This window comes from Adiantum capillus-veneris, chromosome 10, assembly GCF_014529385.1.
Source record: "Adiantum capillus-veneris isolate H3 chromosome 10, ASM1452938v2, whole genome shotgun sequence".
Lineage (NCBI taxonomy): Eukaryota > Viridiplantae > Streptophyta > Polypodiopsida > Polypodiales > Pteridaceae > Adiantum > Adiantum capillus-veneris.
Window position 1 is genome coordinate 65261482 of NC_140940.1, and position 72089 is coordinate 65333570.

Below are 72089 nucleotides of genomic sequence, written 5' to 3' on the forward strand. Positions count from 1 at the left end.
CACTTATGCAAGAGTTAATTCTTGTGCAGCTTGTGGACTCAAGAATCATTATAAGTGTGATCTTCTGAAGAGGACATTATTGCATACAATGGATTTACGCTTAGTGTGGGACCCAGGTGGACACCGAAAAGAACTTTGGGGAGACTCATGCTTCCAAGGGATCCATTATTCCCTACAAGGATCTACCAGCCACCAAGGAGAAATCCTACTCTATTTCAACATGCTCAAGTACAGAGCTAGAGGCATGAATACCTCTAGCCTTAGGGGGAGGGCTAATGAGGCAAGTTTTTCCATGCATGGAAACCCCCATATATTTTTTTCCCTTTTACCAAAAAAATATTTCCTATTATATAAGTTACTTTTGATTTTTTCTTCCCTTTTTCACAAACGTTTTAGCCTTTATTAAATAAATAAGACTTATGCTAATCAATCACGATGTAGCATAAATAAGTAAGCTTTCTTTGTTGATCTCTCTTTTGACATTAAGCATTAAATATATATATTCTAAATTACATTATATATATATTTAGTATTTTTTTAATATATTTTTCATGTATATATATTATTCCACCCTACCAAATATTTTATTCACTAGTTTTCATTTTCAAACCTCAACCCCACTTTCAAATTTCAAAAAAAATACCTCCATCTAGATGATTGCCAATCTTTTCAAAACTCTAAGTCATGTTTTCATACACATGAAGGAGCTTACACTTGAAGGCAAGAGAGAAGTCCACTCAAAGGGGACCACCAAAAGACCTTTGCAGCCACAAATAATACATTATTTGGTTGAATTTTTTAAGTAGAGAAGAACCCCGAATCTGAAGGAGCGTTCAACATGAAAGATGTAGCTCGTGATCTCAACTTTTAGCTCAATTTTTTTCAGAATTTTTGGAGTTATGAACACGGAGATATGATTTTTGTAGTGGACCCCAGTTTTCTCGTGTAATGGTGACACAGGCCATCCCCAATTTTCTTCCCTCTAGAATGGCTATGGTTCTACAAGTCTTCAAGCATGATTACAAGAGACAAGGCTCTTTTAATGAGGTCTTGGCAAGTCTAGAGTGATTCTATCACCATTTTTGGAGGATCCATCCTCATCAACAACTATCCACCTTTGACAACCTCTCTTGTAAATTTCTTACCTCTCTCTTGTCTCCCTAATAAGCTTATGTCTCTAGCCAAAGCTAGACTATTGTAAATATCTCCGATCCTCTACATCCTACCCACATTCTCTCTTCTTCTCTCTCTATTGACTCTGGTATTTTAAATAATGAGGAGACAAGATGGGAGCCACAGTCACATGCACCCCATTTTCCTAGTCACCAAAGTGGGACACTCACCTCAAATAGAAATATTGCTAAATCCTTCCCTCCTTCCCTATATAAGGAGGCCATGAGAGCTCACTTTGGGGGGGGGAATAGACACACACACACCTATCCATACACACTCTTGTGCTACATACTTGTAGCATGAACCCTAATCACATAATCACAACACCATTATCATCACCATCACCATGCACAAAAGATGAGCACCACACCTCCACACCACTTGTAATTAAGGGTTGAAGGCACAATTTCAAGAAGAAAAAGGGTGGACACACTCATGATATTCCTCGCCATCAACTCCCATCTCTCCATTATGCCTCCTACGATCTTGTTCCCTTCTCATTTTCCTGCCATACGCTACCTATTGTATTCATCTTTTGCAAGCAATCAACACACTCCATCTTGGTGCCATACTTTGTGTCGCTTTGGATACATCTCATTGTGAGTATGGTATATGCTTGTTCCTTGCCATTTTTTTCTCCTTATGTTAAGGTGTGTGGATTCGCCACCATACACACACTCTCTCTCCCTCTCATATTCCTATCATCTTGCTACTTCCATCTTGAGGTGTGCAGATTCGCCACCTTTTGTATGAGAAGTGAGCATACTTGCATGTATCCCTGACCTCGTTATCTTCCTTACTACATGCACGAGTAGCGAGCCCATTCTCACCCACTCACCACTCCTCTCACCTTATTCTCCGACCACCCCATTCCACATTTGGGTGTGGATCTTGAAATTGTTTTCCATGTCATGTTTCAATGTGTACATGTATGCGTCCTAGCCGCATATCTTGCTAGGTGGTGCCCCTATTGCGTATTCCCCATGATGAGGCCATTGTGCATAGTCTTGGTGTAGAGGCCACCGGGTCTATTTTTTTTCACTTCCGCCTCTCAATGGTTACCACGAGTGATGATGTGGGCTTAAAGTTCTACACTTCTTCTCATTTACATGCAAGTTGTGGTACTCCTGTTTGCATTTTTGAAGTCTATTCTAACGAGATATATGGATTTTAATAGGTCGCTACCTGAGCACTCTTACAGGCAAGAGGGATGGAGTCAACAATACAAGAGGATTAGGAAAAAGGCTTATTGCTACTTTTTAAGAGATGGTCATGCTTGGGCCGAGATGTATGCCAAATGTGTTGTGCTTGGCATAGCTTTGGTTGACAGACTGAGTGATTGGCAATGCTTCAGCTAATATGTATGGCAAATTTTGTATTTGGCTATGCTTGTTCTATATGTATGCTAAATGTGAAGCCTCATCATTTGTCAAAGAGCGAGAAATTCCTTCATCTTGCAACTCATGAGAAGGCTTACAAGGAAGAACTCCCTGGATATCCTACACATTAGTCATTTCAAAAAATTAGACACATTAAAGACTTCCTTCCAAGTAATCTTCATATGTTTCTTCTTCATCTTCTACTTTATATTTTTGTAAAGGTTCTTCTTGCACCCCCTCTGAATAGGTACATACATTAGAAAGCCCTTCCATATTGTTAGTTCATCTCCATCAGGCCCTACTGAAAAATCATCAATAATGGCATCCTCTTCTTGTTGGTAAGTCTTCAACACCTGTAAACATGCTGCTAGCAATAAACATAAACTCATTTGTATTCTCATGTACATCCTGTGTTATCTCCATAATTTTTTTCATTTCATCAGACACCATAAACACAGCTTTATCTATGCAATTGTCTTCAGCAAACAAGTTGTTTTGTTTGGCCTCACATGCTTTCATGGTGCCAAAAGCTTCATTAATACTCTGTAAATGTGTTAACTTTGGTCATCCTCGTTATTATTATTGAGCTATGGGTCGGGCTTGTTGGCTCCACACATGTATTCATGGATGATTGCCGATGATAGACTCATGCCACAATTAGTAGAGAGAGAGAGAGAGAGAGAGAGAGAGAGAGAGAGAGCATACTAATTGTCCCAAGTATGGGAATCCAAGTGTGGTTGGGATGACTCACATAAGGGCTTGTAACCCTAACTTTTATCTTATTCTTGAATGTATGGTTGGCTTGCTCTCCTTCTCAGTAGCGTAGACTCTTGTTGTGTGTGAGTGCTTGAGAATGTTCGTATGCAAGCGAGGGTGAGCGAACGACCTTATGGAAGTGGTGAGGCGGGTGAGCAGCGGCGACGGCGAGCTTCCTCTTCACGACGGCGCAAGATTCTAGCAACAATAGAAAGACAGAGGTGAGTGACACACTGTTTGCATTCGTGAGCTTCTCCACACAGGGATTGTGTGTTTGAAGCCTTAGTGGCTCACACACAGCACACAACAAGTCCCCTGCGATACGATATTTTTTGTGGTGCTATCGGGGAGGCGGTGTGCGTTTAGCTTTGGATGCAACTGTTTTTTGTCCTTCTTGCAGTTTTCTAATTTTTGAGGTTTTCTGTAGATCTGTTGTTTGGCTGAGGAAAGGTTTAGGATTAGGAAAGATGTTGTGTTTCTATATTTCATTATTTCTTTGAAGTAAATTCAAGTATTTTTTGCAATGTTCTGCACTCCAAAATAATTTTCAAATTTTTTCCAAGCCTTGCATTAAAATTTTTGCATTTTTTGTAATTGTTTGAATTTCTAATTTCAAATCTATATTTTTTCATTCCACAATAATTTCTTGCATTTTTTGCACAAAAATCTACATTTTTAACGCTTTAAAAAAAATCCAAAAAAAAATTGTGTATTGAAAGAATGATTGGGATTGGAATCATTCCCCAAGCCCAAGCCTCAGTCCTCAGTCTTATGATATAGTATAGACCCAAGACTATATATGTAGCCTTAAGCCCTAGCTTCAATCCTCAGTCTTATGATATAGCATAGACACAAGACTATATATACAATCTACCCCCACAAGAGGGAGTGAGGGCATGTGGGACAAGTCCTCCACCCTCCCCTCCACACTTGCACCCTTGGGCTTTCCATTTTATGCCTTGTTCCCAACTAGAAATAGACTATTTTGAGGATCTCGAGGGTGTAAAGTAACGAAATCTTGGGCTGTAAGGACGCCACGTCCCTCTGACCAAGACGGTCGTTTTGAACCATCACACACTATATTCGATAGCTTGGTGAAAAAAAAGGACCAAAAAATCAAAAATTTGAGAGTAAAACCGGGTTGCAAAACACCCAAAAAACTAGGTGAGTGATCTTTATGGGCACTCACCAATACTTCTAGGGTGTCAAGGTCACATGCACCTATGCTCTAGTCATGTGCTAGAGCATGGGCATATAGAGAGTGCATCTATTTGCACGGGCACCCATTATCCCTCCACATAAGGCTCTAGGCCCTCAGCAAGAACCCAAGGCAGTACTACTCAAGACCCCCACCTAGCAACTAGTGGTTCTTCCTCTGACTCAGATGCGATGGAAGATTATCCTATACAAAACCCTGAGGAAGAAGGACACACACCCACCGGGGCTCCATAACCTAGTGCTAGCATGTTAAGCCATTTTATGGAGACATTTAGTAGAGCTACTCGCTCAGAGATCGAGGCCAATGAAGCGTATGAAGGGGGTGTGGAAGTAGATTGTCTATTCACATCTCACGTGGGCCCCACTGTCCATGTGATATATTCTATCTACCCCTTTCAATGCAGGCCCTACCGAGCTAGCTCCCTTGGAAGTTCCAACTACTGACCACGTAAGGCAAAACCACGGGGAGCAACATTGCTTCCACCTCACAAGGATCTTCTAACATGTCAAGTCTAGAAGGGGTATTCCTTAATGGAAATTGGAGATGTTGATGGATAGAGATTGTACAATCCACATCTAGTGCCATTAATATTGAGGAGCAACAAAGAATAATATGTGATGTCTTACATGGCATCATCCACTCGGAGAGGCAAAATCAAGGCGTAAACATACCCTCAATTGGTCCCATGAGATTTCTGGATACGAGCAAGGCCAAACAGCCTAATCTATCACAAATGGAGACTCGTATGATGAGTCCCATGGACCCCTCATATGTTGTTTTGCCTGGAGTCCCGATGCAGTCTAAACCCACGAAGATCAACTTTAGTTTTCCTAGTTTGACTCAACTTCCTCTCAAAGAAACCCCAGTGATGAACCTCACAGAGAATGCACCTATGGTCTCTAGGGCTAGTGTAGTACCGCTACCTAGTGGTGTAGTACCTACCACTGCGCCTTGATCGTATGTGCTTGTAGCCACTTATGCACACATGGCTTCTACACCTCAGATTGTACCAATAATGTATGCTCCTCGAGTGCCATTCTCAAGCCCTTATGTGAGTGGGCCTATGCCAGTCATATTCCATATCCTACATTGGCTACATATATGTCAGGGCTAGTAACCACCCCCGTCCCACATATGATTCTAGTAGAGTGCCTCCGCCGGCCATACCTCCTCACATAGGTGATTTGGTAGCATTTGCTTGAATGATAGGTTGATCTATTGCGGAGAATATGCATCACATGCTTGAAAGAGAACTTAAGAGTAAAGCGGTACATATTGCAAAGCTTACACAAAAAAACAATGGGGATGAAGATTCTCAAAAGCACATTAAAGTATTTGAACAAATATGCAATTCCCTAGGAGAACACAACAAACTACATAAGAGCAATGCTTTAAGCTAGACTTTGAGTGGGAAGGCTGGGGATTGGTATAGGACCTTAAGGATGGAAGAGAAAACGATTTACCCTACTCTTCATAGATTGTTCCTAAAGGAGTATATACAAGAAGGTGTGCGTTAAGGTGTAGCATCTCAGCTACAAAAGGCCGAACCTGAGGAAGGCAAGTCAATGAGAGACTTTATCAGTCGTCTAAAGCACTTAAACTCTTGTTGTCATGTAAATGAGCGTTTCAACAATAACCAATTCCTCGATGGATTCCTTCAAGGATTGCAACATAAAAATATCTATAATGGCCTACTCATTAGAGGTATTACTACTTGGGAGGCAGTCACTACCAATGCAATCCAAATCGAAGACAATTTAATGATTGCAGGTGAAAGAGAGTCTTCTTAGCCACAATCTAGTAGCTCGCAAGGCATGAGCCAATGACCATAAAGCCTATTGTAGAAGAGCCAAAGATATCTGATTTGACTTTAGCAGGTCTCACCAAGGCCATTCAAGAAAGTCTTAGAGATAATCGTGCTTCACAAAACAATCATATGTATCCAAGAAGGGGACAACAATGGTGCTCATTTTGCTCTGGTCTACATAGCACTAATGAATGCCCTACATTTAGAGTAAAATTTAGCGAGAATTGCAATGCATGTGGTAGGTACGGTCACCAAGCTAAGGATTGTATAATGTTCAAACGTGTGATGGCGAATAGACCATTAGGAAATATACCGTAGCTAAGTAGATAATTGAATAGATTACTTAATGGAGAGAGATAATTCTCACACACAAGAGATTATAGAGTAGAGAGAGAGAGAGAGATTACACATGATATACGTGGTTCACCCAATGTGGGCTACGTCCACGGGAAAGCAGCCACTCAATGGCTTTAGTATTTCAAAACAAGAAGTAGGTTACAAAGGGATTATACCCTTTTGGAGCTCCCGCCTTGCTTCACTCTCACCACCTCACACCCACCTTGTTGCATCAAATTCACACTGTGGAATGTGTGTAGAAATGGCCTTCTTTTATAGGCCAAAAGGGATGCCCTCTCTCATGAGAGGCAGCCATGTGTAGACGCCCTTGTGTAGATAAGTCCAAGTCGGACCCTCCAATCCGCCCATGTGTGGCCGCCCTTGAGAAGACAATTCCTCCTTTGAAATCGGCCACTGGTCATTGAATTTGGCCACTAGCCACCAGCCATTGACTTCCGACCATTGGCCACCATTGGCTATTGACTACCGGCCAACTGACCGATCGTTTTCCGACCACTTTTCGGCCACCGACCGGCCATAATATCCTGACCAAAAGGAATATTTCCACGGTGTGAAAATTTTGGTTTCCGGCGAGTGCTTTTTATTTTCGGCTAGTTATTTTTCTTCACGCAAGATGGCTTCTCCTCATAATGGGGGCCTTACAAATGTGCGTTTTTAACACAAAAAATTACAAGGGGTAAATCAGGCTCCATACTTAACATAGACCACCCTTGGTCTGGATGGATTTACCTCGACTTCCTACATTGATGCTTGCCCCAACTATTGAGCAACTATTGCAAAACATGGTTCCTAGAGCCCAAAATGTTGCTCAAGCTACACCGCTACCACCTCCAGTGCTAGGAACGTAGACCCCGCATTCAAGAGTCACCCATGTGAATCATATGGGTTCCAAGCCATCTAGTGCTTGTTTGGAAGGCTGTGAGGAAGATATAGACCCTAATATTGCATTTGGGATGGATGCACTTGAAGAGTGTTCACAATACTACATGAAGGACTACTGGGGACAAGTCAAACATGTCTATCAAGTAGTTGATCTTGCAGCAAGAGGCCAAAACATCAATCTAACTACCAAGAGACCACCTCTTCAATGCTATGAGTGTGGGGGTCCACATCGTGTAGCTGAGTGTCCTACTAGACTACAAAACAATGCCACACTAGTGCCAATCAAGGGAGCACATCTATAATGTCGTTACTCATGTGTAATCGATGTGGCATAGATCATTTGATTGCCCAATGTCCTAATAATTTGCATGCACCAAGGATCATGTCATTAAACTTAATAGAGATTACTGAGGTGCCATCACAAAGTACACCGGTGGTATTAGTAAATGTACTCACACAATTGATGCTCCAAAACCAAAATTATATTTTTGAAGAAAGAGACGTGGAATCAATTTCCCAATTGAAGAAGAAGAAGAAAACACGAAGAAAGAGATCACAGAAGGTAACAAAGTCAAACCTCAGTTCAAAGACTAACATAGGGACTAGTGAGACGACCCCGTGTATATGAATAACGCTGAAAAGGATTTTGATTCAGGTGAGACCATGGAGATAAAAACGACCATTTGAAAAGAAAAAAACAAGGAGGATCATGACGAGCCACAATGGACACGACCCATGGAACATAGGAAGAAGATCAGAACATACCCAAACCCTATAGAGGGGATCAAGTGACTCAAGCAATTAAGGATTTTGGTAGATGAGACCCAAAGGGAACTAGAACCAACACCTAGTGTTGAGCCAGCAGAGCCAGCAGAGGATCACACCCACATTTTTGCTCACACTCATCATTTTTGTAACCATTGATTGTAATAAATGTCTTTCCGACATTGATTTTGATTGGAGCCATTCATTAAGTAACGGGACTCAATTGAGTTTCCAGCTTGTAATTCCGAAGTAACTTCACTCGCTGATGTAATTAGTTAGAGATGATCTCACCTCCAAGGCTGAGGTATATAAGCCAAAGTTTTTGTAACCTAAGGGATTCAGATTATTAATCAAGGTGAGTTTTTTGGAGCGCCGTGACTGTGTATGAGAGAGAGAGAGAGAGAGAGAGAGAGAGAGAGAGAGAGAGAGAGAGAGAGAGAGAGAGAGAGAGAGAGTCTTATCTACTTGCTACGCGAGCTACGGAGCCGCCATTGGAGAAGCGACACCACCATTGTGTTAGCAACGGCGAGAGCTACGCACAGATACCAAGAGTGCGCGCTATCGGCTTCTATGTGTGGTAAGTTCCTACGAGCTTCGGTGTGAGTTTTCTTCCAACTCGTATGTCGGAATGGAGCGTGCAACATATCCATAGAACCACAACGAGTAGAGCTACGCATTAGTACCATCGGGGTCAAGTTTCGGTCACCTGTATTTTTCGGCCTGTCTTCATACGCGTTTACCGCACGGAGTGTTCATAGGTTGATTTTGCAGTTCAAGTCTTTAGGGTGTTGTTCTTACCTAGTGTATACACTTCCCCTTGAGTTTGAGATCCCACATGCCTTCAAGATGATAGCGTAAGTGATTTTCATCTATGTTATCTTTAGAAGCCCCTAGCGAACAATATCATTGTGAAGTCTTTTGCCTATATCAACATCTTGAGTGGTGCCATACACCTTCAAGCTGCAAGCATAAGTGATTGCATCTGGAGAGATGCCCTCACTTTGCATCCATTGAAAACGACCAAGAGCTTCACAGCCTTGCCCCTATTTGGCATATCCTGTAATCAATGAAGTCTAAGAGACGACATCACGGATTGGTAGCTCCTTAAGCACTTTTTATGATTTTTGAAGTACACCACATTTGGCATACATGTCGACCAAGGCATTGCCAAGCACAACGTTTTCTTTCAATAGCCCCTGACTAACAATATTATCGTGAATTCTTTTGCCCATATTATTGTCTTGTGTAGTGTTACATGCCTTCAAAATTCAAGCGTAGGTAATTGCATTTTCGGAGATGCCCTCACTTTGTATCCTCTATAAAGATGGAATACTACTTAGAAATGTTTTGTTGGCAAGATAAGGTAGTTACTAGCAATGCACTCCCTCTCTTCTTCTTTGTCTATCTTGCTCGCCGTTGCTCTCACTCCTTTGCTCACTCGCATCGCCAAGCCTTTCACCACCTCACCGTCCGGAGGACGAGTCACACACTTGTTCCAATAAGTGACCACTATCCCATTCAATCAATTATAACTTTTAGCTTCGTAAAGATATTCTAGCCAAGCCAAAAAGGTAAGCAACAATGTGGGTTTTCTAGCCAAGCCCAAAAGGATAGGCAACAATGTTAACAACGTTGGGTATGTTCCACGACTTTGCCAAATTTTTCCTAACCAAAGAAAATAAGGGCACACCTTAAACTCTATTTTTTTTAGGTTAGGTTCAAATGACTCAACAATAAAGTAGAGCTTTGTTGCATGGGCTGTTTTGATTGGTTGCTAATTGCATCCCTCTCCTCTTCGCGTCAGAGGAATGAATATCTCCACGCATAGGGCTAAAAGAGATTGAAAGTGGTGTGGAGTTAGTAGCACCATAGATTTGTTGTAGATTCTTGTTGTCTATTGTTGCCACAACTCTACTATCGTTGGACTGTGTGAATGGGGGGTGAGAAAGGCTGAGAGGAACGCTTCTACTGCAGCCGCCCTCTGAACTCAGTATAGGTCGAATTTGGAAGCATTTGTCAATATTTAGACTAAAACTTGTAAAATTTTGCCTGCTTTCTTCTAGCCAGGTTAAAATACACGTAGCCCAGGTTTTTTTTGTGGGACTCTCCCCTTCCTTTAGGAAATTCGGAGCCCAAAAAAGTACATGTGAAATATCCCTTTGCAAGCTTTTCTAATGGAATCTAATTACGAGAAATATGGAAAAGACATGTGAAATCCGATTGGTGGCCCAGCGCCATTGAATTCGTCTCCCGACTATCGATCCCCGCCAAGTCCTGCGCAGGTTGCTGGATATGGCGCTGACGTGAAATCTCTCTTCTGTCTCTCTTTTACGTGATTCGCAGGGCCGCGCACTGTCTCAATCTCCTGCTCGTGGCAAATTTTGTCACATCCGGTTTCCGTACTACTGTTTCGTTTGCTTTCTCCACTCATCTGTGTGTGCGTGTTTGTGCGTGCGCCGCGCCCGCGTGCTCGCACACTCACACGCACACACACTCACTCCCGTTAACGTTGTGTTACATGCGTTGGAGAATGGAGGCTGCCTCTTTACTTGGTTTAGCATGCCTCCTCAAACCGAATGCAGAGGAGCGTAATACCAACGTTTCCATTGTTGACATGGAGAAAGGAACTTCTCAGTACGGGTAAGGTGTTCCTCCCCCTCTTTTTCTTCTCCTGTATGTATGGTGGTGCATAACTGCATATATGTCTACATCCACAGGCAAGCGCGTAGACATTAGTACTTTACTTTCTGTCTTTGGTAATGTGCTACCTCATCGAGTTATGTAATGTGTTGTAACGTGAGTGAGTGCTTTTACCACACAAATCAGAGTATTTCCTCTTGCTATGTATGCTACTTCTTTTGCAACATCATGGAGGATTGCTCATTCAACCTCCTGTTTGTGCTTAGATGCCAGCATTATCGAAGGAGGTGCAAGATCCGAGCACCGTGTTGCAATGATGTTTTTGACTGTCGCCACTGCCACAATGACGCAAAGGTGGATCTCATTTTTCTGTAATTTTATGCTTCAGGATTTGCTCCTCTAGTGTCTGTTTTTTCGGATTTTGAATTTTTGAAATGGCTGCTGCTGTTTATATATATATACATTTTCTAATGAGTTTAGTTCACATTCACAAGCAAGGCTTTGGTTGTGACTTGGTCACAAAACATGATTCAGAAACCACTTGCTTTATGATTTTACCAAACAGTGTCCCTGCACATTAGTGGCATTTGAGATGCCTGCATTTTTGTAGAATTTGAGGTGGTCATGGCACATGCATGCATTTTTAGCATCTCATTGAGAATTCTTTCATGTTCCAGGCCATGGAGACAGACATCTCGAAGCACCATGTCATTGTTCGACAAGATGTTGAGAAGGTTAGCATTATTCATTTTTGACAGATTATTACTGGAACCAATGATTGTATAATAATCCTGGTTTTATTTTCTACATATATGGTAGGTCATTTGTTCGATCTGTGAGACCGAGCAAGATGTAAGTGAAATTCTACTTCAAAGCTCTAGTTGAATATTTGTGCCTCCTTGTTCAAAGCACGCTAGTAAGCTGCCAAAACCAAGACCATACAGTCTGAAGAGTTGTCTCACCCTGTTATCTCCAGGTGCAGCAGACGTGTCAGAATTGTGGAGTTTGTATGGGAAAATATTATTGCAGCAAATGCAAGTTTTTTGATGACGATGTAAGATGGCTTGGTTTCCATTAGCTAAAGATTTTTCAGGCTTTTGATGATCATGGAGATTTTTTGTTGTCGGTGTTGCATGTCTCCAAGTAAGTGCATGTGTCTGTCTGTGGGTACCAAAACCTATATGAAGATATAGGTGTTTAATCTTGTGAAAGAATAATGGTTTATCTCGCCCAACTTTTAGTACAACAGCTGCAGGCATCTCACCACCATTGTAACCAATACATATTGTAGGAGTAGATTTCAATGGGTTTGGCCAAGTCATGTTTTATGATTTCGATATTGCATTTGAAATCATGCTTATGGATATCAATAGCTGCGTGACTGGCAGCACTTAAATCCAGTCTTAAAGATGCAACTGGTTGTAGCCTAGACGTGAATTTTGCTAGGCCTTGGGTATGTTTGTGACTCGAGGAAGGCTGATTGATTGTCAGCCAGTACTAGGGTGACTTGCGGCTACCTTTTGTTTGCAGAGAGGCCCCCTTGGTTGGTTGAGGGGCTAGAATCTTTTTTGTTTGAGTTCTTCACAAACATTCCTTTAGATCTGGGTTGTTCAGCTGGGAAGAAAGAGAGACATTTGTGTTTTTCAAAGTGGTGACAATGTCTAGCGGTTGTGTTTTCTACATGACAAGTAGCCCTTGTACCATTCATGAAGAGAAGTGCATGTGTCTGTGCTAGGTAATCTTGCAAAGGATGGTTGTGTTTTTATCCCTAGGGCAGTCCCCTTGCACCTGTGTTTTTGGGATCAAAAGAGATGGTGCTACTGCTGCTTTTTTAGTCCCCCTGAAAGTCCTGTGGTGCGAGGCCACGAAAGTCTCCACGGCAAACAAGTGCAAACTCTGGATAGCCGGTAAAGACACTGAAAGAAAAGTCTTCAGGTGAGATTTCCACAGTCAGGGCTCCTCTAAGAAAGATGAAGAACCCCCACAAGTCCAACAAAGTACTGCATGAGAGCATAGTCCAAAACAACCCCACTTGGGTGGTAAAACTTGGGTGCAAAATGCGTTGTCTGAGATCAAGAGCAAAGCAAATTGAGCAGTATTGGAAAACGTAGATCTGGCTCCTGTCTATGGCTTGAATATGTTTGTCATCTTGAACATGGAGGATAAAATGACTGTTGCTTGGGAACAGGATTTGACTGCCAAATGGCAGTTGTAACTTGTTTCCTTATTGCGATGTTCTTTTGTTATGGAAGAATGATGGAATATACCTAGCTTATTTCTTGTGACGTGTATAGTTGTTTACATATTGCCCACCTTTTTCAAATGCATGAAGAATAGTTTCTTTCTTCGTTTTGTAAGAATAAATAATGGACAAAGTCTTTTTTGTGGCAACGTTGCAGGTAACAAAGGAGCAATTCCACTGTGATGCATGTGGCATTTGCAGGTAAGAAGTTTCATTATTACATTGTAGTAAAGTGTGGCTCACTGTTTCTTATATAGTTATGTTTGTAGTCTCTTTTTTGCATGCATTGATCTCAAGTGTACTGTATGCTGATTAGGGTTGGTGGTAAAGAGAACTTTTTTCACTGCGATAAATGTGGTAGGATTCTGTACGAAACTTAGCTAGCTTTCAATCTTTTCTTATCTGTACCACTCACTCTGATGCATATATTTGTGTTCTAGGATGCTGCTATGCAGTGGCTCTACAGAACAAGCACATTTGTGTGGAGAAATCAATGGAGCAGAACTGTCCAGTTTGTTATGAGGTAGTACTCACCTTTTGGTGTATGTAACATTGGCGCGATGTCTCTTAGAATACAACAAAAGGGGTGGCGGTTGTTTCATTTAGCTCTTTCTTTGCAGCAGTTTTTTTTCTTTGTCATTATTTCTATAGAGGCATCTGTCTTTTGGATGCTCTAGGCCATTGTCATACAAACTGACAGCCATGGCTTGGCCAGTTGGCCAACTCCTTGAATAGGCTTGTTGTCAGTTATGCCCAAAAGGGACAAGAAGGTGCAATGGTTGCCCAGGTTACCATAAAGATTTGGTTGAGTTGACTATCATCCGTGCTTGGGCTCAAGAGAGGCCATCGGTAACCCAGGTTGCCATAAAGTTTTGGTTGACTTGACTATTATCCGTGCTTGGGCTCAAGAGAGGCCATCTAGCTTCTTACATCTGTTATGACTTAGCAACAAGTGATGGGTGCCTTTGTGACAAGAAATGAGATATGTTTTTGATTGGTCATGTTTTTTGATTGGATAGTTATCCACTCATTTTCAGTGTTCTTGTGCATCTCTTTGTGATCTAAAATGTTTGCGCATTAAATATTTTCATACAAATTGCTTTGCAAATGAGAGTAAGAACAAGTAATAAGACATGAAAGGTAGAGGTTGGAGGATTTTGAGGAACATCTTTGTGCATCCTTCGACTTTTACAAAGACATGCTTTGGGAGCCCGGTTTTTACCAGTTGGAAAGGGGTTTTGACAATTGGAAATTGAATGTCCGTCATCATTGATGATTGCATTGCAGTATCCCTTTTTGCATGGAGTGATTCTACAGGACCCCACTCTCTCTCTTCTTCCCATTGGCTTTGTTATTTGTTTTTGCTTGCCAAGCTTAGTTTGGTCCGTTGCCATATTCTTTGTATCGCGCTGTTTGTCTGTTCTTGTGTATCTTGTGTTTGCTTGCCACTGGCAGCGATGGCGTCTACAACTCGACAGAGCCCGAGGGCAGAAGGCTACGGCATTCTCTGTAGATGTTCCACCAGTTTCAAAGCATGAGAAGACGTCTCACGTGGACATGTCCCCTAGGAAGATGTCCAAGAAGCGAATTGCTCCAATCACACGGTTTGCTCATCCGAAGGACTTGGATGAGCGGCTAAGGCTTTTGCCGGATGAAGGAAGACTTCCACAGGGAGTATCGCATCTCCAATGAAGGAAAGGATGTGAGAAGGCTCACAGAAGTAGATCGTCTGTTTCAGCTTGGTTGAAAGTTTTTAGCTAGCTTACAGTGTAGAACAGAAAGATGCCCTTCAAAATAGTGAAGCCAGAGCACTATCAACATATTTATTAGCTGTACAAGCAGGTGTATCAAGCAAAACATGCGACCTATCATATGGGGATGAAGTTTGCACGGAGCTATGTATACATCGTGCTCATATTGATAGTGGTTTGGGTAGATTTTGTAGAGTGGTTGTTAAGACTATGGCCAATGAAGGTCACTTGAGCGCAAAATTGAACATTGGAAAGCACAGATTAGAGAATTGACCAGCTTTCGATACTTTGTAGCATTTGCTATAGCTAAGGGATCATATTGTGACAACTTCTGGTTGGGATCCATAGGAGATGAGATAGGTTTGACTTCGAATAACTCTTGGACATAGCATTGTTGAGAGAGAGAGGGATTGTCCACTCTGTTTGCCATATCTTGAATCCAAGAAAGTAGTGAAGTAAGCCTAGTTCAATCATCTCAAACTTCTTAGCCAAGGTCTCCATAGTACTGTGGATATGCTCAACATTGGTGCTTGTAATCACAAGATTGTCCACATAGAGGATAACTAGAGTCACCAGTTTTAAATATTCAAATTTGGGTCTGCAAAAGACGACAAAAGGAGTGCTGTAGGAAGAAAGAGTCTTATCTTTTGGTACTAGGCTCAAGAGGCTTGTTTCATGCCACAGAGAGCCTTCCATCCACAACCTGCAAACCATGTCACTGAAACCTGGATCCAAGAACCTTGGAGGTTGCTCCACATACACCTCCTCCTCTAAGTCACCGTTGAGAAAAGCCGAGATGACATCCATTTGATAAATGGGCCACCGAAAAAGGGTAGCAAGGGCAAAAAGTGTCTAAATGGTTGCCATCCTCCCACTCGGTGCAAAGGCCTCGTCGCAGTCCACACCATGTCTCTAGGAGAAGCCCTTGGCAACGACTCTTGCCTTGTCCTTATCCAAAGAACCATCAGATTTATACTTGGTCTTCTAGACCCATTTGATACCAATCACCTTCCACTTGGCAGGCCGTGGAACCAGCTACCAAGTGCTGTTCCTCTTGATGGAATCAAGCTCTTTTTGCATGGCCAACTTCGGCTTTGGTCGTGAAAGTGCCTCCTCAACTCTCTGTCCTCGATCACTGTTGACATCAAAGCATAGTTCACTTGTAATAAAGTCCCATCTGTCTCAGCAATCTGAAGTCATTGAGAGCATTGCGTTGGTATCATGCCAATCTGGTGGAAAATTTGAAGTAGCTACATCTCACAAAGTCTCCAATAGCCACTTCGGTAGCTTGTCTGACTTGCCCCCGGAAGGGAGAGCTACTGGTACATCTGGCTCTATCTCTACATTATGGTGAGAACTACTGCCATCTGCATCATCTGGAATCGGTGCATTTTCTTCCGGAGCCTGAGGGATAGGAATTGGAGAAGAGGGTTCATCGACCTCGAGAGGAACATTGTCATCGAGATCTCCAAGTATCAACAAATCTAGGGTTGTCGTTGAAGAAGTGCGGAAGCTCTCTTTGAAGCAATATGCTAGTCGAAGACCACATTGTGACTCAATACAATGTCCTTCATCATTGTATCATAGTTTCACAAGACGGGTACCACGTGCCAATATAAAAGAACAGATTGAACAGACTTTTAGCACTTAAATAACAACTGAACTGAAATAGAGAGAGAGAGCACACGCGACACGGAGTGGCAGAATTCCACCCCAGAGAGTATTGGCCCCAAACCTTGGCGCCCCTTTCGGTATTTCTTTATATTGCATCAACACAGTACAAGCCGGTACTCCAGACTGTGCATCTTCTCCAAGAAGCATGCCAGAGAATGAGCCCTAACCTCATATTTAAAGGCCCTTGGCCTAAAAAGCAATTACAATGAAAAGCCTTCAAACTTAAAAGCATCTGGTCCAAAAGCAAAGCCCAAAAAGCTGCCAGCGTAAATCAGGGAAATCCGTACAGCCTGCCATGTCATCATGTCAGTGCAAATTTTGGACATTTGCCTGCTGCCCTTAGGGTTAGGGTTTCCAGAATTAGGGTTTCAGCAATTAGGGTTTTGGCAGAAATTAGGGTTAGGGTTTCTGCTTTGGGGGGCAGCCACGTCATTTGTAAGTTGGCTCCATTCTATAGGCTTTGACACGTCAGCAGTTTGTTACACATAGAGTTGATATCCCTCAGAAAGACTATTGTAGCCGACAAAGAGCATTTTGTTGGACTTAGGGTCAAACTTCCCCCTGCGCTTCTTGAGTACATGGGCGCATGCATCGCTTCCAAATATTCGAAAATGAGCTTTCTACCAAAGTAAGCCTCAAATGAAGCCTTTCTTGGAATTGAAGAGGTCGGATTATTGTGTGATCTGCTGTTGCAATTGCCTACGCCAACAAAGACTTCGGCAAATCTCGATGCTCAAGCATAGTTTGTTCCATCTCAACCACTGCCCTATTCTTCCCCTCCACAACTCCATTCACTGAGGGCGATCGAATATTTGCAAGCTTCTCCTTGAGGACATAAATGGTGAGACCAAGTCGATGAAGTAGCTACCATGGACACCCAAGCAGAGGATCATTTCCAGTGGATACACCTCGGATTTGCTACCCTCAACTTTGTACCTTAGAAGATGCCATCTTGAGCATCGGTTGCCTTCTAGAAAATTGAACTATAGACCACACTACGTCCAAGGATCCCCATTCGTGAACTGTGAACACATCACGTCCAAAATACTCCAAGATAATGAACTTTGAAACACATCTTGTTTATAATCTGGCCAACAACAATAGATTGGTGCACTTATCCATAGTGTCTTAGATAGGTTTGATTGGTTTGTTACCAGATGCATATGCCTTGAACTCCGACCCATGGGTTCAAACACCGATAACTTGAACTCCAACAAAAGGGTCCAAATTAATTATAAGAAGCACTACTTCCCCTCTCTGCCGCTCACAAGCCTCTCTCTGGCTGACGCTAGTCGTAGCAACGGCTCCATGTGACTAGAAGGCGAGATCCTTGCCAGTGTAGTCCTCACTACACAAGCAGTCTCTTTGTTGTCCTTCCCCGAGTCACTGTCATTGCTTTCCTCATGATGCTTGCCTTTGCCTTTGTCATTTGTAGAACCTGTGTCTTTGCCTTTGGATCTGCTATCTTTAGACAAATGACCACGCTTTCCACAATTGTAACAACGGCTTTTGGTCTTCTTTCTGGAATTCGAAGCAGCAAGTGCCTCCACACCTTGTCACAAATCTGAATTTTGCCCTGAGTTGTCAACACGGTTTCCTCCTCAATGAGAAGAGGGTTGAGATCATCAAATTCCAGCTTTTCCTCAACGATTTGTAGCCGAAGTATCCTAAACACCGTTTCATACGTCTCAGGCAACTTCGTGAGAACCAAACCAGCTAATTGAGTATTTATCAGTGCACTTTTCATAGTCGATAGTTGATCATGAATAACTTTAGCCTTCATAAGAAATGATTGCATGGAACTTTCTCGTGGAAACTAGATGGCAAATAACTGTCCAAGAAGGGTGATTGCTTGCATCGTAGAATCCAGATCAAACATTCCAAATGAACTTGAACCACATATCGTTGGCAGTCTTCAAAGTCTGAATGGTTGGAGAAATTTCCTTTGTAAGAGATTCCGCAATGGCCGACATTGCCCTTCGTAGTGCAAGCATCCCAATCGACACACAATTTTTGATACGTCATTGTAAAGTGTGAGCTTTGTCCTAAAGTGTGAGTCAAGGAGAGAAGATTGGAATTATCCCACATGCTGTGGAGCAAGGCTGTAGAGCTACTTAAAGCTCATTTCATGAATGAATAAACACAACTCTATTCTGCACTACATGCTTGTCTATGGTGAGCTTGTGCTAAGCTAAGTCAATACTCAAGATTGTGTTTATGAGTCCAAGCTAATTCTATCTTGGAACCTAATTCACTTGAGTGATAATCTTGCTTACACACACACTCACACACTTGCACTATGTTTCTCTTTTATCCACCCTAGCTAGCACGATCCCATTCCTAACAATTGGTATCAGAGCATTAGGTTATGCTAGCTAGGTTTATTACTATGCATTTGCGTGTTAGTGTAATTATTGTTTCTTAATTATCATTAGCAAGATCTATTAAGTTTCCCTACTCTAATCAATTCACGACTAAGCTATGTGTGGGCAAGTTCATGGTGAAAGTCCATTGAGCCACTACCTTCCATAGCTAGGTCGAGTTTTGATTAAGAGCTCCTTTTCATTTGATTAGTGTCGTTTTCTGCATATTTCACACCTTCAATTAGTTTTTCCATCTTCGCAATTATCTAGCACTATTCACCTCATCTCGAAGTACTCCTTACAAGCTCTCCGAAGAGCCTCCAAGCTCTCCGATCGAACATCTTTAGCCCCACTAATTAAACTCCTAATATTTGGCTTAAAATAGGGGTGTGTGTGTGTTTTGTGAGAGAAGCCTTGCAAAACCGAGCAAAAATATCTTCTTTTTGGAGTTTTTACTCATGTGGAGCCCATTGGGTCCCTTGGCTTAGCTCAAACACCTTAACTTGGTGAGGATTTGGGAGGTAGTGGGTCCAATGTGGGCTCCCCTAAGCAAGGAAGTCGGGCGGATTCCTGGCATGCGGTGAATTCGACTTTCCCTCTCTTCTTCTCAAGGTGCTCGCCTCTTCACCTGGCTACAACGTTTTAAAACGTTGAGCTTAGGAGGGGAAAGGGGGGACGACGCTGCGACTGTCAAGAAGGGGGGATCGTCGCCATTGAGGGAGGCTTAGCTCAAACACCTTAACTTGGTGAGGATTTGGGAGGTAGTGGGTTCAATGTGGGCTCCCCTAAGCAAGAAGTCGGGCGGATTCCTGGCAGGCGTTGAATTCGACTTTCCCTCTCTTCTTCTCAAGGTGCTTGCCTCTTCATCTGGCTACAACGTTTTAAAACGTTGGGCTTAGGAGGGGAAAGGGGGGACGACGCTGCTACTGTCAAGAAGGGGGGATCGTCGCCATTGAGGGAGGCAAGGAACAACGATTCAAAATGTTGTCGGAGGCCACCATCGCCAAGCAAAGCCCAAGTGCGTTTCAAAAGGCCGGCGTTGGGAAGGGGTACTTGGCATGTATTGCCATCATCTGACGCTCGCAGTGATGACGTTTTAAAACGTCGTCGCTTGCAGGAGCAGCTCTCACAGCAAGACTGCAACGCCGAAAAAAAAACGTCCTCAAATCCAGTAGCATTTCAAAATGCTAGAGCAATGGGAAGAAACGCCGATAGGCTAATGTGTTGGCAAAACGCTAGGTGTAGAGAAGGGGTGGAGGGTGCCACCGGTTAAGGAGAGAGGTTCTTTGTGGGTCTTCTTCACGAGACGCCTTTCTCTACCAAGGCTCTGATACCATGTCAAAGTTGAAGAGAGAGAGAGAGAGAGAGAGAGAGAGAGAGAGAGAGAGAGAGAGAGAGAGAGAGAGAGAGAGAGAGAGAGAGAGAGAGAGAGAGAGAGAGAGAGAGAGAGAGAGAGAGAGAGAGAGAGAGGTTGGCAATGTATAAACTGATACTCAAAGCTCTCAATGTATAAACTGATACTTGTACAATGGGGGCAATGGGTTGCATATATACCCATCTAAGTAAATTGCCCTACCTAGACTTTGACAAATAAGTAAAATAAATATCTAAAAGTGAGAATAAATATTGGGATCACATTGGGCAGTTCACTCGAGATGCCATAATTTTAACAAAATTCCCCACCTTTGTCCGATCAAATTGTCTTTAACACTTCATTGCCCCTCCCTTTCTTTACAAGTGCATGCCAAATGCCTCTGACTTCTGTTGTAGAAAATATACCCACGTAAAGGGGCTGAACTCATCCACCAACAACATAATGTAAAGAGCTCTGCCCAAAGGAGTCGTTTGCATAGGTCCACAAAGGTCGGTGTGAACCAACTTTAAAACCAGAGTAGCTCAGTAGGTAGAGTGCTTCTGAATAGCCTCCCACAAATGCAAGTGATGCATTTCCCATTGTTACTCCCAACATCTGGTAAGCCTTCAATCATCCGTTCACGAAAGGCTCGACGAAGAGCATCAATGTTGAAATGACCAAACCTGTAATGCCATAGATCACTTGTGGGAGTGCTAGTTACTAAAGAAAGAGCATGGAGGTTGTAGACACCATTCTCCACTGTGCCCTCCAACCTCCTTGCTGGAGTCTCGATCCCGAATAGACACGCACCTTTGCAAAAATCATCTCCATGCCTAGCTTCCACACCTCTTGCATAGACATAAGATGAAACCCTAGCTTTGGAGCATAAAATACCTTGGAGGTATGCATACCCCCTCGGCCATACTCCATGGAACCCTCACTGTGAACAAGAATTTCAGATTTGTCACCAATGAAAATAGTACCATAGTGCTGCCGCATGTAGGGCAAAAGAGTCTTAGAAGGTGTCATGTGCCGTGAAGCATCACTATCAGCACTATCAGGAATCCAATCACGACCATCTCGAACCGCAAAATCCGTCTCAACGTCCGATAATCCTGTGAAAGAAGTATCTCCAAATGAATAAAGGTTAATTGTACCGCCGCGGTACAAGTCGAAGCATCTCCAACATGCTTTGGACTCTTCTGCCAATAATGGCCGTTTTTCCCACAATGATTGTAATACCGATCTGCCTTCAAGGCATTAGCATTGCTCTTCTTTGGATTGTTGTTGCTTTTCTTTATACCCTTCTGCTGCTTCTTGTTGTTGGAAGAATCGACCAAGGCTTTGGAGCTTGACGTCTTCCTTGCATTGAATGGCTTCTCTTGGTCGGACACCATTGGAACAATCTCATCCCAAGAAATAGTATTCAACGTGTCACTTGTAATAAACGTGTCACTTGTAATAAGCGAAGAACACAAATTGGAATACCGAGGAGGTAATTGGGCCCGTATGAAGTATTGTGCGTGGGAATTCTTGCATCTTGTTGATATGATCCCTCATGGATGATTGTTTGGCGTCAAGGGTCCTTAATTGCACTTCCAAAGCTACCTGCTTCATCGAAGAAACTCGAGCATATAAAGATGAAAGCTGATCCCAAATCTGCTTTGTATCCTTCATCAATTGGATGTGACAGATGACAAATGGTGTGCTATTGAGGATGATAAAGGATTGGATTCGGGCATTGACACGCTCCCATAGCTTTTCTCCTGAGGATCCCTTGGCTTTCGAAAGTTGCTCGAAACACAGCCTCCAAGCTTGTAAGAGTGGAAGACTGCCATCATGGCCGCTTTCCAAGTGGCATAGTTGTCGCCATTCAATTGCCAATCTGTGGGAAAGGTAAGAAGGGTAGGTATCTTGATTGGTTGATCACCTGCACCGGAGTAGAACTCGGACTAATCTCCCCTTCTTTTTGACGGGTACTCCATCACGAATGTCCTCTTGTTGTACTTCTCTGTCATGAACTGAGTTAACATTAGAATCACTCCTCTCCATTGTTGAGAGAACTTGGGCATGTGACGAGGCTAGGTTGAGGTGGATGAAGCGAAACCTTGAAACCGACCACTATAGCTAAAATCAGTCCCAAGATGAGTGAAAACAGCAAACCATCTCTTCTCATCACGAAATATCAGCACCAAAGGCTTGCACAGATCACCAATCCGACTTGAGAGCACACCGTGGCTTTGATGCCATGTCAAAGGTGCAACGAAAAAGGAGAGTCGTGTGGTGATCTCGTTTGCAACCGCTAGCAAACCTCCTCTTGAGACCTGACAGCCAATGGAACTTGGATCTATTGCAATAGATCTCCTCAAAATCGAGCTCCTATTATGTATCGCCCATCGACAGACATGGGTAGTGGATTTGCAGTGTAACCTGCGACAGAGGGTATCAACAAGGAGGGGAAGGGAAGCACTAGAGAGAGGAGATCGCTGGCAAAACAAGAGAGAAATGCTAGAGGAGGTCTGACACACACAGGAGCACTAGAGAGAGAATGATAGAGAGAGAGTGTGACCCAAAATGTTGGCAACCTTTGCTATAACTGATATGACCAAATGCTATACATGGGCCCTACATATATAGGGTGGGAAAAAATAATAAATATGTCCTACCCAGTCGATATCCCACGATTGCATAAAATAGGATCTGACATGACCCCTAATAGAATGTGTAAAGTCACATAAGTTGCAGACTACCCTCATTTTATAGTAAAAATTGCAAAAAACTAGAGAGTGTGACCCAAGAAAAACCTAGGAATAGGGGTCCCGCCTCATGCTAGCCTATCGGGTGGGCAATACCGTGGAATGCACCGTCAAGAAAGTATGTCTACCTCAGGAATGGCCGGGTACAACCACAAAACAGCCCTCACTCCTTGATCTGCTCCTAGGAAATACTGGAGCCACCATCGAATAGGGCTGAAACTTAACAGTTCAAATAGAGGGGCAGCCTCAAGCAAGGGGTGAGCTTCTCAAGCCGGGGGCAAGCTTCTCTTTTTGAATGGACAATTTAATAGAGCATGGAGAAGGTGACCTTTTCAAGACTCCATAAAAGGCGAAGCAGACTTTCCAACAACAAAGGCTGAGGGAAATCTTACCATCAGCCAGCTCGTTGAGGGCAGTGAAGGTATCCAAGACCAAAGATGAGCACATATATGAGAAGGTGTAGGTGATGATTAGGTTGTGCTAAACCTTATGAGGAGTGACTTGAAAAGAGAAGTATCTGCTGCCATGCAAGCCTACATAACAGAACTTCATAATACACTCAAAGAGGAAATGCCAATCGCTATGAAAGCTGAGGTGATGGTTACCGAGAGACTGTTGCAAAAGCAGTTAGATGAGACAACTACCACTTTTGTAGCATGGAAATCCAAAGTGCAAAAGTTGATGAGTGGTAGTGAAAAGGATGTTGTGAATGAAGGTCTCAAAGGTGAACTTGTAGAATATAAAAGCAAGTGGGAGAAGGATGGGGAAACGTACTCCTCATTGACAGAGGAGTTGAGTAATATTAAGGAGAAAATGAAGACACTCCAGGAAGGGGAGAAATAGAAAACGGAGGAAGCCTCCTCATGGGCCGACATCCTCTTCAAAATGCAAAAGAAGATTGACAAAATGGAGAAGTGGATCGAGCTCGCAAAGAAAGGAAAAGATGGAATGTCTACTACCACACCCCCATCCAACTTGACCTTGGAGGAGACGCAAAAGAGAAAGATCTCCATATGTGTCATAGGCCTCAAGGACATTGATAATGTGGAAGAAGACATTAATGAACTCTTGAATGAGCCTCTTCGAGCCTCCACACATAGGGGCTTGGACAATGGGAAAGAAAGGGAATGATGGGAAAGGTATGTGAAGAATACTACTACTAAGTGTGTTTAGTCATAACTGTACTTAAATGAAAACTGAAAACTGAACTAGACTAGAGACAAAGACACAAGAGAGGAATGTGTGTTTGATTGATTGAATCTGTTACAAGAGGGTTCTTATATAGAATCTGAAAAGACACGATGAAAAGACATGACCATAGGCCAATAGTCGTGTCCCTCTGTTGTAGAGTTGTAACCCTTCGGTGTAAAGGTGTAGCCATTCGCTGAAGAGGCATGGCTATTTGCCGAACAGGTGCAATTCTTGGTCGAAGAGACGCATCCTTTTGAGAATAGGGGTCTCTGATCTGGTACGTCTTTGTATCTGTAAGAGAATCACGTAAAGAAGGTAAAGAATACATCACAATCGTGACATTTCCTCCCATTTAAAATAAAACCCCGTTATTAAATAATTTTCATGCGTTTATCAAAAAATTCTTGTAAAAGGTTAGGGTATTGTTGCATTTCTTCATCTGTTTGCGAAGTAGAGTCTGACTCTTCAAGGTCCATCCACTTGACTAGAAACTCGGTAATAATTTTCCTTCTTGTCTCCTTTTGTCGAACATCAAGAATAAGTTCTGGGACTAAAATCAAGTGTTCTTCCTCAATTTCTGGAACATAGGATGAGACATCTGGAATAACTGAATTCTTGGAATATATTTCTTTAACCAAGAAATGTGAAATGTTGGATGAATCTTTCCCCATGCTATTGGAAGTTCGATTCTGTAACTAACTGTAGAATACTTCTTCAAAATTTTGAGAGGACCATAATACTTAGGCCGTAACTTGGGAAAAACAGATTTTACTGTTTTGTATCGATGCGAGGCAACATATAGTAACACCAAATCTCCTTCTTGAAATTCTGTATGGCGACGGTGTTTATTTGCTTGCTTTTGATAAGTCTGTCGAACATGTGCCAATCTGTCCTTGATCTGAAGAAGGATATCTTGCATTTCATTTACCAACTGATCCGCTAAAGCAACTTTATGTTGTATCACAAAGTTTGTGGGAATCAATGGTGTATGTCCAAATGCTACTTGGAAAGGAGTCATTCCAATCGCTAAATGAAAAGAATTATTGTAAGCAAACTCCACCAAAGGCAAATATTCTTCCCAAGAATTTAGGCGGGTTTGTATGTAATGTCGCAACATTTCCTCCAATATTTGATTCACTCGTTCAGTTTGTCCATCAGTCTGTGGGTGATAAGCTGAACTGAATAAAAGATTCGTTCCCAATGACTTGAATAAGGAAGTCCAAAAATGTCCTTTGAACTTGGGATCTCGATTTGAAATTATTGATTTTGGCAGTCCATGGATTCGAAATATATGTTGCACAAATAACGAAGCAATATCTGGTGCTGAAGCAGTAGTTCTGCAAGGTATGAAATGTGCCATCTTTGAAAATCGATCTACAATCACCAATATCTGAGTATTGCCTTTTGATGATTTAGGCAACGTTGTAATGAAATCCATACTAATGCTTTCCCATCGTTCATTTGGAATTGGTAAAGGTTGTAATAATCCTTGTGGTAACTGTCTTGAGGCCTTCATAGTTTGGCCGGAGTGACAAGCTTTAACAAAGTTCACTACGTCTTGCTTCATTTGAGGCCAAAAAAAACAGCTGCCAATAATTTATACGATTTATTGATTCCAGGATGAGCTGTATAAGGAACTTCATGATGTTCTTGAATAATCATCTTCCTCATGCGTAAATTGTGTGGTACGCAAATTCGGTCTTCATAATATAACAGATTATCTTCTAATGTATATGCTACAACCAGATTCATTTGTGCTTGTGTGGGAGTATTTGTGCGAAGTACTCGAAATACTTTAGCAAAATCTCGATCTGTCAAATATTCATTCTTGAAACAATCAGGAATATCAAAAGTAACTGTAGATATTGCCATGTTTGTAGCTTGTGGCATTCGACTGAGTGCATCTGCTACCGAATTCTGAAGTCCTGGAACATATTCAATAGTCATGTGGAAATTTGCCAAGAATTCCACCCATCGACCTTGAGGAGGATTCATAACTGGTTGTGTAAAAATATACTGCAATGATTGATGATCCGTTTTGACAATAGAGTCGGCTCCCAAAAGGTAATGTTTCCATGTACGATAGGCATGGATAATGGCGAGGAACTCTTTGTCATAGACTGGGTAACGTATCTGTATAGCAGTAAACTTTTTACTATCAAAGGCAATAACTCTGTCATTTTGCATTAATACTCCACCAGAAGCACGATCTGAAGCATCTGTCATTACTAAAAATGGTTTGAGAGGATCTGCAATGGCCATGACTGGAGTAGTAGTCAAAGCCTGTTTAAGATCATTAAAAGACTTTTCTGCTTCTGAGGACCATGTAAGCTTTTCAAACTTCGTCAACTTTGAAAGAGAAGCAGCAATGTCCGAAAACTTGTAAACCTTGGTATGGTAGAAATTTGCCAAACCCAAGAATGAGCGAACATCAGATATTGTTGTTGGAAGAGGCCACTCGACAATAACTTTGATTTTCTGAGGGTCAACTGCTATTCCATCAGCTGATATAACATGGCCAAGATAGTCGATCCGATCCTTGAAAAATTCGCTCTTTTTCTTGTTGATATAAAGCACATTAGTCCGCAATATTAAAAACACCAATCGAAGATGTTCTTTATGCTCTGCAATATTCTTGCTAAAAACGAGAATGTCATCCAAATAAATTATGACGAATTTATCCAGATATGGACAAAAAATCTCATTCATCAATGTCATAAACGATGCAGGAGCATTGGTTAATCCAAAAGGAATTACCAAAAATTCATAATGCCCATATTTTGTTCTAAATGCAGTTTTATACTCATCACCTGCTTTTATTCTGATTTGATGATATCCAAACTTCAAGTCAATCTTCGAAAATATCTTAGCACCCAAAAGTTGATCAAAAAGTTCATCAATCCTTGGAAGAGGAAATTTATTTTTGATTGTCAACTTATTTAACGCGCGGTAATCTATGCACAAGCGCTGAGAACCATCTTTTTTCTTTACTAACAAAACTGGAGCACCAAAAGGACTTTTACTTGGACGGATATGACCTTTATCAAGCAAATCAGCGAGTTGTTGCTGAATTTCCTGAGATTCGGAATATGAGACTCGATATGGAGCTCGTGTAGGCGGAGCACTGCCAGGAATTAAATCAATAGGATGATCCACTGGTCTACGAGGAGGTAAAGTGCTTGGCAATTCATCAGGAAAGAGGTCCAAGTATGGTTTAAAGAATGGTTGCTCAAGATAAGCTGCTGGATTGGGTTTTGGTGTGGATTGAATTGTATCCAATGAAGCATCATCTGTGCTACGTATCATTAAGAGTGCTGTAAAATTCTCAGATTTTCGTACCATCCGCTTAACTTGTAAAGCAGAAACAACAGCTACTGGTTGTACTTGAAATAAGCCATTCATCGTAATGAGTTGACCATCCTTGCAAAGTGTTATTGTATGTCCTCGAAAACTGATAAGAGGATCATATTGGTATAACCAACATTGGCCAAGAATCATATCATAAGTTGATAATGGCATTACTTCAAAAGAAAGGCTGTCTTGATAATCTTGGACATCAAATGGCAAGTGCTGAACAATTGTGTTACATGTCAAAAATGAACCATCAGCTAATTCAACATCATATGGTTGAATACTTTGAACCGTAGGCAATTTAAGTCGATGCACTATGTTGGTGCTCACAAAGTTATTAGAACAACCGTTGTTGACCAAAATGTTAATCGGTTTACCATGTATGAAGCCAAGAAGACTTAAAACCTGGTTAGACAAGGTGTTCGGAACGGGCTTAGCATTATTGGCATTTTTCATAAGAAATGTAGCCACCTTAGAAACACGAATTGTACTAACCACACGCTTGCCTTTATCTTGCTGTGGTGTAGATTGCTCAGAAGTGGAAGGTAACATTAAAGGTGTCTCTGCATTAGCATTGCGTCGCAAATTGGACGGTTGAGGTCTCTTATCACATTGGTACCATCTGTGTGGTCCACCACAAATTGTACACAATCCATCTTTGGACTGTTGTGAAGTAGACTGCTGAGGAGGAGCGGTAGAAGTTGAAGCTTGATTGCCATACGAACGTCTGTCTGAATATGAATTTGGCCGAAAAGTTTGACGGCTTCGACGATGTCGATTGAAAAGAGACCGATCATTTTGGAAATTAGGTCTACCGTTCTGCGCTCTAGAACTTCAAACATTAGACTTGGATGAAGAACTAGCAGTTGATTGTGACTGCATAGAATTAGGGCCATTTTGTTGTCTGCTTGAATAAGAGATTTCTTGCTGGTTGTGAAAAGGAGCACGGGGTCCGCGACCAGATGGGCGATCACCGACTCTACCAGACGGAAAATTTTCTCTACGATAGTCTCCTAATCTTTCCACATAAATGATGGCTTCTTCAAGTGTAGAGGGATTAGCCTTATGTACATCATCACGTAAAGTGGGCTCCAATCCGTTGACAAAATAGTGTAATTTGTCCTCGGGATTGAATGTCATTACCTCTAAGTTAAACCTTTGGAACTGAGATACATATGCAGCCATTGAGCCTGTCTGGCACAGGTGACGCAAAGCAGAGCGTGCGTGGAAATCGGCACTAGCTGGCACGAAAGCCTTACACAACGCTCGCTTGAATTTTGCCCACGTCGATGTGTGTTTGCCTAAGGTTACCCGATTGTGCCACCATAGGAAGGCGCTATCTTTAAGGAGACTAGCAGCTAAGGCCACTTTCTTGTCATCCGGCAATTCAAGATTATTGAAATACGTGTCCATTTTGAACAGCCATTGGTCAATGACTCGCTTATTACGGCGGCCATCAAAGGGTTCTGGCGGTTTAATGTCTACTTTCTTTTTATTAGATTCTGTGAGTAAGCCAAAAAGATATTGAAGTTCAGGATTATTAGCTTGTTCTGGTTGATCTGGCATCGGATGATTTCCGCCCTTCACGGAAGAAGCTGCACTAGAATCTGGCGGAGAAGTCGATTGCTTCAATGATTTGACCTCTGCTGATAAGGAATGAAGTAGTGTTTCAAATTGCTCTTGACGTGACGCTTGGACTGCGAATTGCTGTTGGATAGCAGCCAAGAGTGCAGTAGCATCCATCTGTCCCTGTCCTGGGTCTGTCTCTGACATGATGAAGTCAGAGTTCGTATCGAGGCGAAGCTAAAAAACTCCACCCTGTAGCCAAAGTTGGCAGTGTGTGAACTGGCTCTAAGAACTCTGCAAACGTCGGATCGTCCTCTGTGAGATCCTCGAGCTCGTCGGGCTCTGGGGTAAGAGGAGTATAATCTGGCCAATTTCCTCCGAATGAAAAGGAACCAACGTGTGCGCAATCTGAATCTCCGAAAGACTATCAACGAACCAAGCTGGGATATGGTGTGCCAAGTGCGGAAAACGAGTAAGGATGAACTCGTAATGCTGTAACTCGTCCTGTTGACACTGAATGGTCACTTTCCAAATCGACCAACGCTGGAAGCCAAAGCGGCGCTGACATATGTGTACCAAATATTCACGGTCCAGCGGGTTGGGTGGTGCAGGAGAGTAAACCGGCGATGGAATGTCTGCGGGAATTTCCGGAACTGGAATGGGTTCGGGAACGGGCGCAGGAGCAGGTTCTGGCATAATGGGATTCTCTGGGAGAATTTCGTCTGGCACTCCGTCTACGTACGACAGGAACGGAACGGGAACATCATATGCGTCATCGGCCATGAGGCAGTAAAGCCCGCGACGCAAAGTGTGTGTCCAGAAAAAAAGAGCGCAAGCAAGCCAGCGTTGCAAAATTGCCCTGTGTTGCTGGTTCGTTGCATAGAAAATAATGTAGCCATGCTGTATAATATGGTAAGTTAATCAAACCTCTTATGGCCGGTCACTCCAATTTGGGGCGGCCGGACACTTGTAATAATGGGCAGCCAGCGTATGTTATTAACCAGCATAGAAAATAATTAACTCAGCCAGCGATAAAGTGCAATTTCAGCCACGTAATTTGTGTGCATTACGTAAAAAACAGCCAGTCAGCGAATTCTATGTGTGAAACGTTGCAAGGGGTCGAAAGTAGTACCGCTTGGAGAGAGTCGTGTCTCTTGGTGCCCAAAGGGTGTGTCTGTTGGAAAGACTTTTCATGCGAAAGGGTGCGAGCGGCCAATTTGAACAAGGACTCGCAAGTTGCCGGGTACGTTGCACACACACATGTCGCACACACATCACTGTATGTGTAGTATAGTATAAGTATGAATTGGATAAAACACTTAAGTTACCTCATACTCAGATTCGTGTGTGTACCACCGTTCTTCTGCTGCCATACAACACGTAGAGTGTCGCGGGTAGGGTGAGCAACGGCGAGGTAGAAGCCAAGTCCAGAGGCCTGGGAAAAAAATTGCTCTGATGCCAGTGTGAAGAACACTACTACTAAGTGTGTTTAGTCATAACTGTACTTAAATGAAAACTGAAAACTGAACTGGACTAGAGACAAAGACACAAGAGAGGAATGTGTGTTTGATTGATTGAATCTGTTACAAGAGGGTTCTTATATAGAATCTGAAAAGACACGATGAAAAGACATGACCATAGGCCAATAGACATGACTCTAGGCCAATAGTCGTGTCCCTCTGCTGTAGAGTTGTAACCCTTCGGCGTAAAGGTGTAGCCATTCGCCTAAGAGGCATGGCTATTCGCCGAACAGGTGCAACTCTTGGTTGAAGAGACGCATCCTTTCGAGAATAGGGGTCTCTGATCTGGTACGTCTTTGTATCTGTAAGAGAATCACGTAAAGAAGGTAAAGAATACGTCACAATCGTGACAAGGTAACTCCAAGAAAAGAGCGCTCATAATACACTTTCCTACCTTGAGGCTAAAAAGGAGCTTTTGAAGAAAAGACCAACACTCAAGAAGACTTGGATTTTCATGGGGGATGATCTCACTTGTCACAAAGTGATGACGTGGCATGACCACGGATAGTAGGAGGTCCAACCCCTAGAGAAAGATGCAGATGAAGTTTTATCAATTTGCATGTCAGGTGCAGCGGAAGTGTTTAAGGATTTAGCTCGCTAGTACTCTGCACAAACACAAGGGACATTTTACTTCACTTGAAAGAATTGACTTGAACTGAACTGAAGTGAAAGAGAGAGAGAGAGAGAGAGAGAGAGAGAGAGAGAGAGAGAGACGACACTGAATGTCGGGTCCCAAACCCTCAAGGACCCCCTTGCTCTGTTGCCGTAGCAAGTACTTTCTTTATTCTTGCTGAATGCTGATACAATGTCTAAATGCTGAGATGCTGATGCTAATGGGTACTGATGCTATTGATGCTGGGTATTGGTAGTGATGCTATTGTTGCTGGGTACTACTGGGTACTGAGGGGTACTGTGGGGTGTTGAGGTACTGAAGGGTTCCGTGTCGATGACGACGACGAGGCACTGTTGGGTTTTGTGTCAATGACGACGACGACGACGATGAGGTATTGTTGGGTTCTGTGTCGACGACGATGATGACGAGGTACTGATGGGTTCTGTGTCGTGACGATGGCAAAGCTAATGTGCTGAAATCTGAAAATGCTCTTGATGCTTGTGGCTGAAACCTGAAATCGCTAGGAATGCTGATGGGGATCTGCTAATGCGGCGAGGTTACGGGCTGATCGTCCGTCGTCGTGGATGATGATGGCTGAAAACTGAAAAACGCTGGCTGTTCTGAGGGCTGAAACTGAAAACGCTGGTGTAGACACCACGAGGATTTTAACTGCGGCGAGGCTATGACTGTCGCAGTCATAACCTCGCCGTGGTGGATTTGTTGTGGGGTGCCGAGGGAAAAGCAAAACGCTGCTGCTGGCTGAAAACGCTGATGTCTGATCTTGGAAAACGCTGGAGATGATGACATCCCAGGTGCTTGGTAGTGATTGGTTCTTGAGAGGCACTTTCACTGCTCCTCTGGCTTCTACGGGTGCACCAAGGGCTGGTTAAATAGGTATAAATGCTTGGGTCGGGTAGCCATCCCAACAAGGGTAAGTGAAAAGTCACTTATTAATAAAATGCACTGCTCACAAAGGTGCCAGGCTAGGTCCTAATCTAAGACTCATGCTAGATTGTAGCAGAAGCATGTCCACATAAACATGCATTACACAATCAATTGAGAAAAGACTTTGTCCTCATCTTGCCAAAGCTCTTGATTCTCCCATCTCTGAAAATGAGCTCAGAGGCTGGTAAATCCCCTGGTACTAATGGTATTCCAAATGAGTTTTAGATCTATTGTTTCTTTATTTACTCAAGGTCTGGCAAGAAGCTACTAGAAAAGGAGCTCTTCCTGCCTGGGGTTAAGGGCATTCACAAAAGGGGGTCCAAGGAGGATTTGTCTAACTGGAGACCCATTACCTATCTGACTTCCATCTATAAAATTTTGCTTTGACCCTAGCTAGAAGACTAAGCCCCATCATAGAAAGCATCATCCTTCAAGAGCAGAAGGGCTTTATTAAAGGTAGATTTATTTCAGATAACTGACGAGAATACACTACACAATTTCTAGGCTTTTCCTATGAAAGTGTTATTAGTCAAGACATTCAATACGGTGGCTCATTTTTCTTGCAAATTTTTCACTTGCAGTACCTTTTTGATTCTTTAAAGCCTATCTCAGTCATGCGGTGTGGGCATACAATGCATGTCCACTGCTTTGAAGAGATGCAGTCACATTCTCAGTAAGCTTCCTTATTTAGTAATTTGGCTCTCTTCTATAGTTTTTATTGTGTGATCACTTGCGACATCTTTGCTTTTGCCTCTTTGAATGCAGGTATTCTTGTCCCATTTGCTCAAAGTCTGTCCGTGACATGTCTAATGTATGGCGGCATCTTGATCGAGAGGTAGAAATGCATCTCTCTTTGCGCGCCTCGCAGGATGGGCACCACTTTATTATACTAATTTGTATGGTGATGGACTGTAGGTAGCAGCTACCCCAATGCCAGAAGCCTATCGAAACAAGATGGTAGCTTTCTTCAATCATATTCTTGAGTCAATGCTTGCAGAATTGTGAGATTGATGTCTGTGTTCTATTTGTTTTTTGATGTCCTGGCTGTATTTCTTATGATAATTTCTATGGTAGATTTGTCTTGGGCAGATATGTTATTTTTAATTTTAATTTTCAGGTGAAGCTTGCTTCTTGTTTTTCCAAAAGATGTGCTTTGATGGTTTTAGGTTATGTTTTGTAACAGGTTTGCATATTATGCAATGATTGTGGTGCAATTAGTGAAGTCAGTTTCCATGTGATTGGCCATAAGTGCACCAGCTGCAAGTCGTACAATACGCGCCAAACCAATGGTCCCTTATCCTCCAACGGATTTTGACTAAGTATGGGAGGACCTTCTCATTGTTTCCTTACAGCAATTTTATTCAATCATTCTTTTGCTACTTCCAACAATCTACACGAAAAGTGAGGTTTTGATTGCTGCCCAGTAGTGTCAAAGGCAAGGATGCATTGTTTTATTGATGATTATTATGGGGGAAAACACCTTTAAGTCCCGCCTCTTGAACCCAATGCAAATTTTGTTTGCTTGACACTAACACAGAAGACTCTCTCTCTCTCTCTCTCTCTCTCTCTCTCTCTCTCTCTCTCTCTCTCTCTCATTGAAAGAGGGCTTGCATGCACATCCACACTTAATATTGAAAGAGGAATATTCTAAAGTTTATGATGTGATATACTGATTTTATTTTTGCTGGCTATATATATTGATCGATGAGCCTTCTGAAATGGAGTTCATTAGGAGGACACGGACGCAGTAGAACCAGTTTTACTTCAATTATTTTTAACCTTCATAAGACCTGCGTATAGCATTGAACTCTTGGGAGCTATTGTGTATAGTTGGATAAAGCTTGTTGATTGGTGCCACACGGAAAGTTAATTGATGTCAAACTCTTTTTGTTCCTATCTCTTGGAAGAGGCTTTAATGATTAAGCATGGTCTTGATGTATATGTAGAGGGGGCACGGGCACTGAGCGAAAGAGAGTTGACGTTTGTTTTCTCATCTCTAGAGTAAAAGAATAAGTACCAAGTCTCACACTCTTGCTCATCCTCATTGTGATTTTTTGCCTTATTCGATACATATGAGAATGCCATTAGGTCATTAGTTGTATGCTTTCTGTCCATGAATGCACTTGGCACATCGACATGCTAGTGCTGCCGTTCTCTTTGAATGGAAGACTAAATGATTGGTATAGAATCCCTTAGACACTTAGTGCAATGGTCTTATTGAAGATCCATGAGGCCATACATGGGTCCTTTCTACAGCCTATCATCGTCGAGAAAGTGCCAATCCCCTTTTCTTAGTCGCCACGGTACATGTGTTGGTCCTTGTTTTCTCTTGCACACGAAGTCCCTTTTGGTGGCCTCTACATAAATGCGTCATTTCTTTGATTGTTGGTATACATATGAGTAGGGTCAAGTGGCAAATGCCACGAAAGTGTTTTTGGATTACATAAGTGGTCCTTAGTAAAGGGTGGATTTTTCGGTGCAAGTCTGGACCATTGGAAAAAGCTTGTAGATTAATGTCACATGGTAAGTTAATGATAACAAACTTCATCTGAAATTATTTCTTTTAAGCACTTATGAGAGGGTTGACATTTGTGTATCTCTCTTTAAAGAGGGGCATTGAGTATTGTGTCAAACATTATTTTGTAAACTAAATAGTTGATTGTTGTCACACTTTTTTTGCAAAAAATGTAATCTTTTATTGTGATAGGGCATGTTTTCAAATACTAGTCACTTTCAAGTGTCTATTCTTTCCTCTCACAAAGAAGCCTTTATTATGAAACTCACAATTGTGAGTTTGGCAATTTTTTTTAAAAATGAAACTCTTCTCAATAGCCTTATGTAGGCCATAGTGAATTCTCACCTTGTTTAGGCTTGGAGATAAGGAAGTGATGGTTTTAGGTGGAAATTTTTATATCATTGTTTGTTTTTAAATGTAAATCTTGAGGTTGAAAAAAATTGAGTCCTCATATCTCTCTCTCTCTCTCTCTCTCTCAAGCTTGTTATCAAAGAATTCTTCAAAAGTGCACGATGAAAGGCTTGGAAGGAAATAATTTAGTAGTTTGAAGGAACAGGCAAAGTCAAGAGTGCAGAGGAGATGAATTGTAAAAAACTATTCTAGGATTTGGAAGATTGAGAGTAGAGGAGGTGAAATGTGCAATCACAATTGTCGATACATAGCATGTGAATTTTTCTTTCTGTTTGTAGTTATTCTTCTCTTTCTCATGTATTCACATGTATAGAAAACCAAGGCTAAAGTAGAGACATGTATAAGTGACGCAATGCCATAATAGTGCCTTTTCAATATCTTTCAACTTGTCATCGTCCATACGTTTTAACTTCCCCCCAAGGTTGAAGAGAGGACACTTTGTCCATTGTTCATTTATTGATGAATATTTGATATTTTCTTTGTACATTATGGAGTTCTTTGTATCCAATATAGCCAAGGATGGTCAAAGGCAGGAATTCTATAATATTTTAGATCGCACCCACATGGACGGTTTACCAATAATATGGCATTGTAATCTATTGCCTTAAATTGAATCGTAGATGTGGATGTTGCAAACACCATAATCACAACTTGGCTCATGCAAGAGTGATGCTATGTAAAAGCCGTGGTCTGTTTATTGTCTTTGACATTTTCACTTGTTCAGACGCTTGTACACCATCACACCCTATGGACTAGGGAATGGTCCATGAGTGACCATCCCGTGTGATACTCCAACCACATGGCAGCCCTCTTGGCTTGGAGGGGATCTTGAGGATTCACACAGAATCTCAGCAGGAATTGGAGAGCTCTATGCAGCATATCTGAGAAGGGAAGCTTAGAGCTCAGTCAAGTCGGGCAAAGCAAGCAATTAATGGGGAGCTGCCGTCTTCGCCAGGAAGCTTGGGAGAGCTCGTGTATGTACATAAGCTTTGGGGAAAGTGAAGCTTGAGAAAGGGCCATACACACTCTGTGAGCCTACGAGCAACTCGACATTGGGGCAGCCAGAGAACCGAGCAGCAAAAGGAGGGCACAAATGGGGGAAATCGAGCCAATTAAGGCAACCAGGGAATCGGACAGGGAAGGCCAGTAGAGAATCGAGAGCGAAGAAAACTGAGCAACAGCAGGGAATCGGGGTGTGTCATAGGGGGGGGGGGGGGAGGGGGGGGCGCGCGCGCGCGCGCACACACACACACACACACACACACTGTGTGTAAGCTTGCCAACAAGCCCGGGTATCACGACAATAGGGGCAGCCAATTGAACCGAGGCTTGAGGCAACACACGAGCAGCTGGGGGCTTTTGAGCCATTAAGGCTTGCATTTGAGCAAGCCGGGGGGGGGGGGGGGGGGGGGGGGGGGGGGGGGGGGGGGGGGGGGGTGGAGGAGATCGAGAGGCAGCAGAGGCCTTTTGCCTGTGTGTGTAGTCGACAGAGACAGAGACAGGCCGTTTTCGCAAGAGAGTTAATCTTGAGCCTCACACACCTCTGTGCTCCTCCCTTTGCGCGCCCCCCTCCCTCAGCCTTCGCCTTGGCCTCGTATACCCTCTGGCTGGAGACCACCTCGCGATGCTATGAGAGAGAGAGAGAGAGAGAGATCTCGTGTATGCAGAGCCTCCTCCTCTGCCCTCCTCCGCGTCTAAAGCCTGAGAGAGAGAGATGTAGCGCGCACATGCTACGGCCACTCTTGCGTTCGGTAGCAATAGGAACGGGGCTGACCGATTGCCTGTTCGTGCACATGACGTGCAGAATCGGGTGTTCGTTCCTGTCGCTGTCCAGTTGACAAGTTGCGTGCAGGGTGCAAAGTTTTGCAGTGAGCACTACCTCAGCCGGTAGCAGCTTTTACAGGCTCTGCGTGCATCCAACTTCGTTCCCGCCAGTTGAACGCTCAACTGTTCACGTGAACATGTTGAAGGGGCGGGGGGGATCATTGCGGTGAGGTCAGCGGCTAAAGAGTTGCCTTGGGACGGGAGCGTGGCGGGCTTGGTTGACGTGGTAGACACTTTTTGAACGAATGCCCTTCGTGAATGGCGCATGTGCGCACCATAAAAGAGAGAGAGAGAGAGAGAGAGAGAGAGAGAGAGAGAGAGAGTAGCTGGGGGATTTTGAGCCATTAAGGCTTGCATTTGAGCAAGCAAGGCGAGCTCGGGCAGACCTCGAAAGCGTTGCAGTGGAGGAGATCGAGAGGTAGCAGAGGCACTACAATGGAGGAGATCGAGAGGCAGTAGAGCTTCGTCTATATGTAACACGGGGTCCAACTCAACAGATCAAAGGTGGGAGTGAAAAGTTGGATCAAGATGGAATGAGGACCGCGGATTTTTTCGGCGCCATGCAATTGTAATCTCTGCACAAAAAGTAAACCCGGCACAGTCATAACTTTTGGAGGCGCAACACGGCGCCTTTTATTTGTGCATTGAAGTCGAGCTTAAAGTAGATTCTTTCATTTATAACTCTTGCAAGTATGCTCAGCATTCACTCATCCTACTTTAAAGAGTCTAACTTTTGACCCACATCAAAGTAATGTAGAGACCCACACTGTATGTAATCTTGGTACACTGTGTGTAATCTCGACACATAAAAAAAAAACTACTCTCTCTATGTCCCTCTCTCTCTCTCTTTCTCTCTCAAACACACACACACACACACACACACACACACACATTAACATTCACACTCATGGACGGAAAGAAGTGTGCTTTCTCATCCAATCACCCTCAATCACAACTAAGTGATGGATTGTGATCAAGAAAACATGGAAGGTGATCATATGCTTGAAGAGTTGTTTGATGAAGATTCAAGCGATGCAAGTAGTGAAAGTATTGATGACGACTTCGAGGTACTCCATGAAGAAGGTGATGTTCTTGGATAAAACAGGCCTCTTGATGATCAAATGGTTAAGGTATTTCCGGATCCAAATCTCTATGTATCCACAACATATTTTTATAGAGAGGCATATAATTACATGATAAGAGTGCTTCAAAGTGACCTCTCCACAACATGAGAGACTCTTAAAACCTATGACTTTAGAGACATGTTGGATTTGAAGAAGTGGCGCAAGATAAAGGATGAGCTTCATGTTGGGCGTGATGAGGATAGAAGGCTTTGTTTATGTTTGGGAGATTCGCAGCGGTGAGAGTCCATGTGTTGAAGATTGGGAGGATATTGTAAAAGTTGCCCACATTGTTGAAGGATCAAAACACCAAGGGTTTAAACCCTCATTTCCATCAAGTCCAAATGGTGCATTGAAGTTAGGAAGCATGGTATATCTACCATATACATCAAACATAAATGCTTGTGGATGTAGCAATGCAACTAACACTTCAACTTCAAGATCATGGCGTCAGAGAATGGACCTGAATAAAGAGCCTCCAAATGTGATTACTACAAACATGTCCGATGTAGAGGGGCACCTAAAGACCATCATGATCGAGCACAAGACAAGGCTAGTGATGGTCTGTTCTTCCAAAAAATATGGCGCATCAAAAACTGTGATTGATTATATATGTCATCGAGGTGGTGCGCCTCGACGAAGGGGAGATAAAAAGAGAATAAGGACATCAAAGAAATGTGGTTGCCCGTTTAAAATACAAGTGATAACTACCAATGGGAGTAATGATGTTCATATTTGTCTAAACACAGGTCATAGTAGTCATGTCCCAGGTTCAAGAAGTGATATATATAGATCACTTGCCCGTCCATCCATCCGTAATCGAGTGTTGCATGGAAGATCTCTTTATGTCGGGAATGCTCGATATGTTGCTTCTATGTCTTTGTCAAAAGAAAGATTTCACATGGAGCGAGCCTCCCTTCTTGACTGTACTATCTACAGGTTCTTTATGATACGCATGAAATCAATATCTTGTCTTATCAAATGCATTATCGAGGTAGCACTTTGACTTGCTTCTTTAATAAATTGCTTTATACAGAGGATACCCTCTAAGTGATCAAGTTGATACAGGTCGCGTATCAGATGATGACTGGGTTTCTATGTATACGGAGGCTTTGAAATTACGGAAAACCAACACGGTGATGTTTTGTCATCAATCACAGAGAGTAATTCAAATTTCTTTTCTTCTTACATTCAATTTTTTATGTAGGTGGTTTATTGCCAACCATACAATCCAAAAGCAGTTAATGACAAAGATAAGCCTTTTATCTTGATCATTCAAGATGACTGGATGCTGCAAATGGCCAAGCGATTCTCTACAAATGACTCATGGGCTATTGCATCACATTTAAAACAAACATATATGGTTTACCTTTGTATGCTGCAATGTTGCCAAACCAACAAGGTGTTGGCCTACCAATTTGGTTCATGCTGTGTACGACAGATCCTGGCTGTCATCATGACGTCATTGCTTTAAAGTTGACAGTTACTGTAGTCCTTGAGAGGATGGGCCACATTCGTCCGTCAGCTATTGTGATTGATAAGTCACAACAAGAACTAGAGGCTATATCGAAGGTCGTGGATGAAGACCCACATAGTTGGAGTATTGACGCCAATGGAAAAAAGTATCAAGTTGCATGCCGTGTTCTACTTTGTTGGTTCCATACCAAAAAAGCATGGGTGGAGAATCTCTTACCTCAGCTCTTATACTGCTAAGTTACTTTAGTGTAACTATTTGGTCTATTAAAAAAAAATGATGTACAACATATGCATGTTTGTTTTGAAATGTAGGTTCCAAAGGAGTTAGTTAAGGGACGATGTTTATAATGATTTTTCAAACTTAATGCATTGTGCGATAGAATCGGATTTTGAAATGTAGGTTCCAAAAGAGTTAAGGGACGATGTTTATAATGATTTGTCAAACTTAATGCATTGTGCGACATAATCGGATTTTAAAGGCAGATTTTAAGAGCTTTTGGTGAGGTATTCACCATACCCAAATGTAGTTTCGTTATGTCACTAATGGATGGTGTGGGTGTCAATGTTGACACCACAAACTTGGTGGAGTGCTTATGGCAATATATAAATATACTCTTTTGGATGCTCGGATTAATCGATCTATCTCGGAGCTCTTGCATGCGTTTGTGGGTGACTCGAAGTCTGGAAGTCGCATCGGTGGTACCCTCTTGAGGTTCTTTCAACAAAAGCAAGAAATATGCAATTTTTTCTCTTTCTTGATTGACACAAATTATACGTTGAAGGTTTGGATTCATGTCTAATTCATGGTTTGCATGGTAGCTGACTTTGGGCGATATGGCGTTCGGAGGGGACAAAGATGCAGACAACAAAAATGCTTGAAGGAGAGAGGATTTTGCAAAGGTTTCAAACCACACAATTTAGCTTTCAGGTTATAAATGAAGGGCCACTTCTCTTCAAGATTCAAAGTACCACAAATGAGAGTATATGGTATCATGTCAGCTTGCAAAGCAATTATTGTGATTGTCTAGATTGGAACAGCTAGTGTAAGCATCTTAATGGTGTTTGAATGGTAGTACTGACTCATTTTCTTCGTTTGAAAGAATTTCTATATGGTGCACATGAAGACGCATCCAACATCTACAAAGATGCCATGCATCGTGATTTTGAAGCGCACGATAGTGACAATGATATACAAGAGAGGAAAGATGATGTGATGGATCTCATCAACCACCTCAAGGATGCACTGTCAACTATACAGAAAGAGGTGTATTTCAAGGATCCCAAAGAGATTGAAGTCATCAAGCAACAATTGCAAAACATGAAAGGGACACTCTTGAAGGGGATCGGGGAGCACCACAGACGGAGAGTGAGAGAGAGAGAGAAGGAGACACACACGATGTGGCTGGGGAGACTGTGAAGTGGCAGCTCCCCCTATACAATATACTCACTATAAGTATAAGGTAACAGTGGGCGGGCGCCCATGACCCGGGCGACCGGTCAAGGCACATAGGCCTTAACCCCAACAACCTCCCACTTAAAGGCCAATGTGCCTTTAAGCAAGATCTAGTAGTGTACAACTAATAGAAGGTGAGATATTCTCTTAACCTATGCCCACTGACTCTCGATGAGCTAGTGCATCCGGCTCTACTGATAGACAAACATCCCGCTGCGGAAGCCACACAGAGCTAGCTCCAAGCTCTGCAAAGAGTCTACAAGAGCTCATGCACTCCTGCAAGTATCGGTCCAATACATGCAAACCTCCCCTATGCTCTATGCCGAGATCAGTCATCGAACAACTAATCAACCCTGCTGCAAATGCTCCCACTGCAGCTGCTATGTCGGGCCTCGAGATCAGCATCTCGTACATGAGGACTCCGAACGTTGATGCAACCCTGGCAACCTCTGCCACCTCCAACTCAGAACTCAACTCATGGCAATCCTGTCCCCTATCATAGAGACCATGGCACTCTGACTCCGAGCTCTGGAGTGACTCCTCGTGCCCACCACATATCACATGTGTACCAAGAGTATCCATCTGTCCTGAATCTGCATCAAGCTCTGGCATAAGCATATCAAGAAATGACTCCACAATAGCCGACATCTCAGCATCCATGTGAGTCATCTCTGTCATCACCTCTGATGACTCATCCTGCTGTGACTCACTAGAGCTATCCCGCTCTACCCGTGCATCCGTAGACGCAACCTGCACAACAAGGTCACTGCTCTGCACTCCATGCAAAGCATCCCGCAACCCACAAGCAAAAGAGACTCGCCTGCTCTTTCGCTCTCTACTTGGCTGCATGATCACAGAGACAACACCGTCTCTCCCGTGATCCACATGCAATGGGTAACCTGTACCACTCCTGGCACCTCTCGCAATCACTAGCGAACCCAAACGTATCACAAAATCTCGCTCTCGTAGCGAAATCTGACATCCACAATCACTAAGCTGACCAATCGAGATCAAATTCACTGTCAAATCTGGTACATAGCGCACATGTCGTAACAAGTAAGATGCACCACTCGGTAATGACAGTCTCACATCTCCTGCACCTGCTATTGCATGCAGCGATCCATCGGTCAAACGTACACTGCCAAGCATCCCGCTAGAATAGCTACAAAACCATGCACGATGCGGCGTGACATGAAACATAGCATCTGCGTCTAGCAACCACTACGAAGGGAGTGCACTATCCACATGTATAGCATCTCGTGCATAGCTCGAGGTAAAAGTGACATCCCCGTCACTAGTATACTCCGACACTACATGTGCCTCAACTGTCAAAGCAACTGAGTCCATGGCATCACTACATACATCTCTGAGACTGCCATGTCTCCTACGATGTCGCATACGACGAAAACAACGCTGTCTAACGTGTCCAGAATGACCACAATACCAACATGTCACCTGTCGGCGTGCTCGTGAATGTACATGTCTCACACGAGTCCATGATGACTCAGATCTATCATACATTTCATGTAATCTGCGCCAAAGTGCTCTCGAAGTAGTCTCATACATAACAAGAGCATATACAGATTCCGCAAGGTGCAAAGAGAGTGTAGATAGTGCCATCTCCTCTAGCTCCTGCCACTGATCGTCAGACATGTTTGAAGGTCTACCTACATCACCACTCAATGGTCGATGCAACCCTCGTTGTGTCAATGCATCAAGCATACACTCTCTCCATGCTGCAAAGTCTGACCCATCAAACATGCACATTTCGGAGAGATCATAATCTGAGCGATCATCTGTCTCTGCCATGAGCAGAATGTAGCAAACTAGAAAGCAAAACCACCTCACCAACAACACCTGGAAACTGTCTACAAATATGACCAGAAACACAATGTAAAACCTGTGAGACACACTCCAAAATAGAGCTCCCGCAATGTCAACCAAATCAGCCATAAACTGGCTCGAATCGCATCAACAAAAGTCTGCAAATATGGCTGCAAATCAGTCCCAAAATTCAGCTCTTAAACAGCTGCATAAACAAGTCACAAATGTGTCCCAGATCAGTCTACAACTGAGCCATACATGGACACCTGCAAAGAGGAAACAATGGCTGAAAATTCAGCACCCAAATAAGCCCTCAAACCTGCCTGTAAACTTGTAAACCTGTAGCTGAAACCTGCTGAAAAACCTCAAGCCATTAGTGCTCGAATCCGGCTACCTAGCTCGTAGCCACACAAGCATACATCACAACATTCACTCTTGTGAGTGTGTCAAGATAACTGTACGCCTGTCAAACCCGTGAGCTAATCACCAAGCCCACAATGTGCGGTATCGATGCATACACACGCACAAATCTCCCACCTGCAGAGAACACCGCACGCAAATGCTGAGTGCAACCCGCAATCTCTACCTAGATCGCATGAATGATACGCATAAAACTCCTGGGAAAATTTCGCCAGAGTTTCGTCAGTAAAACGGCCACAAAACCAGTAACCAAACTGACTGCACGCTCAAAACCATGAGCAACCAAAGCGCATCAAACCGCACTCCAAATTCATGCACCAATCTCCACACTTTGCATACATCATTGCAAACACCTGCAAATCTAGTACACAAATATCTTCTCTACCTGTGACTGCCAAAAAACATGCTCGAGGCATACATTGCCGAGCTCAAAATGCAATCACATTAGTCTCCCTGAGCATCAAACCACATAAAGCATACATCGTATCCTCCCACCTGTGAGGAAACTTGCAGCAAATATCACTCTCACATCTGAGAGCAAGCCATGTGTGGAATCCTCGACACACAATAAACAACTGCTGCTGCAGAAAATTCAGCGTTCAGAACTTTAAAATTCTGATATGACGAGCGCGTCTGGAGCGTGCCAAAACCCCAAGGTAGACTCCTGGATCACATGTATCCGAGTCCGGGTGTGAAAGCTATGCCAAAAAACCTCTGTTTCGACCCAAAAACGCAGCATAAACTGCCAAAAGAGGGCTGAAAAATGCAGCTCCTCAACCGTAGCTCGAATGAGGTTTCTGATGGCTCGAATGGCTTCGAAAGGGGGGTAAAACGTCAGGACGCTTGCTGGAAACGCTCTCGAAGAGCTGAATTTGCCGATGCCGAAGTCGAAACCCTGTTTGCACTCTTAAAAGTGCGCGCGCGCGGACACGATTTCGGGAATGAAATTGGCTCTCCGCTGTCGTCGTGACTGTGCACACACGCGGTCCCTCCGCACCTACGCTCTGATACCAATTGAAGGGGATCGGGGAGCACCACAGACGGAGAGTGAGAGAGAGAGAAGGAGACACACACGATGTGGGTGGGGAGACTGTGAAGTGGCAGCTCCCCCTATACAGTATACTCACTATAAGTATAGGGTAACAGTGGGCGGGCGCCCATGACCTGGGCGACCGGTCAAGGCACATAGGCCTTAACCCCAACAACTCTCAACATTTGTGATCTCTACAAAGATTGATCTTCCTACCAGAGGAAGTATTAGACATATACAGGCCCACGTTACAACAACTCGGCTTGGTCATGGTGTACCACTAGTTCGCACAAATGAACAACAACAAAGCATAGATCTTGATGGAACTAGCCAACCTTCCAAACCATTGCGTCAAACGGGCCAACTCAGACGCAAGCACCAAAGGGGTAGATCTCGTGTCCGTTCTGATAAACGACCCCGTATTTGGTGTCAAAACCTTGCTAGTGGATTCCCAAATCACACCCACGTGTCACACGTGTCACGCTCTCCTTCCAATAAAGCCTATGCACATCAAACAAAATGTCATACATTCTCTAGTGGGTCAAGTGATGCGCGTTTGTAATGAAGCTGAGAGTTTTGGGGGGCTGATCTCTTCTTACCAATCTGGTGGTGCAGAAGATGTTGAGTATTGCTTGACACTTACCCGAGAAAATGAGGAACAACTACTAGGCATCAAAGCTTCCATCGTCTCTGCACATTGTGTACAGATTACTTCTTTTCCCGAGAGTTAGAAATTTTGAAATGTTTATCATAAAAGTAATCTCAAATGTGGTGAGGTTAGTTTTATGGCACAATGGAGTGTGAGTTGTTTGCGAAGTTATGTGACAAGTTGGACACGGAGTGACATTTATACCAAAGCAAGGAGTGAGTACGGACATTCATACTACTAAAGTAGACACTTGATTGTTGATAGATGGAGATCTTGCTCTAATTATACTTACTATAACTAGAGGTGGAGATCTTGCTCTAATTATACTTACTATATCTTAGTCATCATGTGGTTTACAGATCATGCATATTGTTTTTCATATACATAATTTATCTTTAAGATCCATGATTCTATTTTTGTGGTTGGAGTTTACGTATTGTGGTAAATCTCTGACATAAGACGACTTAGGTATGAACATAAGCACCTAATATGTTGTTAGAGGTGAACAATACAAAAAGCTATAGAGACTTGACAATGATGAAAACAAACCATGCTCTGATGCCGAGTAACAAGCATGGAATCTACATGTGAACATAGTGTGCCTATGTGTACGTGTATGTGTCAGATTTGGCTCAAGACACTCAAAGCCAATCTTGAGACTTCAGTCGTTGCAAGTTCCTGATGGGACACATAGGAATTACATCGGAATAAAAGCTTCCTCTTTATGTTTATTGACCTTTTACATAGCATAGCCTTGCTTTAGCATAAGATACTCAAAAATATCACGAGACTGGGTTCTAGAAACAACAAAAGAATAAGATATGACGTTGAACAACCCATATATCTATTGAAAATTTTATAAAAAAGTGTCCCATAAGCCTGAGTGGATTAATCAAGTTCATACATGACAATATCCCATGTAAGTAAGATTCTCAGCATTGCAGCTTGCTGCAAATTACAACACAAAAAAAAAGCTATAGAGACTTGACAATGATGAAAACAAACCAGGCTCTGATGCCGAGTGACAAGCATGTAATCTACATCTGAACATAGTGTGCTTGTGTGTAAGTGTATGTGTTAGATTTAGCTCAAGACACTCAAAGCCAATCTTGAGACTTCAGTCGTCACAAGTTCCTAATGGGACACATAGGGGTTACATTGGAATAAAAGCTTCCTCTTTGTGTTTATTGACCTTTTACATAGCATAGCCTTGCTTTAGCATACAATACTCAAAAATATCACGAGATTGGGTTCTACAAGTAGCAAAAGACTAAGATATGACCCTGAACAACCCAGATATCTGTTGAAAATTCTATAAAAAAGTGTCCCATAAGCCTGAGTGGATTAATCAAGTCCAGACATGACAATATCCCATGTAAGTAAGATTCTCAGCATTGCAGCCTGTTGCAAATTACAACACACACAGAAAAAGACAAATTCCATCAACATCTATCTTCCGTGTTGATGTTTTCATTCATGGCATCTGTTCATTTAAGACGGACAAAAGTACTTTCTGAATCCAAGTTCAACAGCAAGCAGGCACCTCCTTGTTGCATTTCATAGCCTCCCCAAGGAAGAGAGGCACCAAGACCAAAAAGTGCACCATTAACAGCACCATCAGTTATCTCGACCCAGGTATCAACGTATTGTGGGGTGCGCGCGCGCGCACACACACACCACAAACAAATTTTGATCTAAATCTCATTCAAAAGAGCAAAAATTTAAAGTAATCAGCTCCCGAGTTGCACGTTTTTATCTCCTTATTTTCTACACACACACACACACACACACACACACACACACACACACACACACACACACATGCAAAGCAATTTAAAAGCAATGGCTATAATGAATATCAAACAGAAAAAAGCTGCACTCGGCAATCAAGAAATCATGGCAGCACATTTTGCATCCTGCTGAAAGCCATCACAACAAAACCTCAAAACGTGTTAAATATAACCTTCCTCACTGCTTCATTAAGAGATTCCTTAGCTAGGCAAAAACCAAGGCCCAACGGACATTGCAATGTCAAGAACACGCAAATTCAGCTCCATTTACAGGTCCAAAATCAAGCTGACTCAATAAAGAGACAAAGACCCGACTCAAGCAAAAGCAGCAGCCCATAACAAAGATACTCTGAAGAGAACTGGCTATTCATGCTATCTCTAGCACCATACATGTGCATCCTTGATACATAATGGCCGTTCATAAGAGATATCACAACAAGTTTCTCTTGATATTAACATCGATACAAAGTGGACCAAAATGTAGATATAGACAAGATCTGTTGACATAATCATCGATACAAAGTAGGCCATGACGACTTCCAAAGTTTGCCATTAAACAAAAAAAGGTGAACACAAAAAAGACCTAAACCATGGCCTATCCAAGTGTGACCTCACCCAAAGCCTTGTTCAACCAGGCATTGAGTTTCTGTCTCGTGAACTCGACCTCTTCATGCGCAAACCATTTCTTTTTTAACTGAAAAAAAACACAAAGCATTAGAAAGCAAAAAGTAATGAGATTTCACACTATTATGAGTGCTTCAATTAAGACAAGCAATTACCAAATTTCCTTGAGGCTTTTGATCTTTAAGAGTGGTCTTTATCAATAACCTCATTGCTGTCATCACATAATAACCACAGACGGTAGAATTTGGCTGCTGAGGACACTATAGCCAACAAACATATGTATAAGTCAACAACAAAAAATTCCGTACACAATGGAATAGCACACAATACTAAATTGCGCCCTAAACCTGTGCAGTGACGAGTTTGCAAGCTTGCCGAGGATCTTCAAGTTCTTCTTTGACTTGAAGATTTGAACAATGCTTACTAAAATGCGTTAGTACCCTTCAAACATAAGCAATCAATTAATTAAAATTATGCAAACAATTTGACCATTATGTTTAAAGCAAAAACAATGCATACCTAGACACGTGTGGTAAGAGTCTCTCCATGCAAACAATCGAAAGTGAGTCAAAGAGAAGTATAGCCGACTGTCGTCAAGAAAGAGTAGGTATACGTATGAGATGGGCATTGTAAAATGCCACAAGAATCCAATGTGATCTATATAAAGAACACACATTTAAACTTGAAGCTTTGACAGTTTTGATACTACGATAATACATAAAAGTAAAACATCCATATCCATCCAAAACGGGGAAGAAGGTAAATATGTGAGATCCTAAATCAGGTGTCCTAAAGAAATTGCTAAACGTATGATCTCCTATAGCACGCTCAGAGACAAATGGGAACCATAAGTTGTCTACCCACCACACAACTGAGAGAACATCGGGCGGCAATATGCTTTCCATCCACCTATGAAGGATGAGATACACAAGTGAACAAAGCAAAAAAAAAAAAAATGTTACTTAAGCATAAAGTTTTTTTCCTCACAATGCAAAAAGGTTGATCGTCTTTGTTGAAGCCTCAAGATCTAGAACATCGTCAATGACATGGGCATCTAACCCCGACTCAAGCTCAGCTCGAGAAGATCGCGAAACAAAAGTAACTCCCTTATGACACTTATGAAAAAATGCACACACTTACACTGTTTGCTTTCCTAATTACGTTTGCAAGATTTACATGCGAAGGAGTAAATATACGTTAGTAACACACCTATCCAAGAACTGATCCATATTGCAGTGATAGATCTCACACACAAGGCGATCATGGCTCACCAAGAAAGAAATGGTCTCGACATGCATAAAGCTAGAGGTCAATGATGAAACCAGCTACAATAACAATCAAATTATAACTTGAAATAAATATAAAAAATTGTCACTATAAAGAGAACGGGAGTGTGTATTTAAGAAAAGTAAACTTACGATGGAAAACTCATCATATGAAACTTTAATGCCCTCTTTGTCATCCCTCTCATTTTCCTCTCGAGGAATGTCAGCGTCATGTGGAACTCCATAAGCGTGAGGTTTGTACCCGCGCTTAAGTTTTTTCTCTAACTTTGCTATCCTACATGGCATGTCTGCTTCCCATGCAGACTTTTGTGCTTCAATCCATGCCTCTTCCCACTCTATTTTCGATTTTCCTTCTTTGTCAAAGACTCTTTCTCACTCTTTGGTTGCCCGCACTTGTATGTCTTTGTGAAACTTTTTTCGTGTAGCCCTAACTTTATATGCAATATCTCCAAACCTTGTAACGCATTGGCATTTAGATCTAGGAGACACTGGTCGTGGTGGCCGTTCATTGGTTTTAAGTCGCCCTGTTTGGTGCTCTGGAACGTGAGTATTTGTGATTTTGTGCACATTCTTTAGATGCGTAATAAGAAGACATCGTCTTTCATAAGAAACCTTTTGGTCAATACATGTTTGCGATGCATGACACTCACGAATAACCTTCCCATTTGTTCCCATAACCTCAATGAATGGAGAAAATTCCTGACAATGAAACGAGAAACAACATTCAATTTTTCTAATCCCTATTACATGCTTCAAAAGCCCCAAATCTCCAAAGACACACGCAATTTATGTCGACTTTGTGTGGAATTATGAGAAAAGTGAGCTCGTACACATACCTCACGATTCACCATCTTATTGTAGAAGTACTACACCCTAGACTTCCCTTGAGTTGAAGCCGCAAACATTGTAATCTCTGCACACCTTTGAAATTACTCACAATCGATCCACACCTTTGATGTAATCTCTGCACACCTATGACAAATTTCATCAGTAATGCAAGAAAGGAATTACACTGCACACCTTTGAAATTACTCACAATAGACCCACACCTTTGAAATTACTCACAATCGGCCCACACCTTTGAAATTACACTGCACACCTTTGAAAGGAATTACAATGCACACCTTTGAAATTACTCACAATCGACCTACACCTTTGATGTAATCTCTGCACACCTATGGCAGATTTCAATAGTAATGTAAGACCCCTACACCCTGCACACATTTGAAAGTTTGACCATAAGTGAGGATGGGAAAGTTCTACTCACGAATCCGGACCTGGTATGTAGAGGCAAGCAAGTTTACAGAGAGCTACTCACCTTGTTTTTTAGACCTGGTTTGAGTGAGCAAGGATAGGAACTGGTAATCTTGGACCTGGCTTGCACAGTTTTTTGTGAGTAGAGCAATGTTGGTATAATTCATGAGCAGAGCCTTGAGTAGAGCAGAGCAGTTTTTCGTGAGCAGAGCAGAGCCTTGAGTGTAATTCCTTTCGCAGGTTGGTATATCACACGCTGACGTGCAGTGTAGCAGGTTAGCAGAACGCGCAGGCTAGAAGGAAATGTAGCATAGTAGGTCGCGCAGGTCGCACAGGCTATGCAGCCAGCAGGTCGCGCAGGTTCGCAGGTCGAGCAGGAGGATTCGACAGAGCTTTACGCGTAGGCTTTTGGATTTGGGTGCGCAGAGCTCTGCGTCATAATTGGAATGCATGCCCGTCACTTTCCCTCTGGACTCTGCGCCCCCAAAATTCTTAATTCTCCTGAATCAAAATGAATGGCCGATTTTATCACCACCGTAGATCTCTTGAGTTGGACCCCATGTTACATATAGAGAAGGGCAACAACGGCCTTTTGCTTGTGTGTGTAGTTGACAGAGACGGGCCGTTTTTGATAGAATGCAAGAGAGTTAATTTTTTTTTCTCTTTTAACGTGAGCCTCACACACCTCATGTGTGCAAGGGACCGCTCCCACCCCGACTCCAAACTCCTCGACCCCGTTTTCTCCCATCACTAAAGCTCTCGGCAATCCAACAGTGAGAGTGTGAGCGAGGGAGAAAGAGTGAGAGAGAGAGATAGCTCTTCTCATGAAAGGAATGAGAGAGTGCGAGTGAAAGAGAGAGAGAGAGAGAGAGAGAGAGAGAGAGAGAGAGAGATCCTCTCGCTGCCAGAGAGGAAGAGAGAGAGAGAGAGCGAGCGAGCGAGTGAGAGTGAGAGTGAGCTTCGGCGAGTAAGCCCGGGCATCACTCGACATCGATCCGATTTTCTTGGTTCTCCTCAGCATTGTAGACTCCTGTTCGACGGCGGGAGGCGACCTCGGCATCGACATTCTTCCGCGACATCCCTTTTTTGGCTCTTGACATCGGGGAGCTAGTACATTCTGGTTGAGATTCCTTCTCCCGGATGGTTTTCTCGACATTCCTCCTCTACGGCTTCGAGCATCGGCTATTGGCATCGATTTTTGACACTGATTTGGCGGCTCGGCTTTAGTGTTCTTTTCGGCATTTTGCATTGGCTCGGCATCGGCCTCAAGCATCGGCGATTAGCCGTTTCGACATTGGTTTCGACACCGACCAAGCGGCTATTCGTCTAGCGTACTTCCACCCGGCGACGAAAGACGGCATCAACAACGATTTCTCGACCTCGACACAGTAGGAGACAATAGAGCACGAGCGGCATCGGCTCTCCTCTAGCCCCCATCCGGAGCGGCTCGACTCCGACGTACTCTCCTCCCCATTACGACTTTGACAGGTTTTTCCAGTTTTCGGCTTGGACGGCACATACCGATACATACAGCTCTGACTGCCCATCTGGAGCAGGTTTTTCCCTCGAGCACAATTGGCTCTTGGACAACCTTTTTGGTCACAGCTTGTACAATCTTTTCAATGTGGATTATGCATGTACTGCTCATATACAATTGCATGGAGCATTACAGAGAGCTTTTGGCACGGTCTTGTGCAGTTTCATGCTATGTATGCATTATGCGGATACAGGTCTGAGCTAGCTATATCTCGTAGGTTCGCATATTTACAGGTGTTTTTGGAGAGGTATACGTCAATCAAGCCACTTGCTCATGAGCGAGCTCTTTTGCCAGGGTTTTGGCAGCGCTATGTATGCCAGTTGTGAACTTTGCTACTGAGACACTGAGTGTCTATTTTCATGTGTATTTGGTGAGATTTTTGCATTTTTGCTCAATTTACGGGGGAAACTCTGCAATTTTTTTTTTCAGATTCTTGCCATGGTTTATGTGTATTCGCAGTTTGCTCTCTGATGGTTTAGCGGTCAAGTTTACGCTCACTCTCGCAGTTATTTGTAGTTTTTCTGGCTTGCGGTTTGCGTTGAGTTTTGACTCATTTTGCAAAGGAAACTCTATTCGTTTTTCCTCGTCTTCTCGCCATAAAAGTTTCAGTGTTTTTCCTCGACACTTTACATTGGACCTTGCCCTGAACCCTAGACCATAGCATGTGATAGCATGGAATCCTTGCCTTGAAAAAATACAACAACTATATGACAAACTCAAATTAATCCTTCTTTTGAACCAAGAAAATATGATTTAATATCTATTTTCTTGCCATAACTGTGAGTGGTACAACTGTATTATCTCAAAAAAGAATGCACATTAAGTCTCGAGCAGAGTCTGTACCTTGAGGAGCCAAAAGATACAAAAGGTGTAGATCTAGCTACTACTACAAAATCTATTCAAGCTATGTTTTGATTGGTAGCTGGAAGCCCATACTTAACACTTTCTCTAATGTCCAAAAGTTCTTGCTTCCACTCTTCAGAATCTTTGTTTTTTCCAACAAAGAGAGTCCATTTCGTGCTCTCTTGCATGATTTCTTCAAACTTGGATGTCACAGGATTTCGTTCAAATATTCAAAGGTTTGTTGATTTCCATGTTTGATTGAGAGAACAAAAGAAAATAATATGTGTGCAAAACAGAATGGCTCGGTTATTAAAAACCATTGCTAGATCATTCTTTTAAAAGTAGATCTTGTTAATCAGCGAGAACCAATCCGCTTTCTAATTAAGCTTGATTTAAACTCTCTTTGTTAGCGGTAGGATTTCTTTCAAATACTCGAAGGTTTCTTGATTACCATGTTTGATTGAGAGAACAAAAGCAATTAATATGTGTGCAAACTAGAATGGCACAGTTATTGAAAACCATTGCTCCTATAGTTAAATCATTCTTGTAAAAGTAGATCTTGTTAATCAACGAGAACCAATCTGCTTTGTAACTAAGCTTGATTTAAATTCTCTTTGTTGTGGTAACACAAAATTCTCAATTTTGGGCCAATGCCAAACTTTCCAATCAAATTTTGCTTCACAGATAGGTGCTAGAACATTACTTAGACCTTCAATCGGTATGCTGAGTAGCAGACTTTCATTCTTGTTGAGGTCGTACTGGGTAGGGTGTTGGTCTGCCTCTTTCCACTTTAGGTTGCTTCTCTATTCCAAAATTGAGTTAAATGTATTAATCCTTTATTATTGATTTTTCTAGTTATTTATTTTTAAAAAAGCCTTGGTGAATCACCTTCCATCGTAGTGAGCGAGGGGGACTAGTGGGTGATGGAGTTCTTAAAGTATTTGTTTTTAAGCTTCTGATGCTTTGGCACACTTATCCACTAGCTCGCCTTTGTTGTTGCCTATCTTCATCAGTGATGCCAACAACTTGTCATCTTCTTTCCATTGCCCCCCTTTAATATCGTGAGAAGAAAATTCGCACATGTTTCCTTTATATAAACTATAAAAAAAGCAATCAAACAATACCAAGCCCAATGCATTAATAGAAATCACACAACGTTGCACATCCAAAAGGAGCATCATTTTGGACTTAAAGGGGACGATTTCACCCCATCATGACATGTTTCTTCGCAAAATTCAATTGTTGGAACACTCAAATGACAAATCCTTCACGATCGGGGTCAGGGGGCGTGCAATCTACACCGTTCATCTCCACGACATTCTTGCGTAAAAATCAATGCTGTAATCGTCAGATTGGCACCACGTCAGCATGCGGAATCCAAAAGTTGCTCCTCCAATCAAGTGCTCCCAGATCAGTAACCGGAATGGGCTTAAAGTGACGACACCTCAACAGTTGTAATATTGTCGCACTGTGTCGTCAGTGTGCACTGCATCTCCTGCAGATTTTCGCATCAGATGGCCCCCCTCCCCTCGACTGTGAAGGCTGGGAATGGCCCTGCATTGGCCATTCCTGAAATAATGCGCTCCCACCATGGCTCCCGGCCTCCACCGGTCGCCATGGGGTCACCCATTATTTCAAGGACTGGCCACTGCAGGGTCATTCCCTACACGATCAGGAGAGCAAATACAAGAGAAACGAGGAAAACGGCATTCATTTTTTTAATTTATTGGGCGGTTTGAAAGAAGCAAAGACAATTTAGACATACTTTTGTAAGTTACTATATTAATAAGAAAAATTTCGATTTATAGGCCCATTCAAGTGCAGTTGGAAAAAGGAAAAAAAAGCAGTAAAGTAAAGGTTGGCGATCGCGAATAATCTATACTATATATTAAGGAGACTGGTTTTCCAGTGCCACGTGTCGCAATTTCTTTTATCAGACTACAGTGAGGACAGTGCGCACGCAGGGGGGAGAGAGAGAGAGCTTCGGCCGCCGGCCACACTAGTACTAGAATAGTACAAGGTGGATCTTGGGGCTCATCAATCGCCAATTGCCATCTCTCTCTCTTTTGGGATTGTTCCTGCACTTTAAAAGTCTTTTCCTCAGCTTTTCATCCTCTAGGCTCTTACCTTCAATTGTGCACGGCCCGGGTCTTGAAAATTCCTTCCTAGGTAAATGTTGTCCCCTCAAAGCACATGTAGTTCATTGTATATATAAAAGCCCCGTCACACCTACATGCTAGGGAGGTTGGAGCCTCGCAATCATGCCAAGTGCTTGCAGAGCTTGTGGGCAGTGTTAGAAAAAACCCGGGGTCTAGTGTATTTTAACCGGTTGAAATGATAAAATCCCGGTTGGATTTTGAGCTTGCCTTTAAGAAAACCGGCAAATTTACACAAGTTTTAGTGTAATTACCGGCAAAAGCTTCAAATTTTGACCCAAAAACTAGGAGAATTTAAAGTTTCCCCTTATTTTGATCGGTTAGGAAAAATGTATTTTTCTAGCCCTGCTTGTGGGGGCTACAATAAGCGCTGTGGCCCCTTTCAAATCTTTGCATTTTGACAGTAGGCTGTCAGCAATGCAACAACGCAAGACTTTCGGAGAGCTTCTCGCTATTGCTGGGAGCAAGAGAAGGCAAATGTTGCTTGCGCTGGATGCCCTATAAATCTTCCGTAGGACAGGGCTTCCAACATCTCCGCACAATTGTCAAAATGGAGCGCGCGCGCGCGCACACACGAAACAATATGCTCATGCTCATAGACACATGGCTTAGTTGTAATAAGCTTTGGAAATGCAACATTATAAAACATGGCACAAGTTGCAAAACAAAGAAAAAAGTTACATCCACGGTAGAGGTGCATGTTTAGAGATGCCGAACTTGGGGGGTGGATTCTCGACCATCTACTCCACCATTTTGATCGTGAAGAGGTGCAAATGCAAGCTTTGCACAACACCTCTGTCCAGTAGAAATCTGAGCGCGATCGACAGTCTAATGGTGAAGTACGAGGCGGCATTCGAAATTGTGCGTAAAAACAACGCGCACCAGTTTCAACACTGTCAGGGGAGGATTTAGAGATGTCGTGCCAACAAGGCTCGAACAGCGGATCGAATGTTGAGGGTGCTACCACATCTCCGCTAACCACACAAGCACTTGTCGTCACATGCCTCAAAATTGGAACCAAAAAGTGTTTTTTGAAGGGGGTAGACTCGTCTCTGCAAGGGGGGGGGGGGGGGGGGGGGGGGTGTCTTTTTACTGGATCCTCTACCCTAAGGTGCCCCCCTCACACAAGAGGGGGTAAGCGTTAACAAGTGAGTGATGGGACATCTGAGATGACTTTAGCTCATGCTCACATGATATGGGGAGGGGAAGTAGCTTTTGAAAATCCAACTCCACCTCTTTGAGGTGCAGTTAGGGGTAACTCAAAATAGTTACCCGCCCTTAGTGTAGAGGTCCCCTAAGCCTTATGTGTGAGCTCAAAGTGCACTTATGTGTGCCAGGTACATCATCAACTATATTATTTTCTTTGATGAATTAAACAACATTATGTAAGTAACAACAAGTGATAAAATCACGAGGCCTGCAATTTCAAGGTAGTAACTAGAGAGTTCTACAATATTTTTAACCGTTGATATTTTGTACTGATCAACAAAAAAAAGGTTGAGTTAATTTCCATCTTTGTTGCTAGAACTTTGATCTTTTTAGCAATACAAATAAAAATGTTCATGTATAGTTTATATAGATTATAGACAAGAATGATGCACTGATAGTTAATTCTTAGGCATTGTCTGCATATCAATCACGGTAATTACTAATATTCACACTATTTGTAATTTCTCCTTGTTTAATCACACTTACTTATGGTGAAGATTTGCTAGCAAAGGCTTCATCTTCAGAAGCACCCTCGTTGTTTACTCCTTCAAGAGTTGAAAGAGTCGTTCTAAAAGCAAAAAGATACATGTCAAACATAACGTTTGCATCCAATGGACAAGATGATCAAACTAATTACTAATTAGACATCAATTTTTTTAAAAATACTATCGAGTAGTATAAGATTCAGTCACACGGATGGTCAATCAAGCTGTTTTCGAAGAGTCATTGGATGCAAGTGTTAAGAGAGGGCTCATCAAGTTCATCCCCAAACAGATCTGCTACTCTCACATTGGCGTCCCATTATGGTGATGTCAGGAGCATACAAAATTATTGCCAAGGCGATAGTTCTCATACTTGCCCCCCTCTTGAGTCAGATCATCTCTCCCCATCAGCAAGGTTCATGAAAGGGAGTAACTTTAAGTAACTTTAAGGTCACACACATACAAAAAAGGATACTACTTAAACCACTAGGAAAATGTGGCCATCATAGCCATCTAGTGATTGTAAGCAGATCAATAAAGATGATGAGGAGCCAATAAATGGACATGCCCCAAAACTAAGAGAATGTTTGAACAAATCCACCATATCTTTTTCATTACTTGAATACTTGATGAGGTAAACATTTCATACATAGTGTTGCAATCTTTCAACATCAATTTGATCAAAAATCATGGGAAATTGAATTTAGAAGATTTGATTTTCCTAGATTGGCTCGTGCAATTTGAGTGTAATCTATGCCTGGATTGTTTAGTTCATCCATTGTGTACTAGCTATTATTTGCAATTACAATTGAGCATCTAGCTTATGCATAGGATTAAGTAGAAGACCTTCTATTGACACTGGTTCAAAAACTCGTTCCCTCTTGCTCATGAGATGACCATCCTCCCAGTATATACCAATCAAAGACTAGGAAGGGTATCCTCTGGTTTTAAAGGTCTCTTTGCACAAAAGGCTGGTATCTCTCAAGAACCCAACTACTTGCCGTTGCAAAAACTTTTACCTTCGAGAAATGCACCCTCGTAGTTTGTAGACTTGTATCATTGCCAAAGTTCAGGGTTTTCTATTTAAAATTAGGTATCCCAAAAATGGACAAGAACTTGATACCGCTAGTCGAAAAGAATACTGTTGTTTTTCTATAGTATTTGATCATCGCAAAACTTCTTAAATGGTAGCATAGAAAGGTGTACAGAATTCACACTAAGAGGCCATAGTACCTTGAGAGACCTTCAAAATGCTCTAGGCTCCAACATAGGTTCTGCAAAGATTCTTGTTGCTTAACTATATAGCAAGTTAAGTTATGCTACAACATAAATACCTAACAATTGCAAGGAAAACAGACACCTACATCTTCAATAACATCGACACTGACATGCGAACTTTCTTAAAGCAAAACTGACAGCTTTACATAATCATGAAACCAAGGAGTCAAAAAGAGCATAATCAAAGGGCTTGATTCCTCTAGCCAAGCTAACCTCAACACCTGCTAGCCGCTACAGCAAGGTGGAACATTAAGTACTTGTATAGATCTTTCAACTCTGGTGACATAGATTTTTGTCTCACAGGCATTTAAGTTAGCAGCTTGCGACGACTGCCATCATTACTACACCATATACATAGATGAATGCAGGAAAAGCACAAATTCAGTAAGACATAAACTCATTTTAGTCATCCACAAGACAATGTAATCATCGAAATGATCATGCATGACATCGATTGAGTAAATGCTATAGCATACCCGGTAATAGTCCAAACATTTCCATACCATAAGCCACCACTAAATCAAAGAATTTCCTATTTTTAACTGGTACTTACGTAGTCCTGCCTTTGTCCACTCACATAGAGAATGTAGCAAGGTAGCCCTCCTCAGCCCTCCTATTTTCTGAAATGCCTTTAGCCCACCATAAAATGTGTAATTGAATCCTAGAGTGAAAAAATCTCTATGGAGGCCAGCTAGCACCTCATACTAAAGATTGTAAGGCTCAAGCAGGTGTATGAGGAAACACCTTCAAGCCCCACTCTACATCCTCACAATGCTTCACATAAGGCAAAATCTTCGACGTATCGTCGCCCTTGTTACCATCACAATTATAGTAAGGAGGGGCATGGAAGCAAGGATCCATGGAAACTAATTGCGAGCATGCAGAAGAAGGGGCTTCTCCATTCTCTGCAGCCGTAAGAATCCAAGGCTTAATGCCAGCCAAGCCCTGTGCTACATAGCCAAATGTCGACATAGGGCTCGTGATTAGCTTGTTGCTGAAAGAGAGCAAACACATCTCCGCCCATGCTTTCAAATTGTGCCCATGTGCTTGCGTATTTTGGTGCCCTTCATGGCTTGGCTGATGCACACTCACTACTTCCCCTGTCTCAGTAGGGTGGTCGGCATACAATTTCTTAAGTTGCTCTGAATAATCCGGTAGCAACGATGTGACCAATAAAGCCGTTGCATTTCTCGGTGAGAGGGGGGTTTCTCTGCCTTCTACTTCTGCGATTTTGGGCAGCAAGTTGTTCTCCTCTGCACACCTCAAGGTCTGTTGGGCTAAATGCGGATGCACAACCGGCGGGAAGACAAAAGAGCGAATCTGCACACCTACAATTTGTGACGCTTTGCTAAGATAAGCGTCGTAATACCGCATGATCCAGCTCCACACAGAGTTTGAGGGGAGGAACAAGTATCTGCTAATGTGGTGAAAAATGGCATCAGTGTCCGGAAAGAGACGGTTGAGCTCTTGGCGAAACTCAGGGATGTAAAGGTAGAGCGACGGGACAAAGTACAAGTTGCTACCCAGGAAAAGCCATGGGATCTGATGCAGAGAAGCTTGCTCTTTGTCGCAGAAAAAGAGCTTATCAAAGAAGTCATAGTCATGTGCGAGATGAATGTAAGAGAAAAGAGAGGATGGTTGAGAAGCTGAAGAGGAATGAAATAAACTCTTTCGGTCCTCTTCGGGTGGGTCACGGACGGATGGTAGTAGGGTGCCTTGCTGAAGATGAAGCCCAAATTTATAAGGAGACGACTGGTTAAGAGTGAGTGTCAAAAGAGGAGTAAAATCATGAGGAAGGAGCCATGAAACCTCTCCTGGAAAAGGTTCACAGACGAGCTCGCCTAAAGCGGACCTTCCATCAAGAACAAGCACTCTGCGTGTCAAGAGAGCATACACAAATGCGGCAGCTATGGAGACTAACCTGTTGCCCAAGCCACTATGTGCTAACCATACAATGTACCTGCATTCCCCATCTACTTCATGCCTGCCTTCTGTGTTGAATGCAAGCTCAAGATTGGCCATGCTTCTGTTGAAGCTTTTTGTGCCTGGGCCACATCTTTGATGCAGAGCTTCGTAGTCTCTTAGCTTAGTTATAAGATCTGGCGATGGTGTGTATGGGGATCTCACACGCAAGCGATGTATCAAACCCCTGCTTTGACACTGCGTCGTAGCTGATTCTTTGGCTAGCAGACCTCCCAAGGTGAAGTCATCATTTTCGGCATCTCCAAATTGATGCTGTGCTGCATTGTGCAAATTCAAATTACACAATGATATGAACACACACAACGCGCACACACACACACACTTACACATACACAGACATGTGCACACACAAGCAACGTGCACGTGCACGCTCTGACAATCTGTTTCAGCATTCATGCCAGAGTGATCACTAAGCTGCTAATGCTCCACACAGAGCACCTGCAAATTTCAAGATACATTATGCTCTAGCTTGGTGATCACACGCAAAGAATTTCCACACCTGTTCAATCACAACAGTGCATTGTGATCTGTGCTTTTGCTTTGAGATCGAGCGTTGAAGTGCACATTTATGGGTAAAAACTCTTGTACTGCATCAAATCAAATGCATTGATTCAGCTATGGAGGTAATCTGTGTTGTAATACAGGGGAGTGGGGACATACCGTAAGATGTGGAGTCATGGAGAGATTTGAGCTGCAACGTTGAAGAGGACAGCAGTGACGGCAAGAAGAAGAAGGTGCCCAGAACCACGAAAACGAGGAGCAAACAGAGGCGAACTGAGGGTTTACCAAAGGAGCGCAAATGCAGCGACTGCTGATGATGGAGATGGTGAAGAAGGTGATGGTGATGATGATGAAGGAGATGACAAGACAGGGAATGAAGATCTTCTTTGCTCTTGATCTCTGTGGGGGCGGCTTCTGGGTCTCCTTCTTGAAGGGGGAAAGTGGAGGAGGGGAGCAGGGCCTCTGCTTGAGCTAGCTGTTGCGCATTCTTTCTGGTTCTGGTCATGGAGGGATCCATGGTTGAGTGTTTGAAAGTCAGTTTCTGCAAGCATGATCGACGTTGAGGTCCCCTGCTTGCGTCGCCATTTCAGGCCAAAATTCTGTTTCCTTTCTAGTTCACCAGCCCCAATTTTAGGGTGACCAGTACACACCGCCATCTCAGTATAGATGCCTGTCCAAAATATTGCGGCGCGCCTTTGTTACTGGTGGTATTAGAGCCTGGTCGTATGGCCACAGCATTATTTGCCACGAGAGAGAGAGAGAGAGAGAGAGAGAGAGAGAGAGAGAGGCTGGGTGTTTTGCGCGGATCTCAAGGAGGACGAGCGGCTGAAAAAAAGTTAGTGGGATCGACGCGCTGGGTGTTTTGCGCGAAGGACGAGCGATTGAAAAAATGTCAATATGTTGACGTGCCATCACGCTTAAGACTCGAACCTAAGACGTCACGTTTGGCAACCCAACGCTCTGTCCAGCTTTTCTACCAATCCACTTCATTTCCTCATAAAGTAAATGTGGCAAGGAGAAAAGGAAACACAGACAAAAAAAAGTAAACATGGACAAATCGGACGGTGTCCAAGTTTCCAAAAAATACGCCCCAATTCCCCGTTGTTGATCCCATCGCTTGCACTTCATTTACTACCCCGTGTCAGTAGCCAGTAGGTCACTTAGAGAGAGAAGATGCTCAAATTGTCGAGTTCAATCACCTCAAAAGGTGGTTTTCTACTCTTGTAAACATCAAGATTTGATATCATGACCTCCAAAGCAGTGAGATTTGCTTAACCACACGACAATTGTCGTACTTGTGCAAAATCCCCTCTTTCTCATTCCTCCCTTAGTTGACCAATTTAAATTAATAATCGTTTCTAGCCTTACTCGGATGACTGGGCTAGATTGCAGCTCTGTGGGATGATGCGACCAGGCTCTTACACACAACTATAGGAGATTATAGAATGCAATGAACTATCATTATGACTTTTCTTTCTGATTGGCCCTCAGCAATATAGACAAGGCAATGCCATATTTGGGAGAGCCTAGACTCTCGTCCAAAAGAACATTTCATTTGGCCTTGACGTGGATGCAAGCAAGGATTTGACGAGCTGCGCGATACGGCTGTGTGCAAGAGCAAGCACTACCCATTGTTGACGTGCCTGCTCATCGAGATAGTGGGCGTAGACTGCAGTGTGTAATCTGTCTTAACAATTGCATTCTGTCCATGCGAAAAGCTTCCATTAGGCGTTAAGTTGGTGGTCCGTTGCGTCGGCCAAGCAAAGCTTGAGTTCAACTCGTGGTGGACACCCATAGATATAGAGAATTTGAGAGAAAAGTGTTTTTGCCTCACAAAATCACCCCCACTCACCAAGAAACGACCCTAGAGATCGAGTTATTCACTCATCTCTTGGATGTCAAAATCTCATCAGATCTGTAGTGTGATCCTTCTCTTACATAGTTTGAGATGTGCATGGGTGGGGCTACCTTGGGTGCCACATGAGAATATATATTGAGTGCTAGTACTGACAACAATTCCAACTCTTTCCGGCTTCTCAGATGTGGTACTACTCCACTTTCAAGAAACTCCCTTGATGCTCAAGTTGTGAGTGGAAAACGCTAGGTGCGAACCTGAACATTGGTGGGATCCTAGCAGTGTTCGGGAAAAATCATTTTCCCAAACATACAAAATGCCTTTCCTTGAATTTGCCTGGAGGAAAATTTAGAAAATTAGGTTACTTTTTTAGGTTTTTATACTATTTTTCTTTATTTTGGGGCGGAATTTCTCCTTTTCCCCTTGCTTTCAACCGGCATTTTGGAAATTGAAAACGGCAGGATATTAAGCTGAGACACATTTTTCCCGAGCACTGGATCCTAGTAATGATGCATGCAACTATGCCATGTTGGTAACACTAGCTATGGTGGACAAGACATTGTACCATTCATGATAGAGACATAAGTAAAGTAATTAATAACATTAATTACACACCAATTACCCAATGCAATGGAAACATAAATTAGGCATGATCACTTTATTATTGAGTTATTAGAAGTGTATACACAAGCTTAATGTATAGTCTTGAATTAAGTATTTTTGCACACACAATGGGTGACATTACAAGCAATCCAACTAAAATTACAAGCAATACATGGATTGTTGACACATCACAATCTTAGGTGGAGAGGTGTTCCACAACAAATGCAGCAAAAGCTTGCATCACGACAAACCCTCGTATGTGGGTTTTGTTGCACAATGTAGCACTCACACACATTGCCTCCTCTCAAAACACATAAAGGGTGAGGTACACAAAGTCTTCCCTTGCACAAGAGAATCCAAAAATCAAGCGTGTTTTTTTTAGGAAGCCTTATTTAGAGTGCAACTGGCAAGAATATCCTTGTCAAAAGGACTTTGAAATTATACTCTCTAATGCTGCCTCTTATAGGAAGATAAATGTTGTCTATATAATTGTTGCGGCTTCATCGGCCTACCCCTTTGCCTTAGGAGCGAGGAGGCTCGAAGGAGGAGGTGTGGGCGGTGATGGAACCTCCCCTATGGAGTGCCTTGACGTATATAGGAGATGCGTGTTGGCATTGGGAAGGGTTTGGCCCTATGTGAGGGCCCCATCATCCCACCCTCTTGGATGTGTCAATGCTTTGCCAAAAGATTCCCTGTTTTTTTGGAGATGTGGTGAAGGGCAGGGCTTGGTCACTTGGTGGTACCGATTGGCAGCTGAGACGGGGTGTGGCCCCACTTTGGCTTGTGGCTTTGTCAAATTTTTGGCCTTTGATTGCACCTGGAGGCTTCTTTGATGGTGCACGGGATGCTAGAATAGCATGTGGAGGTTGCTTGTGATGACCAAACTGTCGTCCTCTTTTTGGTGGATGGCTCCTAAGCAACCGATGATGGAGTGGTCGAGCTCCCCTTGTATGTAGAAAAGTTTAAGGTATTTGATGTAAGCATTGTGTATGAGCCAATGACTGGGAAACTTGAATTGATAGGCCATCTCATTGATCGGCCTAAGAATCTAAAAGGGACCATAATACCTTTTTGCATAGTACTTTTGGTGTCCCGTAGGATTCTTGCCCATTGTGTGCCTTAGTTGCAAGGCCCAATCATTTTGTTTAAAGGCTTGAGCTCTTCTGTGCTTATCAGCAACAACCTTTTGCCTTTGCTGTGAGATAGAGATAGCATCCTTAATCTTTTGGAAAGATCCTTGTAGGTCTCGGCTATACTCATATGCAGCGAAGATCTCTTCATGTACCTTAAGTAGCAGGGGACTTTTGGATCTTCCCTCAATTACCTCGAAAGGTGCTTTTCCGGTGGAGGTATGTATATTGTTATTGTAGGCATACTCCACTAACGGTAAGTACTTCTCCCATTGGGACCTTTGATCTACTTCCATCACATAGGCTTTTAGTAGATCAAGAAATGTTAGGTTAGCTATTTCACTTTGGCCATCCGTTTGCGCGTGATAGGCCGAAGAGAAATTTAGCCTTGTCCCTAAATTCTCAAAGAGACCCTTCCAAAAATTACTGGTCATTCTAGGATCTCTATCCGACAATATGGACATTGGCAAGCCATGGTACTTGAAGATTTGTGATATGAAGAGGGTTGCCATTTGATGGGCTTTGCTAGTCTTTTTGACAGGTATAAAATGAGCTTGTTTGCTGAACCTGTCTACTATCATCCATATTCCCGGATTCCCATGGATAGACTTAGGAAATCCAAAGATAAAATCCATGGATATGCTCTCCCATGGTGAATTAGGAATTGACAAAGGTTGCTTCCCTCTACCAAACTTCGTCTTTTGGCATACCACACATTTAGAAACATACTCTTGTATGTTTGCTTTCATGGCAGGCCAATAGAAATATGTTTCTATCCCGTTTAGGGTAGACTGAATCCCTCTATACCCTGCATAAGGACGAGCATGAGATTCATACATTACTTTCTCACGTAGTGAGTTAGTAACACAGTCTATTGCCATAGGGAAGATAACCATCTTGTAAGGTAAATGGTTCCTCTTTCTTCCCTGGTGCAAGGCTTGAAATCACATCTCTAAAATCGGGATCAATAACGTACTCATCTATCATAGAAGATAGATCATTGTGAATTGCTATGTAAACCGCATTCACTCTAAGCTGTCTTGAGAGTGCATTGGCTACTTGATTATGCTTGCCAGCAATGTTAGCATTATGAAAATGAAACTGCGAAAGGAAATTTACCCACCTCATTTGTTTGTTGAAGAGCTTGGTCTGCGTCATGAAGTACTTAAGGATTTGGTGATCCGTCCGCAGAATGAAAGGAGTCCCCAATAAATAGTGCTTCCACGAGTCTAAGGCATGTAGAACTGCGAGTTCCTTTTTATATATGCCTAAAGCTTGCTCAACATGGTTGAGCCTTCGACTTTCATAGGCTATGGCGTGTCCTTCTTGAAGCAAAACAGCTCCAAGGCAATCACCACAAGCGTCGCAATTGGACCTCAAATGGCTTTGAGAGGTCTTGTAGTGCAAGCACAGGTTGAGAGATAAGCTTTTCTTTAAGCTTTTTGAAAGCATTGTTCTCCTTGGCAAACCATATATACCTAATGTTTTTCTTTGTTAGGTCATATAATAATCCCACGATTTGTGAGAACTTTTCTATGAAGCGTCTATAGTAGTCACACTACCTATAAAGCTTCTTAGTTCATGTAGTTTCCTTGGATTAGGCCATCCTTTTATTACCTCTAGCTTTGATGGATCCATTTGGATGCCGTCTTGAGAGATAATGTGACCTAAATACTGAATCTCTTGTAAGAAAAATTCACTTTTCTTTCGATTAATATAAAGTTTATTCTCTCGTAAGACTTGAAATATTACTTGGAGATGTTGCTTGTGTTCGTCTAGTGAATTAGAGTATATCATTATATCATCAAAGAACACTCCAGTAAAGGTTTGGTGAGGCCTGGATAGCTTCTCCATCAAGCGATTAAATGTGGATGGTGCATTGGTCAACCCAAAGGCATGACAATGTATTCGTAAAGACCAAACGTAGTGCGAAATGCGGTCTTTACAATGTCTTGATGAACTATTGTTATTTGATGGTAGCCACTTTTTAGGTCAATTCTACTGAAGTAGGTCGACCCTTGTAGCTAATCAAATAGGTCTTCTACCCGTGGAACAGGAAACCTATTTTTGATAGTGATCCTATTTAGTGCTCTATAGTTGACACACATACGATATGTGCCGCCTTTCTTTTGTACTAATAACATGGGTGAACAAAATGGAGATGAGCTAGGCCTAACCATGCCCTTCTCAACTAACTCATGCACTTGCCACAGAATCTCCTCTTGTTGAGCTTGAGAAACTCTATAAGGAGGTTTATTAGGCAGTGAACTTCTTGGAAGAAGTTCAATTGCATGATCATCATTGCCTCGTTTAGGAGGTAGTTCACAAGGGATGTTGTCAATAAAAACATCTTGAAATCCCTTGAGAAAATTGGATAACTCTAATTACTTGTGATTGTTTAGATTTTCTTTTGGTAAAGCATTAGGTTCATTTTGAGAATCTTTAACAAAAATCATGTACATGGAAATAGAGCTCTTTATTGACTTATTGAAAGCTTGCGTATGTACAATGGGTATGTTGTTACCCAACTCCTTAGCATCTATGTACATATATTTTTCCCTGAACCTAAAGTAGATTTTCCTTTCACGAAATTGAACATTGGTAGCCATGCGATCAAACCATGGTGCCCCTAGGATTACATCCTCATGCTTGAGAGGAGAGATAAAGAAGTCCTCCTTGTCCACATAGCTTTGGACATGGAGCCTCAATTTTCCAATTAAGGGAATGACTCAGGCTTCTTGCCCCTTGAAAGCAGCATCGGCGGGTAGGACATGTCATAAAATCTAATATCTAACTAACCCAAATGATTTTCTCATATTAAATTGATCACTTAATGTGGTAGAATAAACGGGAACAAGTGTTAAGATATAGGTATGTGCTTATAGATCTATCTCAACACGGGGCCAATGGTAAAGGGGCCCAAAAGGGAGATGGTCTATCAAAGAGCAAGGCTAACCAACGGAGCATAAGACCTTAGGGTTAGCTTCATTGAAGACCTCCAATAAATGTGTGTAAAAGTCCTTTGACCTTAAGTAAGCTAGGGCTGAGCTTGAGGTGGGAACCCGGCCCAAGCTCGAGGTGCTTGTCATGCTTGAGGTGTTTTTCATGCTTGAGGTGCTTGATTAAGATGCTTGAGGTGCTTGGCTGGCTCCATGCTTGAGGTGCTTGACTTGCTGCATGATTAAAGTACTTGAGGTGCCTTGAGAAGCTTGCCTGAGATGCTTGTGGGAACACCCCCTAGTTCAAGTGCTTTGTCATGCTTGGTGAGTAAGGTGCTTGATCACCTAAAAGTCAAAAGCATTCCTACAAGAGGGGGGGCGAGCCCTTTTCCTAGGGGCTAGAGAGAGAACACCCACTCACACACACAAGGGAATCCCAACCTGAAGAGGCAGCAAGGACACATGTCAGGCCCCTACCCATGTTACCTTCATGTGTTGCTTGAAGCCTATTGGCTAGGCTTCAAAGGGGTCCAATGATAAATTACATGAATTATCTAATTGTTTTAGCATTTATCAAGTCCTCTCTCTCAAAGGGGAAAGGGGGACACTTGTCCCAAGGCTACCCATGTTGCTTGTAATGGCTCTTGCTTGTGATTGGCTAGGCCTGGAAGGGTCCAATGAGCTTCAGGCATGAGCTACAAGGGGGGGTCGACCCAAGCAAGCTAGGGGGGTGCCTAGGGGGTATACTCACCCACACACACTCACAAGCACTCTCATTGTGTGATATGCAAAGTGCAAGAGCTCCCTCTCCAAGCAAGTAGAGGTTGAGAGCCTACACCAACACTCTTGGCTATGGAGTGCAAATCCAACCAAGAGCCATGCTTCAATGCTTAAGCTTGCCATATCCTTCTTCTTCATTACTATGCTATTATGTATGCTAGCAACAAGAGTATGATAAGTGAGGAACTAATTCTTTCTCCTACGAAATGTTTCTTCTTCCTCTTCCCTACCCTCATTCCCTGCTAGCTCTCTCCACCTTCGAAGGTGTTTGAGGTCTTGGGACTGAGGCTTGGGATAGTTAAAGCTTTCTTCAAGTTTATGTTATGTTTGTGGTGCATGAAGCCTTCCATCTTCATGGCATCACCTAGGTCACAAGGAACACAAAGACTGTATTGTAACAAGTCTCTCTTTATGGGAGAAATCATAATACAAATGCCTATTGGAGGGGGGACCGGCTCCACATAAATCCGGTCCTCAATTGTTGTCATGTTCTCTAAACTCTCTCTCTTGCAAAAGTATTGTCTATGCCAAGTTAACTAATTGCTATGATTATGTTGCTATCTTCAATTATGTCTACCCGCTATGCTCACAAAATCATTTCTTGAAAGTACTCTCATTAAATTCCGCTATTCTCAAATTGAATAGGAAAATTCCATTACATTGGTATCAGAGCATTTGGTTTCTCTTTTCTTGCTTAAGAAGAGAGGTCCTTAAGTAGCCTATAAATGGTTGATGTTGTTAATTATAATAGAGTAAGTGGAACTGGGATCTAATACCGGTTTTGTTAAGCCCACTATGTGGGGGATGGTGCACACCTCGGGAGCTTTGGACTTAATAATGGAGTCTTTTTAGACTTGCCTACGGCTTTACCATTATTGAGCCATAAGAAGTCCGAAAGGAGCTAGCCCTTGGCAACTCTGCTATGTTAGACCTACTCCTCTACTCTCTATAATTAACCACTTTGAGCCGTGGGTGTAGATACTTAAGAGCCGATTTTCAAAGGCTAAGAGGAGTGGCAACTAAGGTTTTGAATTGCCAAAGCATACACTAAGTACATACATAAAATTTTGTTAACATGGCTGACAATAATCAAGAGAGTAGAATGAACATTGATAGCTTTGATTTTGCACATGAAGGTGCTAATGATGATGCTCCCATGTTTGTGAATTATCTTGTGACTAGGTTGCAACAAGCTATGGGCAACCCTACCTTGCAAGCCGAAGTTACTCAACAACTTCGTGCCTATGGAATTTCCCTTCCTCTCCAAGAGGAGAGAGAGCTTAGGAGGCCTCTTGAAGAGACCCCCAAAAGAAGACTCTCTCCCATTCGAGAGGAGGAATCCAAAGAGAAAGAAAGCAATGAAAGTCTAAGTTCTTCTGAAGATGTGGCTCCACGAAGAAGGCGGTCTAGACGATCGCCTACTCCTCCCAAGAGGAAAAGAGCAACCCATAGTCCTTCTCCTCATCACTCTCAAAGGCAAGAGAGGAAACAAAGGAAGAAAAGGGCTAGGAAGAGGTCACCCTCTTCTCCTTCTTCTTCACCTTCCTTCTCTTCCGATGAAAGTTATGGCTATTCTCCTAGAGAATACAAGAGGGGAGGGCATCGCAAATTATTTCCTGCATGGCGAAGGTCACAAAAGCTAAAGAAGTTCAAGGAGGGAGGAAAGAGTATCTCTTTTCTCACCTACGATGGCACCTTTGGTGCTACCGACAAAGTGTTGGCCTTCATCCAGCAATTTGATGCAGCCTTTGGGGACGAGGGCTTCACAGAGTCCTCCAAGCTACGCCATGTAGCTATGCACTTCCAAAAATCAGCTCGTCAATGGTGGGCTAGCCTTCGTGGCAATGGAGAAGCCCCAAAGACATGGAAAACTCTACGAGTTTCCATCATGAAGCAATTTCTTCCAAGCGATACTAAAGATAAAGTTCTTACCGAATGGCGCGGCTTGAAGCTCCTCTCTCATGAGTCTATCAACAAGTATGTAGATAAGTTTTGGGATTTACATCTCAAAGCTACTGTCTTTCAAAAGATAGACTTTGCCGAGCAAAGACAGCAATTCTGTGCGGGATTACCTGAAGAGATGGCCGAATATATCAACTCTCAACGGCCCGGTACTATTACCGAAGTAATCCACCACACCATGGTTGCTTCACGCATCAATTTCCATCAAGGGGCTAGGCGTAATGTCAAGCCCATGGAAAACAAAGATAAAAATGATGCAAAGGGGAAATCCAATGCTCAAAATAATTCCCAAGGCACTTCCAACAACAACAACAACAATCGGTCCAAGGAGAAGGGAGTTTACAAAGGTAAAAACAAACTCTCTCCTGAAGAGCTTGAAGCTTTTCGCAAGGACCATAAGTGTTTCAAGTGTGGGGAGCAAGGACATGGCTATCGTTCTTGCCCCAAGAAGAATACTCGCAATGAGACTCCTAGGGCTTCCACCATCGAAGCTCCAAAAGAGGATGCTCATTGCAAAGGATCATCACTCTCCTATGCTTGGGGAAAGGTACGAGAGCATGATGCCTTCATCTTGTTTGACCCTGGCTCTACTCTCAACTTCATATCAATAGAGTTGGCCACCAAGTTGGGCATTCAAGCTTTTGAGATGGGAGATATAGTAACAGCTGATGCAGCTTTCAAGGGACAACAAGCCTCCGTTACTCCCTTGATTGGGAAGTTGAGGCTTCATGTCCAAAGCTATGTCGACAAAGAAGACTTCTTCATCTCTCCCCTCCAACATCAGGATGTTATCCTAGGGGCACCATGGTTTGATCGCATGGCTGCCAACATGAAGTTCCCTGAAAGGAGAATTTACTTCACCTACAGGGGAAAGAACATGTATGTAGATGCTAGTGAGCGTGGTCGCACTATTCCACTTGTAAATCCTCTTTCTTTTGATAAATCAATGAAGAGCTCAGTTTCTGCATACATGATTTATGTCAAAGAGTCTCTAAAAGCTAATAATGTTTCATCAAATGAAAATGATAGGAATCAAGAAGAGTTAGACTTGTCTACTTTTCTAAAAGGATTCCAAGATGTGTTCATCGATGATATCCCTATGGACCTACCTCCAAAACGAGGGGATGATGACCATCGTATTGAGCTCCTTCCAGGAAGCTCACCACCTAACAAACCTCCTTATCGAGTCTCACAAGCTCAACAAGAGGAGATCATGAGGCAAGTACAAGAGCTGGTAGACAAAGGGATGGTGAGGCCTAGTTCCTCTCCCTTTTGTTCTCCAGTCCTTTTAGTGCAAAAGAAAGATGGTACATACCGTATGTGTGTGGACTATCGAGCACTAAACCATATCACTATTAAAAACAGATTTCCCGTACCTCGGGTAGAAGATCTGTTTGATAAGCTACAAGGCTCTACCTACTTCAGTAGGATTGACCTTAAGAGTGGCTATCATCAAATAAGGATAGTGGATGAGGATATCTTAAAGACCGCGTTTCGCACAACATTTGGTCTTTATGAATATCTAGTCATGCCTTTTGGCTTGACTAATGCACCAGCTACGTTCAATCGTTTGATGGAGAAAATTTTTAGACCATATCAAAAATTCACTGGAGTGTTCTTCGATGATATCATCATCTACTCCAAGTCTTTGGAGGAACATAAGCAACATCTCCAAGTGATTTTTCAAGCCTTGAGGGAGAACAAACTTTTTCTCAACCAAAAGAAAAGTGAATTCTTCCTTCAAGAGATTCAATATCTAGGCCATATTATCTCTCACGATGGTATTCGTATGGATCCATCAAAGTTAGAGGTAATAAAATCATGGCCTAACCCAAGGAATCTACATGAGCTAAGAAGCTTTATTGGTATGTGTGCATACTATAGACGCTTCATAGCAAAATTCTCTCAAGTGGCAGGACCACTACACGACTTAACCAAGAAGAACGTTAAGTTTGTATGGACTGCTAAGGAGCAAAATGCTTTTGAAAAACTCAAAGAGAAGCTTACTTCCCAACCAGTCCTTGTGCTTCCGGATCTCTCAAAGCCCTTTGAGGTCCAATGTGATGCTTGTGGTGATTGCCTTGGAGCGGTTTTGCTTCAAGAAGGGCATACCATAGCATATGAGAGCCGAAGGCTCAATGGTGATGAACGAGTCTTGGGCATTTATGAGAAAGAGATTTTAGATGTTCTACATGCCCTAGACACATGGAAGCACTACCTATTGGGGACTCCATTTATCCTACGAACCGACCACCAAAGTCTTAAGTATTTCATGACGCAAACCAAGCTTTCTGACAAACAAATGAGGTGGGCAAATTTTCTTTCGCAATTTAATTTTCATATTGCTCACATAGCTGGTAAGCACAATCAAGTTGCCGATGCACTTTCACGACGACCAAAAGTTAATGTGGTGTCTATAGCTACTCACAATGATCTATCCTCTATGATAGATGAGTATGCTACTAACCCTGACTTTAGAGACATAATGTCAGCCCTTGCTTTGGGGAAGAAAGAGGAACCATTCACCTTGCAGGATGGTTATCTTCTTCACGGCAATAGGCTATGTGTTACCCATTCCTTTCGTGAGAAGGTTATGTATGAATCCCATGCTCCTCCATATGCAGGGCATAGAGGTATTCAACCTACTCTCCGAGGAGTAGAGACGTATTTCTATTGGCCTACCATGAAAGTGGACATACAAGAGTATGTTTCAAAATGTGTAGTATGCCAAAAGACCAAGTATGATAGAGGGAAGCAACCTGGATTACTCCAGCCATTGCCTATTCCAAATTCACCATGGGAGAGTATATCCATGGATTTCATCTTTGGATTACCCAAGTCTATCCATGG

At 42.7% G+C, this 72089-nt stretch overlaps 3 protein-coding genes and 1 pseudogene across 3 annotated transcripts; 1 reads left to right on the top strand and 3 right to left on the bottom strand.

The window, feature by feature from the left end:
- Positions 1 to 10546: 10546 nt before the first annotated feature.
- LOC147448968 (E3 ubiquitin-protein ligase RZFP34-like) lies at positions 10547 to 33836 on the top strand. Its single transcript, XM_086521357.1, has 12 exons — positions 10547 to 10978; positions 11245 to 11332; positions 11656 to 11712; positions 11798 to 11830; positions 11955 to 12032; positions 13378 to 13421; positions 13537 to 13577; positions 13661 to 13743; positions 32886 to 32977; positions 33070 to 33139; positions 33220 to 33261; positions 33488 to 33836. Exons 1-12 carry the CDS (start codon positions 10857 to 10859, stop codon positions 33617 to 33619), a joined length of 882 nt encoding a protein of 293 aa, XP_086377483.1. The 5' UTR covers positions 10547 to 10856; the 3' UTR covers positions 33620 to 33836.
- A 13317-nt stretch (positions 33837 to 47153) lies between these two features.
- Positions 47154 to 50510, bottom strand: LOC147448969 (uncharacterized). Its single transcript, XM_086522493.1, has 8 exons — positions 50046 to 50510; positions 49852 to 49941; positions 49678 to 49691; positions 49564 to 49593; positions 47961 to 48028; positions 47789 to 47882; positions 47597 to 47701; positions 47154 to 47511 (listed from the first exon to the last, which is right to left on the bottom strand). The coding sequence occupies exons 1-8, from the start codon at positions 50146 to 50148 to the stop codon at positions 47413 to 47415; spliced, it is 603 nt and encodes a 200-aa protein (XP_086378619.1). The 5' UTR covers positions 50149 to 50510; the 3' UTR covers positions 47154 to 47412.
- LOC147448970 (uncharacterized) lies at positions 48105 to 49553 on the bottom strand (annotated as a pseudogene).
- A 7356-nt stretch (positions 50511 to 57866) lies between the features above and the next one.
- Positions 57867 to 60636, bottom strand: LOC147448971 (putative fucosyltransferase 7). Its single transcript, XM_086521358.1, has 2 exons — positions 60130 to 60636; positions 57867 to 59726 (listed from the first exon to the last, which is right to left on the bottom strand). The coding sequence occupies exons 1-2, from the start codon at positions 60485 to 60487 to the stop codon at positions 58207 to 58209; spliced, it is 1878 nt and encodes a 625-aa protein (XP_086377484.1). The 5' UTR covers positions 60488 to 60636; the 3' UTR covers positions 57867 to 58206.
- Positions 60637 to 72089: the final 11453 nt, after the last annotated feature.

Bases quoted from the DNA above. Each gene is read 5' to 3' on its own strand.
- LOC147448968 (XM_086521357.1), top strand. From the start codon at position 10,857: ATGCGTTGGAGAATGGAGGCTGCCTCTTTACTTGGTTTAGCATGCCTC. The intron at 32,978-33,069 runs GTAAGCTTCCTT...CTTTGAATGCAG, and splicing joins GAGATGCAGTCACATTCTCA to GTATTCTTGTCCCATTTGCT. The intron at 33,262-33,487 runs GTAGCTTTCTTC...GTTTTGTAACAG, and splicing joins AAGCCTATCGAAACAAGATG to GTTTGCATATTATGCAATGA.
- LOC147448969 (XM_086522493.1), bottom strand. From the start codon at position 50,148: ATGAATTATACCAACATTGCTCTACTCACAAAAAACTGTGCAAGCCAG. The intron at 48,029-49,563 runs GTATGTGTACGA...TCTTGACGACAG, and splicing joins ATAAGATGGTGAATCGTGAG to TCGGCTATACTTCTCTTTGA. The intron at 47,702-47,788 runs GTTTAGGGCGCA...TGTTGGCTATAG, and splicing joins GCAAACTCGTCACTGCACAG to TGTCCTCAGCAGCCAAATTC.
- LOC147448971 (XM_086521358.1), bottom strand. From the start codon at position 60,487: ATGGATCCCTCCATGACCAGAACCAGAAAGAATGCGCAACAGCTAGCT. The intron at 59,727-60,129 runs GTATGTCCCCAC...TGCACAATGCAG, and splicing joins CCATGACTCCACATCTTACG to CACAGCATCAATTTGGAGAT.